At 42.6% G+C, this 72,089-nt stretch overlaps 2 protein-coding genes and 1 non-coding gene across 3 annotated transcripts; all 3 read right to left on the reverse strand.

Moving 5' to 3' along the window:
- Window positions 1-3,431: 3,431 nt before the first annotated feature.
- Window positions 3,432-33,111, reverse strand: ZNF180 (zinc finger protein 180). Its single transcript, XM_023742738.1, has 4 exons — window positions 32,283-33,111; window positions 18,184-18,258; window positions 9,978-10,104; window positions 3,432-8,651 (listed from the first exon to the last, which is right to left on the reverse strand). Exons 1-4 carry the CDS (start codon window positions 32,406-32,408, stop codon window positions 6,919-6,921), a joined length of 2,061 nt encoding a protein of 686 aa, XP_023598506.1. The 5' UTR covers window positions 32,409-33,111; the 3' UTR covers window positions 3,432-6,918.
- LOC111822847 (U6 spliceosomal RNA) lies at window positions 31,842-31,948 on the reverse strand. Its single transcript, XR_002825947.1, has one exon. It is a non-coding gene; the product is annotated as a U6 spliceosomal RNA (small nuclear RNA).
- Window positions 33,112-45,181: 12,070 nt separating the features above from the next.
- On the reverse strand, window positions 45,182-54,281 carry CEACAM20 (CEA cell adhesion molecule 20). The gene is given in 10 exon segments (XM_004391457.2): window positions 45,182-45,275; window positions 45,435-45,499; window positions 45,502-45,539; window positions 49,958-50,186; window positions 52,128-52,193; window positions 52,196-52,270; window positions 52,359-52,429; window positions 53,264-53,482; window positions 54,056-54,133; window positions 54,275-54,281. Coding segments are annotated over 10 exon segments (942 nt in total).
- Between the last annotated feature and the right edge of the window lie 17,808 nt (window positions 54,282-72,089).

A 72,089-nucleotide genomic window follows, 5' to 3' on the forward strand; every position in this document is an offset into this window, starting at 1 on the left:
ATGTTGATTTAGAGCTGGTATTTGTATATCTCCCATTTTGTCTCCTGGATAACTAACCCACCCTTTGTGATGAGATGGTTCATATAAATTTTTCTTCCTTGTTTTCTTTGTTTTAATAAAGAGCAAATCAGGGCCTACTACTGATGTTTTATCTGTTCCCTTAAATTATATATATATATAAAAAGTTGCCGTCGCTTCAACTTCTACTCATGGCAACCCCATGTACAGCAAAACAAAATGTTGCCTGGTCCTGCACCATCTTCACAATTGTTGTTATGCTTGAGTCCGTTGTTGCAGCCACTGTGTATTTTGAGTGCCTTCCAAGCTAAGGAGCTTACCTTCTCCCAGGGTTGGGCCCGTTTATTAATAGAATCTTTATGCATCTGCAATTACACAGCTTGTGACACTATCCACCAGAGTAGCAGGTAATGAAAAGGCAACTTGTGTGAGGCACCTGAGCTGAAATTTTAGATGCCCATTTCAATATGTAATAAGACAAAACCTGTGGTCTGCAGATGATTAGACTAATGAGAGTTTCATTTACTGCTGTTGTTGTTAGGTGCCGTTGAGTTGGTTCAGACTCATAGCGACCCTATGTACTAGCGACCCTATGTACTACTGAACGAAACACTGCCTGGTCCTGTGCCATCCTCACAATCTTTATTATGCTTGAGCCCACTGTTGCAGCCAGTGTCAATCAATCTAGCTGTGAGTCTTCCTCTTTTTCGCTGACCCTGTACTTTACCAACCATAATGTCCTTCTCCAGGGACTGATCCCTCCTGATAACATGTCCAAAGTATGTAAGACATAATCTTGCCATCTTTACTTCTAAGGAGCATTCTGGTTGTACTTCTTCCAAGACAGATTTGTTCATTCTTTTGGCAGTCCACGGTAGATTCAATATTCTTTGCCAACACAATTCAAAGGTGTCAATTCTTCTTTGGTCTTCCTTATTCATTGTCCAGCTTTTGCATGCATATGAGGTGACTGAAAATACCATGGCTTGGGCCAGACACACCTTAGTCTTCAAGTGACATCTTTGCTTTACAACACTTTAAAGAGGTCTTTTGCAGCTGGTTTGCCCAATGCATCTTTTGAGTTCTTGACTGCTGCTTCCATGGGTGTTGATTGTGGATCCAAGTAAAATGAAAACCTTGACAACTTCAATCTTTTCTCCATTTATCATGATCTTATTGGTCCAGTTGTGAGGATTTTTGTTTTCTTTGAGGTGTAATCCATAATGAAGACTGTGGTCTTTGAGCTTCATCAGTGCTTCAAGTCCTCTTCACTTTCAGCAAGCAAGCTTGTGTCATCTGCATAATGCAGGCTGTTAATGAGTCTTCCTCCAACCCTGATGCCCCATTCTTCTTCATAGAGTCCAGCTTCTTGGATTATTTGCTCAACATACAGATTGAATAGGTACAGTGAAAGGATACAACCCTGACGCACACCCTTCCTGACTTGAAATCACACAGTTTACTGTAGGGTCCTGCATATTATCCTATTTTACCATTTGTCATAAACTTAGATGCTGACCAAAATTTGCCTGCAGGACAAATTGGATTGATTTATATAGGGCATCTTTCATGAAGATTATTAGAAGCTAGTTTGTGCCTTTCTTCAGTGCTCTGGATACTATATCTCACAATGGACCGATGGATATTTAAAGACCAACTTTGTTGCAACTGCCCATGACTAACCGTTTCTTGATGCTCAAAGTGTCTCTGCCTGACTGTGGAAACTCACTAGGGCTGGCCCCTTTCGCCTATGTGACACTATCCAGATGTCTCTGAAAGTATTTTTTAATCTATAGCTACAAGGTGTTAAAGTCCATTTTTATTTTTCTGTGTTAAGATAAGCTGCTCACCGTAAAGTCCTGGTCCCACATTACAGCTGTAACCAAAAAGGGTGCACAGCCTTATAAGGGTATGAACTAATGCTATTATCTCCAATTTAACTCTAGTCTTAACCTAGTCTAATACTTTACTATTAAAGCTTTTTTCCCTAATTCAATGTTTTCTGACCAATTTCAATGTTTCATAATCACAAAAAACCCCCACAATTTTAGTTTCACTTAAGGCTAGAAACTTTAGTGTACCTTTTATAAAAAAATACAATTCGACTTTATCCAGCAATAACAAAGAAAACAGTAGTCATCTCATCTTTCCATCTGTGTATGGGAAAGACACTCATACACAGGTAATGGCTGCAGCACAGGGGATGCTGTGTCCAATTTCTTGGGGACACATTTGGAGTTGGCTACACTGATACAGGTCTAGATGATTAGCACTATGAGCAACAATTAAAACACCATATTATGAAAAGAGAGTCCAGATATTTCTACCCCACTGAAAAATACAGAAATACTAAAGCACAGAGTACACCCAGTATCAATGGAATCCCCATACAGTTAGCACACAATAGTAATATCAGCGAGTATAGATAGCTTTGAGATTTCATCAGAAAAATCTCCTGTCTTTCCCATATGTTTGGTTCTTCTTAAAATTATTTTTCACCTAATCCTCACTATTCAAATTTCAGCACATTCCACTTACGATCACATCTCTGTGTGTGTATATATTAAATTAACAATCCAGGTTAATGGCGTGTCCTTGAAGTTTTTAAAAAGTACAGAAAATTCAGACTGTTACACCCACAGAATGTTACAGCCTACCACAGAATGTTCTGCAGGAGTAGGGTGGTCCTTATCCTCTCATAAGATGAGTAATGGTGGGGGGAAATGTAGACAATCCAAATATAGAACAAAAGAAAGAGCCTATGGTCAAAAAAATCACCAATCTATCAGATCTGCAGTGACCCAGGAGGTATAAATATCAGTAACCTAGACTTAAGCACAACACTATCAAAGAATGAACTAGTGGAACCTGAATAAGAGAAACAATAGGAATATCCAAGTTTCAAGAACAGCTCAATTCCAGGAATCATCCCTGAAGAGATGATCTTGAAGCTTGTTGCAGTGCGAACAATGGCTTTTCTCGCCATGGTCATGTAACTCCCACCCAGGTGATGCGGCAGGACTGTGCAGATAGGGATTGCATGGGAACTTGTCAGTTTTGCCATCCCACTGGGCTTGCAATGAGCCATTTCAGAGGCGAGGAAGAGAAAATACCACCACCACCAAGGAAGAACAACCAGCAGCCAACATACCCTTTGGACCCAGGATCCCCGTGCTGAGAAGCTCTTGGAAGCATTAGACGGAGGGAGAGTGAGATGTAACCCTAAAGATGGTGAGAAGCTGTGGCAAGAGAGACCTGGCAGCTGGAGACAGCATGGTGGGCTTCCTGTCCCACAGAGAAAACTGAGTGCCTTTGGGCAAAGGCCCAGGGCCAGAGAGAGGCATGCCTGAGAGCACAGTTAGGAAGAGGCTGTCCTGATGGAAGAACTGTATCCTGAACATTCCTGAACCTGAATTGTAACCTGTTACTTCCCTAATAAACCTCATAATTGTGAATACTGTGTATGAGTTCTGTGTGGCCATTGCAGTGAATTATCAAACCCACTGGAGATTGCTGTGGGAAGGATGGTTGCTCTAAGAATTGGTAAAGATGGCAGACAGGAGGCATGTCTGACCTCTGCCTCAGGAATCAGCCTTGAGCTGTTGATCTTGATTCTCCTTTCCCCTTGGGAAGTTAAAGGTTAGACAAGGCCCCCACACCATTTTTACACTTGTCACGGCCTCAGAATGAAAACTTCATAGAATATAGATGCTGAAGAGTCCAGAACAGGTGATATAAGTACTATGGAAAGGTTTATCAATGGCTAATACATTTTGACTGAAATCTCACTTCCAGTAGATTACAAACCAATACTATATTGGTTATAACACACAAAAAAAACCAATTTTATGGTTCCAACAGATCCACTTGGCCAAAGATTCACTTGGCAAATGCCAAAAGTGGTATTTTTAATGGAACAATTTTTACTGGAAAGTCTATAAAAGAGCCCAAATGAATCCAAATAAGGATTAAATCATCTTAGCCAGTAAACAACTGTCTACATCTCCAACTCATTTACAGTTTTATAAAACATTTTTAGAAAGCTTTTGAATATCTACTGGCAATAATCAAAAAGATACCGAATATTAAGTTGGTAATTCAACTTGGTTTTACAATCTTTTTCTGAGGGGATACCCAGCATCTGAACCCCCTTACTACGTTTGAAGAACATTCATTATAAGAGGAATGGACATCACCAGAGATCCAGATTTGGGATTGGATATAATAATGTGAAACTTTGGGTTATCCCTATCTGGGAAGAGATCAAGCAGGATTTTAAAACAGATAGCTGTATTATGTTAGGTTATATGTATGTATTTAAATACGTATAAAAAGTGAAGAAAATGTTGATATATGGGCTGGGCAAGAGCTGGACTATACTGGAAACCTTATTTCTTTGCTGTTGCTTAGAAAACGAACAATTCTATAAATGACAAACTGCCCACTTAATTAGTATGAGTGAAAGGCAGGGCCCACCTACAACTACAGACTCTCCTGAAAACACGAGCTACTGGTGACCCTAGGACCCACCAGACCTGGGCACTTGCCCCAAACTTGGAATCAGAAGAAATCAATGCAGAGGCATGACCTCAAGGAACTCTCATGGGTTCTGCAGCATGAGTCTAGAAGTTATTTCTGTCTTCAGAGCCCTGAGCCTGATCTTAGTTTCTTGACAGTTATGTGAGCCATCTACTACCCTCTTTAAAAACTCCTTTTTCTGAATCAATTGGCTAGAATTGGTTCCTATGCTTTCCAGTTAAGAACTCCAGGTTGCTACAATTTGAAAAGAGCAATATGCTTACTTACTGATGTGAGCCATTAAGTCTTCTAAAGTAAAACTGACTGAATCCATGTGCAACATCTATAACAAACTAGAAAACACTGATTTTGCAAGATAAAGTTCTAAAGGCCGAGGTGAAATTAACTTGTCTTATTAAGTATAATAAGACATATAGAGTAGATGAATTCAGTCAAAAAACCACACTTTTTTAAAATACAAATGGCTTACCTGAAAACAGCATTAAAAAGTTTGGATTTCCTTCTTAGCTAAAATCTCTCAAAAACATCAAGAAAAGCACACTTTATATTTGTCAAGCCTAAGAGAGAACTGAAGCACCATACCACAAAATCAGGTAGAGTCCAAAAGCAGTAAAGACTGAGCTGGAGTGTGGGAGGAAATGAATATACGGTCCCCTCGGCAGGCACATTTCTATGAAGTGAGGGAGACATCCCTTTAACTGTAGACCAAGATCCTTCACAATGGGGAGAACCAAGTGCTTTGTCTTTCCTGGAGTCATTCTGGATCTGAGAACCAGAGAAGTCTAGGCTAGACAAGGAACAACGGGGAGAAAAACATATTTGCATGAAGCAGTCAAGCCCTATGACAGTCAAAGATGAGACTGCACAGTGAACAGCCCTGCAGATAAGTCCAGTGCTGGGTAGGAAGGAGTCAAGGCCAAAATCCACACAAACACTGGGAGCCTGGAATATGGCTGTTACAGGAGAAACTCACCTTATGCAAAATGAATAGTTGAAAATGAATGGGTACAAGCCCTGCGCAAAGACTTCGTAAGAATAGATGGATGTGAAAAAAACACCAATTTATTACCTCTGGGTCAGTCAGAGGCTTCAGACCTATGGTAGTACACAGGATTAGAATCCATGATTTAGGGGCAAAGGCCAGAAAAACATGCAAACCAAATCTAAAGATCAATGAGTACAAATCTTGCCTCTGTAAAAACATCCTTGCAAGTTTAATTTAGGTGATAAACACTTAGTTGGGGCAGCAACTTCCCGCTCAGAGGCCTCTCACATTAGAGGATATATCCCAGAGAAAAGACAAGTTGTGACATGAAGGGAGAACAAAACACTTTAAAAACAGAGCTCTTTTACACTGCTCTTGCTATATGAAAATAAGCCCACTTGCACCTTATACTGCCCATGCATTCTCAATTTCCTCCTATAGAACCCTCCCTGGACTAAATTTCCAGGTCCTCATTCTCAGGGAACTATTTTATTTTCAATGAATTATATCCCCGGGAATCTAAGCCCTGAAGAGTAACCCCCTGATTCTAACATAAATAGAAATCTCAGAATTCTGAGGAATCTTTGCTACCTGGTTTTCTAGTCTTCCCTAAATGATCAGACAAAACAGATGGAAATCTTTGTATTTCCTTTTTTTTTTGCTGATTTTTATTTGCCACATCATTATAGCAAAACAGCAATCTAAAAAGGAAGAAAACCATACATAAATCTAAAAATCAAATAGATACACTCATATCCCCTTTCAACTCTGATCCATATACAATTATTTTCTTATAATGGTTCTAGAAATGAATGTTCTATATTTTTGCCCTGCATTCTTCATTTCATATCATAGCCATTTCTCTATTTTCTACTAAATCTTCATATATAATAGGAAGTGCTGTATAAAACAGATTAGAAAACTACCAAACTGGGAAGTCATGTAATAAAATGATACACTGCAATACTGTTTCCTAAATTCTAAAAACTACAGCAATTTTTTCATCTACTCAACAATAAGCCTGCCAGTGTTAGCATTCTTATTTACTCTTTATTACAAAAGAGATTTGTCTCACTGGCAAACCACAGTCTATTGACCATTTGATGGTTTTCTTTCAGGCCTGAGTGCTTTTTGCAAAGAAAAGTGCCAATATTTATTAGTTTTATAGCAATGTGTCATGAGAGACAAGTTTGACTTTGTATGTGGAACGGCTAAGCAAAACAAGCGGTTTATAGTTTTTCCCTCCTCCTCCAGAATGCATTTCCAGATACACAAGAACGGAAAGTTTCCCACATACATTGTTTTTATAGTAGTTCTTCCCACTGTACGTACGCCTTCTAAAAAAAGAAATATACTCTGGCTAAAGGCTTTTTGCACTAGTTACATTCATAGGGTTTCTCTTCTGTGTGAGTCGCCTGATGCCTAATAAGTTTAGAGCTGTTAATGAAAGCTTTCCCACACTGATTACATGTAAAGGGTTTCTCTCCAGTATGAGTTCTCTGATGTACAATAAGTCGAGCACTCAAGCTGAAGGTTTTTCCACATTGATTACATTCATAGGGTTTCTCTCCTGTATGAGTTCTCTGGTGTTGAGTAAGGCATGAGCTCTGCCTGAAGGATTTCCCACACTGACTGCATTCATAGGGCTTTTCCCCAGTGTGCGTTCTCTGATGTACAACAAGAACATAACTCTGGCTGAAGGATTTCCCACACTGATTACATTTGTAGGGTTTTTCTCCAGTATGAGTTCGCTGATGCATAACAAGGTGAGAACTGCGGTTGAAAGATTTTCCACATTCATTACATTCATAGGGTTTCTCCCCAGTATGCGTTCTTTGATGTGCAACAAGCTGAGAGCTCCAGCTGAAGGATTTTCCACATTGATTACATTCAAAGGGTTTTTCTCCTGTGTGAGTTCTCTGATGGGCAACAAGTTTATAACTTTGACTGAAGGACTTTCCGCATTGATTGCATTCATAGGGTTTTTCTCCAGTATGGATTCTTTGATGCGCAATAAGTTTATAGCTCTGGATAAATGACTTCCCGCATTGATTGCATTCATAGGGTTTCTCTCCAGTATGAGTTCTTTGATGTGCAATAAGTTTATAACTCTGCCTGAATGACTTTCCACATTGATTACATTCGTAAGGTTTCTCTCCTGTATGAGTTCTTTGATGAACAACAAGAACATAGCTCTGGCTAAAAGATTTCCCACATTGATTACATCTATAAGGTTTCTCTCCAGTATGAGTTCTCTGATGGGAGACAAGGTGAGAGCTCCGGCTGAAAGATTTCCCACATTCATTACATTCATAAGGTTTCTCTCCTGTATGAGTTCTCTGATGTGCCACAAGGTGAGAGCTCCAGCTGAAGGATTTCCCACACTGATTACATTCAAAGGGTTTCTCTTCAGAATGATTTCTCATGTTTTGAGCAGGGGACGAGCTCTGGGAGGTTTTACTACGTTTATATTGACTCTCTTCAAAAGAAATTCTCTGTTGTTCATTATGGGATATACTGTGGTTCAAAACTTCACCACATTCCTTAAAATCAAAGGTTTTTCCTTCTACATGAATTTTCTCATGTATATTTAGGGGTGTACTCTGAATATTATCACCAAATTCATAGAATTTATCTTCTGTTTGAGTTCTTGTAAGCTGAATAAGGTGAGTGCTCTGGGGAAGATTTCTACATTCATTATTTTCACATAATTTCTCACTGTCATCAACCTTATGATGATTGTTTACCACAGAATTACGATTTAATTTTTTAACATGTGAGGCATGTTTATGAAAATGGTTTCTTGTGGGTATCGCCTGGGATGAAAGAAGACTGGAATTCAGACCACTCTTATCCTCAAGTTCATCACTTTTGCAGACCTTCTCATAAATAACAGCTTTCCTTTGGGTGAATGCCAGTTCCTTCAAAAGTCTCTCTTGTTTTTCTTGCTGCTTTTCCAACTGGTCCTTACAATCCCGGATTTCTCCACATGAAGACAACCAAGGATCACCCCTTGCCAACCTTTCTATCTTCACTCCATGGGATGGTTCTTCGTCAAAAGTGCTGAGCTTTGAAACTGATTCTCTTCTATCATGTGCAGTTGCCAAGTCTGAAAGAAAACAAAATAAGACAATCTAGACAAAACATGTTAGGGCTGGAATAGTGGGATAAACTTGACAAGGAAGTATGCAAAATACATGTGGATTTGCTTTCAGATATGGACTTATAACCCAGACTGAGAAAGCAAAAAGGATGGAATGAAGAACTACCATAGCCTAATAGTATAACAGAGCATTAAAATGGAACTATTATAATCCTAGTTTTGTCTGAATAGCCAAGATTTTAGATGCCAAATACTTGCATATTCCATTATGAGATTACCTATGCAGAACCCATAGGATCCCTGGTGGCACAATGTTAAGCACTTGGCTGCTAACTGAAAGGTTAGTGGTTGAAATCTACCAGGGGGTCCGCAGGAGAAAAAGATGTGGCAATCTGCTTCCGAAAGGTTACAGCCTAGGAAACCCTGTGGGGCAGTTCTACTCTGCCTATAGGGTCACGATAAGTTCGAATCAACTCAACAGCACACAACTACATGCAGAACCTACAGAATCTTAAAAACAATTTTGTAATCCTTGAAAAAGAAACAGAGGGCCCTGTCTACCTTTCTTAGTGCTAGATATATGTTCACTGAAATAAAGACTAGTGTCTTCATTTCTAGGAATTTATGATGGCATGACATTTGCTAACAGCCTACGTCAGCAACACATGAGCAAACTACATTTGTGAACCCAGGAAAAAGAATGGGGATGGCGTTCTCCCAGTTCCCAAAGTGCTTTACGGGTTAATAAGGCCTCACGGATTCCTGTAATTTCAAGTGACAGAAAGAACGGAGGTTAGCTCAGAGGCAGAAGCCTAGGTGGCCACTAGATCACACAACAGAGAATACACCTGGAAAAAGTGGTGATGCATGCACTCCACCAGGAGGTGGAGATGAAGAAAAATGTTGCACTCCCTATGGGGTTTTTCAAACAAACGCTCTATACCTGTGTGTCTTGTTCTCACCTGGGAATATGTGTTGAAAAATTATTTTTACACTCTTGCCCTTGTTCCAACTACAAGATTGTTCCAGTTTGAAATACTGATAGGGAAAGACATAGGACTTTGAGTGTTCGGGCTGGGATAAAAGAAAACCACTGCAGAATTCAGTCCCTGCTTTGGCATTTACAAACCATGAGGATTGAATAAGGTCAAGCTGAAGAAGCTGTATCTTTTCTATCCTACAAACTAGACTTAATTTTCACTAGGGAATAAAGAGCACAAACACAATTTATGTGTGGCCAAAATCACTCTGGCTGCTGAACCCTACAGCTCTACTAAAAATGTGAAATCATTCCAACAGGTAGAACTTCATTGAAGGGGACTGTATTCTTACCCCAAGAGACCAGGTCCCTGTGGTTCTCCAGCATCACATCTCTATCCAGGATCTTCTGAGCAGAGTTCAGGGTGCCCTGTTCCTCCTGAGTGTAGACCACAGTCACAATTTTGAAGTTCACTCTTTCCTAAAAGAAGACACACATGCCTGCTCAGCTGAGTATCATTTCCTTCCAGTGTTCATAAGGAAAAAAGAGACTGGCAAATGGAGGAAGAAAAACCTGATAGTCTGGGAGTTGCCCTGAGATTGTCAGTGTCTGAAGGGTTCTAGTCAAGGTATACAGGTGCCTTCTAAGTAAGTCCCTTTGGGTTTTGGACACTGGACCTGTTTTTACAACCCCAGAGAGGAGTACCAGACAAAAACTGATAGAAATAGTTTTCTAAGACTCTTGTCCACCTTAAAGAAAATGCTTACTCTGGTTTTTGCAATGGTGAATACAGAATCCCCACTCTGGAATTCCTTCCAAATTACCAAGAAGTTAACAGAATAGAAGTTGGTGAACTTTTTCTGCCAAAAGTCAGACAGTAACTATTTTAGCCTTTGCAGGCCACACAGTCTTTATGACAACTACTCAACTCTGCTGCTGTAGTAAGAAAGCAGCCACAGATATTTGTAAACAAATGATGTGGCTGTATTACAGTAAAATTTTATTTACAAAACAGGCAGTGAGCCAGATTTGGCCCACAGGCTGTACTCTGTTAATGCCTGAGATAGAAAATGAAACGTAGGTCTCAATGAAAGATAGTGTGCATAGGTTAAAAGCAATTAATTTGGAAGAGATGGGTTTTCTTACCTATAAAGAGCATATGTCTGCTGGGTCCCTGGGTGGCACAAAGTTTGCGCTGGACTACTAACCTAAAGGTTGGTGGTTTGAACCTACTGAGCAGCACCATGGAAAAAGGTCTGGCAATATACTTCCATAAAGATTACAGCCAAGAAAACCCTATGGAGTAGTTCTACTTTGTTGCACATGGGGTTGCCCTGAGTTAGAATCGACTTGATGGCAATGGGTAACTCTGGCAACTATCTTTTAATGGTGAGTTTATCCCATTTCTATTTATTAAGCTTAATTATACCCAACTCATTGGGTTGTTAAGTGAATTAATTGTGATAATATATGAAAAGCTGTTAGCAGACTTTACTAAAATAACGGTGGGCAATTATTATGATTATTAGTTTTGAGAACCCTAAAAAATTACCTGTCACTGTGACTAAATAAACCTTTATCCTGAACCCTTAGCCTTTGTCTGACAGTTCTTACATGCACATACTAGGACCTGCACTGCAGGGCTCCTTAGGAGACATTCACTGTCTTTACTGCCAAATAAAGGGGGTCTTCTGGGCTGCCTCCTCTAAGAGGGGAAGGGTTTGTTCCCAAGACAATTGAGCAGGAATTCTGACCCAGGAAAGTAGTGTTCAGGGTGAGCTGTCCTTACCCAAAGGCAGCAAAAGCCAAGGAAGTTGAATACCACTTAGCACTAACGGCTCTTCAAATAGACTAGGCGTTCTTAAACTGTTGTTCATGAATAGGATACAGGGTACTCTGAATCCCATGAAACTACATGCAACATGTTGCTGTACATGCATTTTCCTAACTCAGGGGCCCACAGATTTCACCAAAATCTCAAAGGTTTTCTGATTAGTACAAAAACGGGACTCAGAAATAAAATTTACAAACCAAGCTATGTTGAATATTGATCTTTAGGGTACTGTTTTTCAACCCCTAATTCATGCTTCCTTTTAACAAACACTTCCCTTTGCTGTTTAATGTAGGCACTTTTAATATCAAGCTTGTTCAAATGTCAAATAATACTAGATAATTTTATATTAGCACCTCTCATCCACCCCAGCTGTATGTTCTCAAAGCTCCCTGGACTTCTATCATAACACTCACCACATTTTATTATTTGCTTAATGGTCAACTTTGTCACTAGGCTATGACCCATGACAGCAGGGACAGACAAGGTATGTATATTTTATAACTGTAACTCCAGTGCTTAACAAAGTGGTGATGTATAATAGACACTAAATATATGTTCAGTAAATTATTTCAACAAGTTAATCAATAGTTATCAACAGACTTTCTAATATGTCCAAATAATCCTGGCCCAAATTCTGATTTAAGCCCTCTCCTCTCATCTGAATTTCACCAGGCATATCACATACCCCATATTAAGAAGTCCTTCAAAATGTTAAAAAAAAAGTTGCCATCAAGTTGATTCCTACTCATGGTGACCTCGTGTGTATCAAAGTAACACTGTGCTCCAAAGGTTTTTCTTTTTCTTAAATAATATTTTATTGAGCTTTTGGCGAAAGTTTACAGCAAGTTAGGTTTCCATTTGACAATTTCTGCACAAATTGTTCAGTAACACTGTTACATTTATCACGATGTGTCAACATTCTCTTTAATTGTGTTGTTTGTTCCATTTCCAGTAATCTAGTTTCCCTGCCCCTTTATCTCTTCATCTGTCCTTTCGAGTAATTGTTGATCTTTTAGTCTCATAATGATGGTATCATGGATTGAACTGTGTCCCCAAAAAAATGTGTATCAATTTGGCTGGGCCATGATTCCCAGTATTGTGTGGTTGTCCTCCATTTTGTGACTGATATAATTTTCCTATGTGTTGTAAATTCTAATCCCTGCCTGTGGTTAATGAGGCAAGATTAACTTATGTTAAAGAGGATTAGTGTGGGATGTAACACTCTTTTCCAGATCACATCCCTGATCCAATGGAAAGGGAGTTTCCCTGGGGTGTGGCCTGCACCACCTTTTACAAGAGATAAAAGGAAAGGGAAGTACGTTCCCCCAGAGCCAACAGAGAGAGAAAGCCTTCCTTGGAGCTGACACCATGAGTTTGGACTTGCAGCACCAAGAAAGCAGCTCTGGGAGGAGAGTGTGTCCTTTGGACCTGGGGTTCCTGGGCAGAGAAGCTCCTAGTCCAGGGGAAGACTGATGAGAAGGACCTTCCTCCAGAGCTGAGAGAAATTCTTCCCATGGAGCTGACACCCTGAATTTGGACTTCTAGCCTACTAGACTATGAGAGAGTAAATGTCTCTTTGTTAAAGCCATTCACTTGTGGTATTTCTGTTATAGCAGCACTAGATAACTAAGAGAGATGGTTTTTAAGCAGAGCACCAATCTTATGGGTAATATCCTTTATTTTGTGTGCCACTCTGCTATTTTGTTAAAAGGTGATCTCAGGAAAAATACTTGGTTCTAGGTTTAAAAAGTGTCTCAGGGTGATAGTTTCAGGGAGTCCTCTGTTCTCTATTGCTCCAGTTTGCCTAGCCTTTTTTTTTTTTAAATAAGAATTTTGAGTTCTGCTCCACGTTTTTCACCCATTTTATCCAGGACCACCTATTGTGATGAAAGAGTTTTATTTTTAATAATATTTTGATGTGTTTTTGGTGAAGGTTTACACAGCAGTTTAGGTTCCCATTCAACAATTTCTACACAAATTGTTCAGTGACATTCTTCACAATGCATGAACGTTCTCAGTATTTCCGTTCTGGTTGCTCCATTTCCATTAACCTAGTTCCCCTTCCTCCTTACATTCTTATCTTTGTTAAGTAATTGTTGACCACTTGGTCTCATATAGATGATTTATTAAAGAAGCAGACTACTCACAGGTGATATTCTTAATTTTATGAACTAATCTGTTATTTAGCTAAAAATTGACTTCAGGGGATAGTTTTGGTCCAAGGTTTAAAAGGTATCTCAGGGCAATAGTCTCAGGGAGTCCTCCAGTCTCAATTGGTCCAGAAAGTCTGGTTTGTCTATTTTTTTTTAGGATTTGAGGCTCTGTTCCACATTTTTCTCTCATTCTATCAGTGTCCATCTATGGTAGCCCTGGTCAGCATGGTTGGTGGCCGTAGCCGAGTACCATATAGCTCTTCTGGTCTCAGGGTAGATGAGGCCATGGTTTGTGTAATTATAAATCCTGTAGACTAGTTTCTTCTTTCGAGTCTTTGGTTTTCTTCCTTCTCCTTTGCTCCAGATAAGTAGAGACCAATAGATGCATCAGAGATAGCTGCTCACAAGCTTTTTAAAACGCCAGACACAACTCACCAAATGATAGGGAACATAAACTTCATGAACTATCTTATGCCAACTGACCAAAATGTCCCATGAGACTATCGTCCTAATCCTTCAAATCCAGGAAACCAATCCCACAGGGTGTTTCATTGTGTCTAAGAAGCATCCATAATTGTGCCCCCATGTGCTTTATTATATATATGAATATATGTGCATACAGTTACATACCTATATATACATCTATTTACCCATCTATCCATGCTCACATATACACACCTATACACATATTTATCTATATACATACATATATACCCGCACATATATTATTTGGTTGTTTTTCAAAATTATATACGCCATAAACCAAAAAACCAAACCCGTTGCCATTGAGTCAATTCCGACTCATAGCGACCTTATAGGACAGAGAAGAACTGCCCCATAGGGCTTCCAAGGAGTAGCTGGTGAATTCGAACTGCCGATCTTTTTGATTAGCAGCCACAGCTCTTAACTACTGTGCCACCAGGGCTCCATATATGCCATAGCAATTACCAAAACGTCCTTTTATCTGGTGTGCATTTTAATGACATCATGTACCTTCATCAAGGTGTGCACATTTCACCCTCATTCAGTGTTACCTTTCTCATCACCAAAAATATCAAGTGTTGACTGTCTAGAGACTGAATCCCTCCTTCCCTCCCCTACTCCCATCCCTAGTAACTGTTAATGAACATAAGTTTTTGTATACTTCCTTGTTCATGTCATTTCATGAAAGTGAGGACATACAATGTTTTTTTTGTGATTGACTTATTTTGCTCAACATAACGTTCTCCAAGTTCATCCATGTTCAAAGATGTTTCAGGAACTCATTTTTCTTTATCACTGAGTAGTATTCCACTGCATGTAGATACCACATTTTATTTATCCATTCATCCGTTGATGGGCAGTTAGGTTGTTTCCATTTTTTTGCTATCATGAATAGTGCTGTGACGAACATAGGTATGCATATGTCTGTCTGTGTTACTTCTATTAAATATCCAGGATATACACCGAGGAGTGGAATTGCTGGGTCATATGGCAGCTCTACCTCTAGTTTTTTGAGGAGCCACCAGACCGTTCTCCACAATGGCTGTAGCCATTCTGTGTTCCCACCAGCAATGGATGAGAGTTCCAATTCCTCCACATCCCCTTTGTCATGGATTGAGTTATGTCCCCCGCAAAAATGTGTGTATCAATTTGACTGGGCCATGATTTCCAGTATTGTGTAGTTGTCCTCCATTTTGTGGTTGCAATTTGATGTTAAAGAGGATTAGGGCGGGATTGTAACACCCTTACTAAGGTCATATCCCTGATCCAACATAAACAGAGTTTCCCTGGGGTTTGGCCTGTACCACCTTTTATCTTACAAGAAATAAAAGGAAAGGGAAGCAAGCAGAGAGTTGGGGACCTTGTAGCACCAAGAAAGCAGCACCGGGAGCAGAGCGCGTCCTTTGGACCTGACGTTCCTGCGCTGACATGCTCCCAGACCAAGGGAAGACTGATGACAAGTACCTTCCCCAAGAGCCGACAGAGAGAGAAAGCCTTCCTTGGAGCTGACACCCTGAGTTTGGACTTGTAACCTACTGGACTGTGAAAGAATAAATTTCTCTTTGTTAAAACCATCCACTTGTGCTATTTCTGTTATAGCAGCACTAGATGACTACGATACCCTCTAACACTCGTCATTTTCTGTTTTTTTCATCTTAGCCATCCTAGTGGGAGTGGAATGGTATCTCACTGTGGTTTGAATTTGCATTTCTCTGAAGGCTAATGATGTTAAGCATCTTCTCCTGTGTCTGTTGGCCACCTGAATATCCTCTTTGGTGAAGTGTCTGTTCATGTTTTTGATTGGGCCAAAGAGTTTTCAATGGCTAATTTTTCGTGAGTAGAGTGCCAGGACTTTCTTCCAAGGCCCTTTTAGGTGGGCTTGAACCTCCAACTTTTTGGTTAGCAGCCAAGAGTGTTAACCATTAGTACAATCCAGGGATGCTTCTTCAACATGTGGATACTGACTTTTCTGGTCTCCCATCTTACCTTATTCTATTCTTCCACTTACCTGTTCCCAAACTCCTCACTCCTCAAAACTCTTTCCCAAAACCTTCAACTGTGCCCTCAGGAACTCATCTTCTAGAATTAATTCTACAGAGTCAACATTCTTCACCAAATACTCCCTATACAACCCTGTGCTAATTGAAACTGATACTTCCCCTTGAAGACTTCCCTCCTCTGCTCTGCAGTCCTCACAGGCTAAGGATAGCCATGTCCCCCCATTCCAGGGATGTCAAAATCAAGAAGGGGAGGGTGTATGTCCTCCCAGTTACTCTGAAACTCACATCATTTACCTCAGAATCTATCACTCCTTGTAGCTTTGTCCTACAACCTCCTGAACACCACCAATGTCATCCACTGAAGACCCATACCTATGATTTATTCTCTAATACAAGAACTCGTATCATCTCATCTTCCATTGTCTATAGCATTCTCTTGTATAAAAAAACTCACTGCGGTCGAGACGATTCTGACTCATAGTGGCCCTGTAGGACAGAGTAGAACTGCCCCATAGGGTTTCCAAGGAGCGGATGGTGGATTTGAACTACCAACCTTTCGGTTAGCAGTCAAGCTCTTAACCACTATGCCACAATAATATAAAAATAACTGGCTTTAATGAAGCACTACTGCGTGGTGTCAAGCAATATTCTACGCATGTTATAGGGACTATTATTCAGTTAATTGTCACAAAGTCCTTGTGAGAAAATGTTATTAGTAGCACCATTTTTCAGATGAAGAACTAGAAGGTTAGAGAAATCAAGAAACATGCCTAAGCTGTGATGCAGTCTCAAGTTTGCACAACATCAGAGGCTGTGCTCTCAGTCATCAATTCTGATGGCTAGACCTACTCACAGGTCCTGGAATTACTCTTCAGCCCCGTTAGGGTGATACCCCAGCCCCTGAAGTTACCATAAAGTGCTCTACCTCTGAAATCACACAGACAACACAGCCCACTCTTTGATGAGACATCAGACCACTTGCTCCATTACTCCCTTTAATGGTTTGGGGCCATTAGTCTATCAAAATGCTTATTTTATTATATCTAACCTGTTGTTGTCGAGTCAGTTCCAACTCATAGTGACCCTATAGGACAGGGAACTGCCCCATAGGGTTTCCAAGGAGCAGCTGGTGGATTTGAACTGCCGACCTTTTTGGTTAGTAGCTGAGCGCTTAACCACTGCACCAATTTTATTACTATCTACCAGTCTATAGTCTTTTAATTTCTATGTAGTGTACTCTTCATCTTTTCCCCCTTAATGATTCAGATTAGAATAATTATTCACATTAACCTTTGTATTTGATATATGCAAAAATTCTCTTTCAAATATTTCCTTGACCTACGGAGCTTCCACTGCATGTACCTGGCAAATTACAAAAGTAGGTGAATTTGAATGTCAACTGGCTATCTATGGAAAATAGATTGCAGAGTGCCACTGGGAAAAAAATCCATAAAACCAGGCAGCTGGATAGACTATTATAAATTACCGGTCACCATCCTTTAAGGCCAACCAGCAACCCTATTTAACCTATTTAGTTAGGGCAGTTCTCTCATAATCCAAAATTACTATTTTAAATCTTCTCCATCCTTATCAAACATTTCTCCATTCCAATTCCCACTCTCACGCCCAACAGATAACTTCACCTGATTTATCACAGAAAAATTCAAGCCTTCATGTAACTCCCTCAACTTCATTCTTCCTATCTATATGAGTCCTTCTTCTTATAAAACATCAATTTATTCACATATGCTCTGAATTAAATCCTCTGGCCCTGAATCAAGGACCCTGCTTTATGGTTTATCTCCTCTCCCCTATGATCTTTAACCTCTTTTTCTCCACTAAGTCCTTCTGCAACCATTTAAACATAGTCAAATCTTTTCAATCCTTAAGGGGGAAAAAAGTCTTTCAATCTTAAATCTCCTTGCAATTATCACACTCTTCAATCTTTTGCCTGATAATCGAATTTTTTATAAAAGTTTTCTACTCTTACCTCCATTTTCTCACTTTCCACCACACTTTAATTTGGCTTCTGCTGCCAACCAGCTGTGCAAATTTCTCAGTGTGGAGAGGGAGGTCATGCCCAACTTACCTGGGATGAGATGGCCAGTGATCCAGTGTCTTCTCCCTCAACCTTGATGATAATTTCCTGAGGATGGAAAGAGTCCTGAGAAGGCAAAACAGATGAGAAAAAGGAAAAAAATCAGGGAGCTAAGTCATGGCTCAAAATTTCCACTGTGGGTGGGCTAGGGTTTGACACATCAACTATTTTAACATGGTCCACCTACCAAACTTCCACTCCCTCCACCGATAAGTCCAAGCTAACCATGTGGAGAGAAAGAGGGGACATCTGGAGGCACACTGAGACACCAGACGTGGGCATGAGGTCATTGCAGACCTTCCTGGCTAGCCCAGCTACCAGCTAAATGCAGCTGAGTGACCCCAATCACTATATGGAGCAAAAGAACCATCCAGCTGGGCCCTGCCTGAATTCCTGGATCACAGAATTGTGAGCAAACAGAATGAAATACGGCACAACTAAAGCCAGAATCATAAAGATTAACACATTAACTACATAAAATGTTTGGTAACAAGTGCCATCAATAAAGGCACCATCAATAAGAATCTGCACTATTAAGACTTCTTCCAAATCGGTAAGAAAAGGTAGCTTCAATGGGAAAATGGAGCAAGGACAGTGCACATGTAACTCAACTCAGAAGAAATAAAAAATGGCTGGTGAATAAAAAGATGCTTGCCTCTTTAAATCATATAAATCGACTATTTCTATAACTAGTATTTACCTCTATACGAGACCATAAATTCACACCAATACCTACAAGTCAACAATACATTTTATTCTAGACTTTCTGCTTTCTACGTTTGTATCTTCCACCTCTGACCCCTATTATCCTCATTATATTTACTGATTTGCTCAAACCCTTTGTATGTAAACAATTCCTCAACCACAGAGAGTGTTTCTGACGTCTGTGGGCACCAACTGACCCAAGCCTGCAATGGCAGAATCCCTGCCCTCCCACCTTGGCAGTCCATATAACCTTCCTGAATTGGATACACACACACATACATATTTTTAAAATGTTTTATTTGAAATAGTTTAAGACTCACAAGAAGTTGCAAAAATAGTACAGAAAGTTCCCATGTTCCCTTCACCCAACTTCTTCCCCCCATAACCATAGTTAAGTGCATAACCAGGGTATTTGTCAAAAGCATGTAACTGACACTGCTACAATATTAACAACTCAGGTAGAGACCTTATTTGGATTTCACCAGGTTTTATGTGCACTCTGTTTATATTTTTGTTCTTTTAATGAAAACACTTCTATTTAAAAATGTAATGCACATATCAATAAGGCTACTTGTATTTACCTTTAGCAAACAGAAAGCACTCCTAGATGAATGTATAAGAAATCTCACTAAAGGGTTATATTATAATAAAAATTTGGGAAGGGGGTTTAAATGTGTACTAATAAATGTCTTGTAAAATAAATTATGCTTTATCTAGGCAACTGAATATTATTAAGCAACTAAGAGACAGATTTGCATGTAAGGATGCATACAAATGATAGAAAGATGTCTACAATACATTGTTGAATGAAAAAGAACAATACATGAAATATAAATAGATTTTTATAAAATATAAACATGCACAGAAAAGTCTGGAAGGACATTCTCAAAAGCATTAAAAGTTTTTTTTTTTTTTTAGTATTTTATTGTACTTCAGGTGAAGGCTTACAGAACAGATAGTTTCTCATGTAACAGTAGCACACATGCTGTTTTATGACATTGGTTAACAACCCCACAACATTTTAACCCTCTAAATTCTCAACTTTTTTTTTTTTTTTTTGGTGAAAATACACACAGCCAAAGATACGCCATTTCAAAAATTTTTTTACATACACATTTAAGTGACATTGACTACACTCTTGTAATTGTGCTGTCATTCTCACTTAAGATGAAGGCTTACAGGACAAAATAGTCTCCCATTTAACAGTTACTACAAATGTTGCCCTATGACAATGGTTAACAATCTCACAACACATCAACAATATCCTTACTCTACTTTGTGTTCCCTATCATCAGCTTCCTACTCCCCTTCAAGCATTAAAAGAAGTTTTTTTTTTTTTTTTTTTTTTTTTGGTGGGGCAGGACCAAAAGAAGTTTTTTGGTTTTTTTCTTTTTTTTTTGGTGGGGCAGGTCACTCCCAATGTTCTAATACTGTACATGATTTTTCAATGGCATTTATTTTCTTTAGTTAAATATTCAGAAATCAGCAAAAGTGTTTCCTTTTTGAAAAACCACTTAGAAACCAGGTCATTCCTTTGCAGCTTCCAGAATTTTTTTCCTCAACCTGTTAAATGACAGTCCATTCAAGGATACATACTTTGCTCCTTCTCAAATCTTCACACTGAAAAGCAAGTCCTGTGGATTCTTGATTTACCACTCAATTATTCAGAAGCCTCTGAATCATAAACTAAAAGGAAACAAATTATTGTACTTTTCAAAGTGTACCAATGTTGTTTTGTTGTTGTTGCTGTCATTTCATTTTGGTTTTTTGCCCTTACCAACCTAGAGAAAATTTCATTATTGCAGGGGGAAGGGTTACCAAAAATGGTTAACCTTAATGTGTTCAGAGGCAGAAAACAATTTTTTCAAACTTAAAAAAAAAAAAATTTGTATTTACTGGGCAGCTACTGAGGTGAACCATGATTATTCAAAGAGCTGGAGCTGCCACAGTATAGAGAAGGTCCAAAGTGAAAGCACACACATTAAGTTGCCTGTATTATTATCAAGTACAAACACCAGCACGGTAAAACAAAACAGTTACCATGGAGTTGATTCCGACTTACGGCAACCCCATGCGTGTCAGAGCAGAACTGTGCTCCATAGGGTTTTCAATGGCTGATTGTTCAGAAGTAGATCACCAGGCCTTTCTTCTGAGGTGCCTTTCTTCTGAGGTGCCTCTGTGTGGACTTGAACTGCCAACCTTTTGGTTAGCAGCGAAGTGTGTTAACCATTTTGCACCACCCAGGAGGCCAGAAAACTCAGTTAAATCCACAGAGTCCACCAGCCATGATCCAAACATGGATTGCCTGATACGACCTCCTCCCTGTTCCTCTGCTCCACCTGTCAAATCTGATTGATCATTCAAGCCCCAGATCAAATGCCACCTCTTCCATGAAGTGTTCCCAGACAGCACAAAGCCCCATCTCTTCTTCCCTTGGAATTTCTTAGCTGTTTTTATCAAACCTTTCCTGTGCCAGCAAAATTATTCTTCTCATATTACTTAAAACCCGTTGCCATCGAGTCAATTCCAATAATAGCGACGCTAAAGGACAGAGTGTCCAAGGCTGTAATCTTTACAGAAGCAGACTGCCACATCTTTCGGCCATGGAGTGGCTGGTGGGTTCAAACCACCAACCTTTCTGTTAGCAACAGAGTGCTTAACCACTGCACCACCAGGGCTCCTCCTCATATTACTTATATGTCTCTCCCTTGGTTGATAAATTCTATACTATAAAAAATACACATTTTTCACCTTTGTATTCCCCTCAGTATCTTGAGGCAGCACAATAAAAAATTTCTGGATTTGACAAGTCTAAGAAATGGAGATGTGTGCAGGCTTTGGGATATACAAATGGAATTAAAAGACTTTACCCCCGCTTTCTGTTATCTTCTGAAGCATTTGTTAATTCCCCTTTCTGTTTGACAGGCACCTCCCCATGTAATAAAGGAGCATTTTCTTTTTTCCTACATTACAGAATGGAAACGGGTATTAGACCGTTGACTTCTACAGAGAGAAGAGTAATCGTCAGCATTAACAACTGCTCTCTGTGACATGAGTGGGACCACGTGGGACCCAGAGTGGAGGAACGGAACCAGGCAGAGCCTCTGCTGAGTGACCTATCCACTTCACAGCGAGCTAGTGGTCGAGTCAGGCCTAGAACTGCTATCTGCTCGCCCACACAGAGATGACCAAATCTAACCCTCCTAATTTGGGGGGTTCCTGGGATAATAAAACAAAGCTTACAGACGAATCACAGAATTATTGCTAAACTCCATTCTCAGGACTTTGCATTTGAGGTGAGATGACAGATACACTTGGAGAGAAACCCTCTACATTCATGAGGAGGTTTTTGATGTTGTTAGGTGTTGTTGAGTCGATTCTGACTCATAGCGACCCCAACATCACAGAGTAGAACTACCCCATAGGGTTTTCTTGGCTGGCTGTAATCTCTACAGAAACAGATCATCAGGTCTTTTTCCCACGGAGCTGCTGGGTGGGTTTGAACTGCCAACCTTTTGGTTAGCAGCTAAGCACTTAACCGTTTGGGCCATCAGGGCTCTAACAGTCATCAAAAAAAAAAAAAAAAAAAAAAACCATTGCCTTTGAGTCAACTCTGATTCCAACTCATAGCAACCAGATTTTCTTTCTTGGTGTGTTCATGTCTCATATTGCCCATGGGAGAAGAAGGCCAGAGCTCATAGTTCAGCTCAAGGGTGTGATATACGCGCCTCATGTGGAGACCCTGAGTTTTCTTCATCACTGATTCCAGAGGACACAAAATCAACTCCCCTAGAGAGCTGGAAAGTTCCTTTGTCTGATTCTTTCAGGGATTCTCCTGACAAGCTGGGTCTCCCTTCTTCCCATGCACAAGAAAATTCTCTCTCCCGCCCATACCATCATCCATGAGTAATTCTCACTTTCCTCAAATATACAGAATAGACCCAGCCCAGGACCACCAACTGGCGTATCTCTGGATGTTGACACTATCGATGGACATGCGTGGCTCCAACCACCTTCTTGGCAGGATTTTTGGTCTCAGCCTCTGAAGGTAAGAAGGGCTCAGAGTGGGCTCAAGGCCTTCCCTGACCCAATTACTTCCAGGTGTGTGGGCCACTGAACTCTCTCATGGGATGTCCCAATACTCAGATGATCTATTCCTAGGTTGGCTCATTGGACTCATCTCTTTCCCTGAAAGCCAAGACTTGGGCTCCCTTAATTTATCTCCATCAAGACTTAGTATCTTTCAGGTACAAATCAAGTACCTGTACATCTTCTGATAATAAATAAAATGAACTGAGGACATTCAGAGTTGAGAAGTATGGTAACCAGTCTCCAAGATGGCCCCCAATGACCCTTCTCCTGGCATTCACAGCCCTGTGTAGTCCTTGCCCACACTGTACCAGGGAGGGTCTGTGTGACATTACATTATGGAGAAAGTGATGGTGTGTTACTTCTGAGACTAGATCATAAAAGACACTGCAGCTTCCGTCTTCGATGCATGAGCGTGAACTTTCTCTCTCTCTTGGATCATTCATTCTGGGGAAACCAGCTGCAATGTCATGAGCAGCCCTGTGGAGAGGTCTGCATGGTATGGAACTGAGGCCTCTTGCCAATAGCCATGTGAGTGAACTTGAAAGTGGGTCCTCTCACCCAGACAAGCCCTCAGACTAGAGCAGCCCCTGCAACCTCATCAGAGACCCCATAGGCCAGGATCACCCAACTAAGCCGCTCCCAGACTCCTGACCCTCAGGGAATTGTGTAAGATCATAAATGTTTGTTGCTTTAAGCTGCTAAATTGTGAAGTAATTCGTTACACCGTAATAAATAACTAATTAAAGAGCAAGGTGTTTTTGCTTTTTCTATATAGTTTTGGGAAATATAAGAAGTGTATTTTTGTCTGTAAGAACTAATCATGCAGGGCAGGGCTCCACCCGAGGCATCTTTCTCCCCAGCACCTCACAATCGATGAACAGACTAAATAACATCAAAATGGCCAAAGAACCATTGAGATCTCCAGAAAATACCCAGTCATTAGTTTAAAGTAGAATGCCAATGGTCACACATTAAAACATATTTTACCTAGAGTTTTGATAAAGATGTAAAAATGTAAATGTAAATTTACATATGCACTAAAAAAAAAACCAAACCTGTTGACATGGAGTGGATTCTGACACACAGCAACCCTTTAGTCCAGAGCAGAACTGCCCTATGGGGTTTCCAAGGCTCCTTTGTAACAGGTACTATTACCCCCATTTTCGGATAAGAAGCCTTGGTGGCACAGTAGTTAAGCACTTAGCTGCTAACAAAAAGGTTGGTGGTTCAAATCCACCAACTGCTCTGCGGGAGAAAGATGTGGCGGTCTGCTTTTATAAAGATTCAAAGACAAACCAAACCCATTGCCGTCGAGTTACACTCCGACTCAGAGTGACTTTGCAGGATACAGTAGAACTGCCCCTTAGGGTGTCCAAGGCTGTAATCTTTACTGGGGCAGACTGCCACATCTTTCTCCTGTGGAGTGGCTGCTGGGTTTGAACCGCCGACCCCTGAGTTAGCAGCCCAGCGCTTAACCACTGCACCACCAGGGCTCCTTACATCTGCATAAAAAAAACACCCGCTGCTGTCAAGTTGTTTCTGGCTCATAGCGACCCTGCAGGACAGAGGAGAACTGCCCCACAGGGTTTCCAAGGAACACCTGCTGGATTTGAACTGCTGACCTTTTGGTTAGCAGCTGAGCTCGTAACCACTACACCACCAGGCCTCCTACATCTGCATAGCTCTCTCTAAAAACTCACTTAGATGAAAACAACGCATAGAGGAGATCCCATCCATAAAGAAATATCCCAACTCTGATTGAAAAATACTTAGTTGGCACAATGAGATCAGAACCAAATCAAACACTGCCTCCATGACCAGACACACAATTTCACTAATGTAAGTGAGGGACACACTGACATATGTGAAAGGCTCCTCAAAGCCTCCACCTTTTACCTGAGAAGAAGAGGATCGGTTGATGGGTGAGGGAAGCTCAAGTGAAAGGGGACAGCCTACTCAGGGCCAACGTCCCACCACAGACATGCCTAAAGCAGCGGATTAAAGGCGGAACCACTCCGCCTGCAAGTGCTTTTCTTTTCAACATTGTAAGGGAGGTGTCAGCCGGCAAATAAGGGGAGAAAAAAAACGAAAGGTTTAAGAATTGGAAAAAAATGAATTGTCGATATTTGCAGAAGATACGATTGTGTACATAGAAAATACAAAAGAAACTTCAAATAAGATTAACAAGTAGGTTCACTTGTTTGTGGAAACAAAAATCAATATAAAAATTAAATTGTATTTCTATGCATCAGCCAACAGAGAAGGGAAGTTTTCAAAAATTACCATTTAAGGTAGGACCAAAATACACCAAACATCCAGAAGTATATTTAAGGAAATTTGGGCAACACTTACAACGGAGAAAAGATGTGGACAGAATGTGTAAAGAGCTACAAATCAATGAGAAAAAGACAACCAAAATGGAAAGAACTACAAATCAGTCAAAAACAACCAAACAGAAATTTCATGAGAGCCCTACACAAAAGACAATATACGAAAAGCCAATCAGGATTCGAAAAGTTGTTCCACCTCATTATTAATCCAGGAAAATGCAAACTAAAGTCACAATGAGATACCACCATCTCACTTCTAGTGGGATTGTAAGTGACACTGAATTTACCTGAGGACTCAGCTATTTTCCCTACTAGGTAGTTACCCTAGAGAATGTGTTGCACGTATGTACAAGGAATCATATACAAGAAAATTTATAGCGGTGCTATTTGTAACAGCAAAAAACTGAACACTAAATAGCCATTAGCTGTAGACCTGTGAAACCTGTGGTTATACTTAGAAGTCAGAATCTGGGCACTAGGTGTAGGCATTGCTATCAGATGTCACTGTCCCCAAGCTCTCTCAGTGGACAGTAAGTACGTACACAGAAGTTCCTGGGTGGTGCAAATGGTTAATGCACCTGGCTACTAACCAAAAGGTTGGTAATTCAAGTCCACCTAGAGGCACCTTGGAAGAAAGGCCTGGCGATCTACTTTGAAAAAATTAGCACTGAAAACCATATGGAGCACAGTTCTACTTTGACACACATGCGGTCGCCATGAGTCGGAGTTGATTTAACAGCAACTGATATACAGGCAGTCCCTGGATCACGAACAAGTTCTGTTCTTCTGTCTGTCTTTAAGTTGAATTTGCATATAAGTCAGAACAGTTAGGTATAGTTTGAATCTAACATCAGTTAGTCAAATGTTTGTCTCAGCATACAGTATATATATTGTACCTTTACATGTGTAAAAAACATTAAACACTTGTAGATACACTAAAACATCTTTAACCTAATACTAATAATATTTTGATGTGCATTCCAAAGTAGCACCCGTTTGTTATTACGAACCATTGTATGTACTTCGAATTTTTCTTTTTTTTACACTTTAGGTGAAAATTTACAGCTCAAGTTAATTTCTCATACAAAAATTTATACACATTGTTATATGACCCTAGCTGCAATCCCTATAATGTGATGGCATGCTCCCCCATTCCACCCCGCATTTCCCATGTTCATCCAACCAGCTCCTGACCCTCTCTGCCTTCTCATCTCGCCTCCGGACAGGAGCTGCCCATTTAGTCTCACGTATCTACTTGAACTGAGAAGCACACTCTTGACGAGTATTATTTTATGTTTTATAGTCCAGTCTGATATTTGTCTGAAGAGTTGGCTTCAGGAATGGTTTTAGTTCTGGGTTAACAGAGAGTCCAGGGGCCACATCTTCTGGGGTTCCTCCAGTCTCAGTCGGACCATTAAGTCTGGTCTTTTAACGTGAATTTGAGTTCTGCACCAAACTTTCTCCTGCTCCATCAGGGACTCTCTGTTGTGTTCCCTGTCAGGGCAGTCATTGGTGGTAGCCAGGCACGATCTAGTTCTTCTGATCTCAGGCTGATGGAGTCTCTGGTTTATGTGGTCCCTTTGTCTCTTAGGCTAAAATTTTCCTTGTGTCTTTGGTGTTCTTCATTCTCCTTTGCTCCAGGTGGGTTGGGACCAATTGATGCATCTCAGATGGCCACTAGCAAGCTTTTAAGACCCCAGACACCACTCACCAAAGTGCGATGCAGAACATTTTCTTCATAAACTTTGTTATGCCAATTGACCTAGATGTCCCCGAAACCATGGTCCCCAGACCCCCACCCCTGATACTCTGTCCCTCGAAGTGTTTGGTTGTGTTCAGGAAACTTCTTAGCTTTTGGTTTAGTCCAGTTGTGCTGACTTCCCCTGTATTGTGTGTTGTCCTTCCCTTCACCTAACTCTTGTCTACTATCTAGTTCGTGAATAACCCTCTTCCTCTCCCCCCCCACCCTCAGAACCAACAAAGAATGTTTTCTTCTGTGTTTAAACCATTTCTTGAGTTCTTATAAGAGTGGTCTTATACAATATTTGTCCTTTTGCGACTGATTAAATTCACTCAGCATGATGCCTTCCAGATTCCTCCACGTTGTTTCACGGATTCATCGTCGTTCTTTATCGTTGCGTAGTATTCCACTGTGTAAATACACTATAATTTGTTTATCCATTTGTCTGTTGATGGGCACCTAAGTTGTTTCTATGTTTTGCTATCGTGAACAGTGCTGCAATGAACATGGGTGTCCATATATCTACTCGTGTGACAGCTCTTATTTCTCTAGGATATATTCCAAGGAGTGGGATTGCTGGATCATATATGGTACTTATATTTCAAGCTTTATAAGGAAGCGTCAAATCGATTTCCAAAGTGGCTGTACCACTTTACATTCCCACCAACAGTGTATAAGTGTTCCAGTCTCTCCACAACATCTTCAACATTTATTATTTTGTGTTTTTTGGATTAATGCTAGCCTTGTTGGGGTGAGATGGTATCTCATTGTAGTTTTGATTTGCGTTTCTCTAATGGCTAACGATAGTGGGCATTTCCTCACGTCTGTTAGCCACCTGAATGTCTTCTTTTGTGAACTGCCTGTTCATATTCTTTGCCCTTTCTTTAACTGGGTTATTTGTCTTTTTGTTGTTGAGGTTTTGCAGTATTTTCTAGATTCTAGAGATTAGACGCTGATGGGATTTGTTGCCACCAAAAGTATTTTTCCAGTCTGTAGGCTGTCTTTTGACTCTTTTGGTGAAGTCTTTTGATGAGTGTTTAAGTGTTTGATTTTTAGGAGCTCCCAGTTATCTAGTTTCTCTTCTGGTGTTTGTGCATTGTTACTAATGCTTTGTATTTTGTTTATGCCATGTATTAGGTGTCCTAGCATTGTCCCTATTTTTTCTTCCATGATCTTTAGCGTTTTTGATTTTATATTTAGGTCTTTGATCCATTTGGAGTTAGTTTTTGGGCATGGTGTAAGATATGGGTATTGTTTCATTTTTTTTGCAGACGGATATCCAGTTACGCCAGCACCATTTGTTAAAGAGACTGTCTTTTTCCCATTTTATGGACTTTGAGTCTTTGTCAAATATCAGCTGCTCACAGGTGAATGAATTTACATTTGGATTCTCAATTCTGTTCAATTGGTCTATGTATTCTTTGTTGTACCAGTACTAGGTTGTTTTGACTACCGTGGTGGTATAATAGGTTCTAAAATCAGGTAGTGTGAGGCCCCCACTTTGTTCTTCTTCTTGAGTAATGCTTTAGTTATCTGGGGCTTCTTCTCTTTCCATATGAAGCTGGTGATTTGTTTCTCCATCTCATTAAAAAATGCCATTGGGATCTGGATCAGGATTGCATTGTATCTATAGATCGCTTTGGGTAGAACTGACATTTTCACAATGTTGAGTCTTCCTATCCATGAGCAAGGTATGTTTTTCCACTTATGCAGGTGTCTTTCGGTTTCTTGTAGTAGTGTCATGTAGTTTTCATTGTATAGGTCTTTTACGTCTCCAGTTAAGATTTACTGCTAAACATTTTATCTTGTTGGGGGCTATTGTAAATGGTATTGATTTGATTTCCTCTTCGAAGTTCTCTTTGTTGTTGTAGAGGAATCCAATTGATTTTTGTATGTTTATCTTGTATCCTGACACTTTGCTGAAATCTTCTGTTAGTTCCAGTAGTTTTCTTGTGGATTCTTTGGGGTTTTCTGTGTATAAGATCATATCATCTGCAAATAGAGATACTTTGACTTCCTCCTTACCAATTTCAATGTCCTTTATTTCTTTTTCTAGCCTAACTGCTCTGGCTAGGACCTCCAGCACAATGTTGAATAAGAGTGGTGATAAAGGGCATCCTTGTCTGATTCCTGTTCTCAAGGGGAATGCTTTCACACTCTCTCCATTTAGGATGATGTTGGCTGTTGGCTTTGTATAAATGCCCTTAATTATGTTGAGGAATCTCCTTTCTCTTCCTATTTTGCTGAGAGTTTTTATCATGAATGGATGCTGGACTTTGTCAAATGCCTTTTCTGCATTAATTGATAAGATCATGTGGTTTTTGTCTTGTTTTAATTATGTGATGGATTACATTGATTGTTTTTCTAATGTTGAACCATCCCTGCATACCTGGTATAAATCCCACTTTATCATGGTGAATTTTTTTTTGATTTGTTGTTGAATTCTATTGGCTAGAATTTTGTTGAGGATTTTTGCGTCTATGTTCATGAGGGATATTGGTCTGTAACTTTCTTTTTTTTGTGGTGTCTTTACCTGGTTTTGGTATCAGGGTTATGCTGGCTTCATAGAATGAGTTTGGGAGAATTCCATCATTTTCTATACTCTGAAATACATTTAGCAGTAGTGGTTAATACTTCTCTGAAAGTTTGGTAGAATTCGCCAGTGAAATTGTCAGGGCAAGGGTTTTTCTTTGTTGGGAGTTTTTAAATTAACTTTTCAATCTCTTCTTTTGTTATAGGTTTATTTAGTTGTTCTACCTCTGTTTGTGTTAGTTTAGGTAGGTCGTGAGTTTCTAGAAATTTGCCCATTTCCTCTAGGTTTTCAAATTTGTTAAAGTACAATTTTTCATAGTATTGTTATGATTCTTTTAATTTCAGTTGGGTCTGTTGTGATATCACCCATCTCATTTCTTATTTGGGTTATTTGCTTCCTCTCTTTTCTTTTGTCAGTTTGGCTAATGTTTATTGATTTTGTTGATCTTTTCAAAAAACCAGCTTTTGGTCTTGTTAACTCTTTCAATTGTTTTTCTATTCTCTATTTCATTTAATTCTGCTCTAATTCTTATTATTTCCTTTCTTCTGGTGCCCAAGGGTTTCTTCTGCTGTCCTCTACTTGTTCCAGTTGTAGGGTTAATGTTTTGATTTTGGCCCTTTTTTCTTTTTGGACATATGCATTTATTGCTATGAACTGACCTCTGAACACTGCTTTTGCTGTGTCCCAAAGCTTCTGATAGGATGTGTTTCCATTCTCATTTGATTCTGTGAATTTCTTTATTCCATCCTTCATTTCTTCTATAACCCAGCAGTTTTTGAGCAAGGTGATATTCAGTTTCCACGTATGTTTTTCCCTAGCTTTTTCTGATATTAGATTTCTACTTTTATGGCTTTATGGTCAGAAAAGACGCTTTGTAATATTTTGATGCTTTGGATTTTGTTAAGGCTTGCTTTATGGCCTGATATGTGGTCTATTCTGGAGAATGTTCCATGTGCATTGGAAAAGAAAGTATACTTGGCTGCTGTTGGGTGCAGTGTTCTGTATAGGTCTATGAGATCAAGTTGGTTGATTGTGGCGTTTACATCTTCCGTGTCTTTATTGAGCTTTTTTCTGGATGTTCTGTCCTTTACCAAAAGTGGGGTGTTGAAGTCTCCTACTACCATTGTGGAGCTGTCTCTCTTTTCAATGCTGTTAGAGTTTGTTTTATATATTTTGGAGCCCTCTCGTTGGGTGCATAAATATTTATTATAGTTATGTCCTCCTGGTGTACTGACCCTTTAATCATTATATAATGTCCTTCCTTATCCTCTGTGGAAGATTTTGCTTTAAAGTCTATTTTGTCAGAGATTAATATTGCCACTCCTGCTCTTTTTTGATTGTTGTTTGTTTGATGTATTTTTTCCATCCTTTGAGTTTTAGTTTGTGTCTTTAAGTCTAAGGTGTGTCTCTTATAGGCAGCATATAGATAGATCGTGTTTTTTGATCCATTCTGCCACTCTGTCTCTTTATTGGTGCATTTAGTCCATTGACATTCAGAGTAATTATTGACAGGTATGAGTTTAGTGCTTTCATTTTGATGGCTTCTGTGTTGTTGACAGTTTCTTTATTCCGTTTAATTTTCTACGCTGAGTCGTTTTTATTTATGTATTTTCATTGTTGTTGATTTTGTATTTGCTGAGTCTTTATGCTTTTCTTTTTTATTTTGATGTGTAGGACTGTTAGTTTCCTTTGTGGTTACCTTAGTATTTACCCCTATTTTTCTAAGTTTAAACCAGTCTTTTATTTCTTTATATCACCTTGACTTCCTCTCCATATGAAAGATGTATGACTACATGTATTTCTTTATATCACCTTGACTACCTCTCCATATGAAAGATGTATGACTACATTTATTAATCCCTCTTTTTGTTTTAATATTTCATCTTTTACATACTGAAGTCTCTGTTCCCCTGTTTTCAGTGTTTTAGCTTTGATTTATTTTTGTGACTTCCCTATCTGGGTTGATAACTGGTTGCTCTGTCCTGTGTTCTAGTCTTGGGTTGTTATCTGATGTTATTGATTTTCTAACCAGGTGACTCCCTTTAGTATTTCTTATAATTTTGGTTTGGTTTTTGTAAATTCTCTTATGTTCTGTTTATCTGGAAATGCACTAATTTTGCCATCATATTTGAGAGTCAGTTTTGCTGGATATATAACTCTTGGCTGGCAATCTTTTTCCTTCAAGACTTTATATATGTCATCCCATTGCCTTCTTGCCTGCATGATTTCTGCGGAGTAGTCTGAGCTTAAAAATATGGAACACTTCATGAATTTGCGTGTCATCCTTACACAGGGGCCATGCTAATCTTCTCTGTATTGTTCCAATTTTAGTATATGTGCTGCTGAAGCGAGCAGTATCTTCCCTCTTTCGTTGCATTCTTAGGATATTTCCAATTGCTCATTCTCATACAAAGCTGTGAATTGCTGGGCAAAGGGGAGTCAGTATTCTAAGGGCTTGTGATGCACAATGCCAAGTCACTCCCACCTACCCAAACTGTTAACTATGTTAAAGGGTCAGGAAATGCAGAGAGACTCATAAAATGTGTCATATAAGTGTTAGAAGCTTAGCAGTCCTACTGGGCAGAGGCCACTAAGATGCTCTGAGGAGAGTGGGCACAGGCAGTGGGGCCTGGTGGGAGCCAGCTCTGAATCTCTGGGGGTGAAAGGGGGTTAGGGAGGCTCCACTCACCTGCGCACAGGCCTTCAGGGGCCCTGAGGGCTTGTCATCCTGCTCTTCCATGCCCTCCTCCAGGCAGGGCAAGGTCCTGAGGACTCGGAGCTGCAGTGGGAGGAGACAGCCCTGAGACAGCATCATGGCCCACACCTGTGCATGTGGGCAGGGCACTGGCGGGACCCCTCCACTTCCCAGACCAGTCTCTGCCCCTGGAATGCACTCTCCACGGCAAGTGAGCTTCTAGAAGTTACCGCCCAGACTCCAGCCCAAATAACTGTGCGTATACCCAGCATCTCTCAGGCATAACCCTGCCTCTCCAGTTGCAACCTGGTTCCTCCACTGTTTGGGGGCTCTGAGCCACCTACACATAAGCCTACCTCCTGCAGAAAAACAGCCTCCTTCCCTCTACCACCAATATCTGCAGCACAAATCAGTTCCCCTCTTATTCCCACTGGGTCCTGGGATCCCCACAAACACCTAGTATCCCTCCCTAGGGTCAGGAGTAGGGCTCCGGATAAACAGCTCAGAATTACACTTGACTAAATGTATGAAGCCCAAGACGTTGTCCCGCCCCTGCCAGGAGCTGATTCAGCCATTGAGATGGATCCTATCCCTCCACCTACCAGGTCTTAGGAGCCCTCGTGGTGCGCTGGTTAAGCACTCGACTGCTAACTGAAAGGTTGGTGGTTCAAACCCACCCAGTTGTTCCAGGGAGAAAGACCTGGTGACCTGCTCCTGTGAAGATTACAGTCAAGAAAACCCTATGGGGCAGTTCTACTCTGTTACATGGGGTTGATGGCACCCAACAACCACACGTACAGCCAAGCCCTACTCTCGAGCATCCTCTTGGAGATCACCTCTTATTTCCCCTCAAACAGCCAAGCTGCACCCAGAACCTGGTCCCTCCACCCTTCCAACCCACTGACCCTCCCAGGGTGGAGCCAGCCCAGATTCCTACCCCAACGCCTTCCTGTGTCCTGAGTTTGTAGCTTTGATCTGGTCCCTCCACTCAGCTGAGTGTCCTCAGGCCTGACACTGCAGCCTGAAACTGCAACAGAGCCTGCACAGGACTAGAGGCTCCCACCCAAACACGAGCAGCACATGCCAGCCGAGGACGGCCTCTCCCAAGCCCAGAAGGTGTAGCGCTGACTCTTTCTACCAACTAGGTGTTTTCAGGCCTGACGAGTGCAAATAAAAAACAAAAAACAAACCACTTGCCATAGAATCAATTCTGACTCAGGGCATCCCCACGTGCGTGAGAGTAGAGCTGTGCTCCACTGGGTTTTCACTGGCTGACAGGGTTTTTTTTCACGGGGTTTTCAATGGCATTTCTTCTAAGGTGCCTCTGGGTGAACTCGAACCTCCAACCTTTTGGTTAGCAGCGGCCACCCAGAGACCAGAGCAGCCCCTGGTGAATCCTACCCTGCCCTGTCCCTTCCCCACCCCACCCCTAGCTTCTCATTCAGTTTAGCATGGGTTCAGAGTGCAGCTCTACCTGAACCTGCACCAAAACCCAGTTCCATCCACCAACCTCCACAGGCCCCTCATGAGCAGCGGCAGCCCAGATTCCTGTCCAAACACCTTCCTGGGCTCCTGCGGCTCAGCAAGAGCCTGTCCTTCCACCTACGTGGGCATCATGAGGCTGTATTGAGGGTACCATCTGCACAAAGGTCCCAGCACCCTCTGCCCAAAACCCACCTGCAGCCTCCTGTTTCCCACTCAAACACTTGGGTGTGCACACAAAGGGTGCTTGGTACAGCCCCATGCCTCTGCAGCCCAGAATTTGCAGCTCAGACCTGGTCCCTCCACCCACGTGGGAATCCACAGGCAGGTTTAGGCCTGCCCATGCCCCCCTGTTCCGCCCAAATGCCAGCGCATGTGCAGAGTGCAGCTGCAGCAGCCCCGCCCCTCCCGGGACCAGAACCTGCAGCTCCCAACGGGGGCCTCCAGCAGCCACTGCACAGGGGTCACCCACCCAGGCTTCCTCCTCCTGCTGGGACACCCATGCACACATAGAGCAGGTTCTTGCCCAGATATGCATCCAGGGCCTGGGCCCTCCACCAGCCTGGGGGTCTTGTACAATCGCTCTCCTGAAGACAGAGTCTGTGTTCCCACTCAGCCTCAATCTACCTGGGACAGGTGTCCACAAGCCTCCGTGTGGGTTCCAGGGTCACCTGCCCCATTGCCTGCCTGCCTGCCACCAGAATACCCGAACAGGAGCCTGACTACTGATCTCCAGCCCCAGGACTTGGGCGTTCACCAGCCTGGGGGTTCTGGGTCCTTCCCCCTCCTCCTACCCAAACATGAGTGCCGGGGTGCTATGCAGAGTACAGCCCCTTCCAAGCCCAAATTTGCAGCCCAGATTCTGTCCCTCTACCAACCTAGGCACCCTCACGTCTGCAAGCTGAGCAGCCCCTGAGCAAAGGTCCCAGGTACACATTCCTCAGTCACAGCTGGCAGCATCCTGCTTCCTGTCCAAACAGCTGATGATCCGATGCTAGCTGTTATAGCTCTAGGACTCCTAGCAGTGGTTAAGTGCTTGACTGCTGACTGAAAGATCAGAGGTTCAAACCTATCAGCCACTCCATGGGAGAAAGATGTTGGCAGTCTGCCTCTGTAAAGATTACAGCCTTGGAAACCCTATAGCGCAGTTCTACTCTGTCCTATAGGTTTGCTCTAAGTTGGAATGGACTCAACAGCAATGGGTTACAGCCCTGCCCTTCCTGGGCTCAGATTCTGCACCTCCAACTCAGCACCTCCCCAAACGTGAATGCTCTGGGGCTCCACACTATCCTTCATGGGTCCCAGGATAAGCAATCCAAGCTCCTGCTTGGCACTCAGACACCCCCAGCACGTGCAGGGAGCACGCTGCCTAGAACCTGCCTGTGAGTCCGGGCGCTTCCTTCAACCTGGGAGTCCGCAATCCATCGGAGAGTCCCACGTAAGGCTCCCTGAAGCTGCCCTGCCTCTCCTGGGACAGGAATCTGCAGCTCCAAGCTCGTCTCTCCACCAACCATTGAGTCCCCAGGTTTGTGAGAAGGAGCAGTGTCTGCTCCAGGGTTCCAGGACCACCTGCCCAGACTCTCACCTCCCACCTCATGCTTCTCACCCAAACACCTGTTCAAGGTGGCACAACCCCTCCCTTCCAGGAGGCAGAATCTATAACTGAGTATTCATCGACCCAGATGTTCTCAGTCCCTCCACTAAACAGGCCCTACATTTAAGCTGGTGTAGGATGGCGCGGGACCAGGCAGTGTTTCGTTCGGCTGTACAGAGGGTCGCTATCAGTTGGAACCGACACGACCGCACCTAACAACAACAACAAGGGAAGTAAGGAGTCTCTGGGTGGCTCAGATGGCAAAAAGCTCGGCTGCTAACCAAAAGGTCGCCGGTTCAAACCCACCTGCCACTCCGCGGGAGAAAAGACCTAGCAATTTGCTCCCGTAAAGGTTCCAAAAAACCCATAGCCGTCAAGTCGATTTGACTCACGGCGCCCCTAGACAACAAAGTAGAACCGTCCCATACGGTTCCCAAGGAGCGGCTGGAAGATTTGAACTGCCGACCTTTTGGTTAGCAGCTGAGCTCTTAACTATTGCGCCACCAGGGCAATAGTTTACAAAAGATTACAGCCTAGGAAACTCTATGGGGCAGTTCTACTCTGTCATATGGGGTCGACATAAGTCGAAATCAACTTGAGAGCACCTCAACAACAACACGGGGAGTATGGAGTCGTGGGTGGCTCGAACGGTTAAGCGCTGGACTACTAATCAAAAGGTTGGTGGTTCAAACTCACCCAGAGGCGCCTCAGAAGGCCTAGCGGTCTGCACATTGGTGGTCGCCATGAGTCGCAATCGGCTCCATGGCAATCTCCCATCACAACCAACCACCACCCCCACCATTAACAAGGGGGAGTACAAGTTGTTGCCCTGCCTTCCACCGACCTAGGCAACCTCAGACCTCAGACAGGAGCGGCGGCTGCCCAAACATCAGCGCATACTCACAGAGCACAGCCCGGGAATCTGCAGCTGCACCAACTTGCGCGACTGCAGACTGTAGGCTAAAGCGCCGCCCGGGCAGGTCTCAGATCGCCCACCCGCACCCACGCTCCCAGCTTCCCGCCTACACCCTGCGCATGCGCGCACTGGACACCCGGCGCTGCCCCGCCCCTCACCAACCTGGGCGTCCTCCAGCCGCGGCTCGGGTCTGGCCTGTACCCGTCTCAGCACGGGCACGGCTCTACCGCAGGACGAACTCGGGTTAAGCAGCCCCTCTCCCTGATTCCGCAGCACGACCAACTCGGGTTAACTTAGTTAGGCCTCCTCCCCTAGTGGGTAGCCACAAGGCCTCTCGGAGTTAAAATCCGAAAGGTCGAGGTGCTGGGCAAGAACAAACGTCCGCAAACGGGACAATGGCCGCGCTTCTGTGCGAACCCGGAAATGCTTTTGAGGGACTGCGAAGCAGAACTACAATTCCCAGAAGGCTCTGCGGCGAGCCAGGCCGTTGGGCGGGTTTCCAGGTCCCACAGGGAGGTGGACGCGAAAGCTCCGCCAGACGGGAGGGAAGGAAAACTCAGGCATGTGGACCCGGCTGGGGGCTGCGAGTGTCCGAGTCTGCGCGGCGCCGAAACGAGGAGCCGAACCGGAAGGCCGAGACCAGGGCGCCAATGCAGGGGGAGTGACTGACTGGAAAAGACCTACCCTGGACCCGACTTGACGCCCAGGAGTCGCCCGGAAAACGCAATCTGGGTGGATGGAAAGGGTGGATCGCCTGTTAGACGCACCGTCTCCCTTGGCCCTCATGCCAAACCTGGGGGAGGTCTTTGCGACATCTCCCTTTTACAGTCGATGGAGCTCCTAGCAAAGCCCTTCAAGAATGTAGTGTGTTTGTACAATAATAGTAGTAATATACTAAGAATCCTTTTATTGATTTTTTTTTTTATTTTATTGAGTTCTTTATATAAGGCCTTAAGGATCTGCCCTCCCCCCACCCATCCACACACAAACCAAAACCAAATCAGTTCCAGTCAAAGCCAATTTCAACTCCTGGCAGATTTTTCGGGAGTAGATCGCCAAGTCGTTCTTCCGAGGCACCTCTGGGTGAAGCCACCACCCTTTTGCTTAGTAGCTGAGTGCTTAATCATTTGGACCACTAGGGACTCTGCCGCCGCCCCCACCTTGCCCTCATCTCCTGCCCCTTTTGCTGGCTCAGCTTCCGCCACACTGGCCTCTTCCCCCTTCTTGAACACACCAAGCAGTCTCCTGCCTCAGGGCCTTTGCATGTGCTGTTCCCTCCTCCTGGCAGGCTTTTCCTCTTGGTCTTTAAGCGGATGCCACCATCTCATGTGCCTTCCCAGACCACCCATTGTCAACTTGCAAACAAGCCCCTCCCTCTCCACACACTCCACTCCCCCGACCCATCTTTAGTTTTCTCTATAGAACTCTTCATTATCTTGTTGTTGGGTACTGTCCAGTGGATTCCAACTCATAGAAAACCTATGTGACAAAGTAGAACTGCCCCCATGGGGATTTTTTTTGGCTGTAATCTTTAGGGAAGCAGATCTTTCTCCCACAGAGCCACTGGGTGGGGTCGAACCACCAACCTTATGGTTAGCAGCTGAGCGGCTTAACTGCTGCACCACCAGGGCTCCTTTTTCATCATCTAACACACTATTATTTTAGGTATTGATTTCCTCTATCGTCCACTTGCCTTCACTAGAATGTCAGCTCCATGAGGGAAAGGTTTGTGTCTATTTCAATCACTGCAGTATCCTTAGCGCATGAAAAAGGTACTTGGCACATAATAAACCAACCCTGTTGCTGTACAGTAGATTCTGACTCCCGGCAACCCCCGGTGTTTCTTCCCGGCACCGCCGGCTGGGTTCGAACTGCCAACCTTTAGCATCGACGATGTGCAGGGACCTTGACATATAATAGATGGTCAAATATTTGTTGAATAAATGAAGTTTCCTATGTTAAACACTTAACATCTAACGTTTCATTAAGCAGCCTGACCACCCTGGGAGGAAACTGTGTTATCTCCACCCACCAGGGAAGAAACCGAAAATGGGAGTCCTACTATATGGAAACATATATTTTTGGTTTTGCTTCGTTTTTCTTTTTAGACAGGTCTTTTCTTTTTCAATGCTTGTTAAAGGACCCCTGCAGTTTCCTCACTTATATTCTATTAACAACAACAGATTGTTACGGCTTAAAATGTAATTTCTACCCCCAACAGAAGGACTGGTGGTTGTGCAATGGTTAAGCATTTGGCTGCTAACGAAACGAAACGAAAAACTCGTGGTAAAGACAGTTCAGGGAAAAGTTTAAATAATTAGATAAGCCGTAAGTGTACTGTATATAAACGGATCCAAATTGTAATGTGACAAGCCCATCTCTTCAGAGGGATGCTCCCTGCTCCAGAACAGTTTTTTTCTGCTCAATAAAGCCTTTTAACTCTAATTGACTTATTGATCAGATTTTTTCTTTTGACAGTTTGCTTGAGTCCATTGTTGTGGCTATAACGTCCATCCATCTCACTGAGGGATTCCCTCGTTTTCACTGACCCTCCACCAACCACAGTGTCCTTTGCTAGCAATTGGTCTTTCCTGGTGACATGTCCAAAGTAAGCAAGTCGAAATCTTGCCATCCTTGCTTCTAAGGAACATTCTGGTTGTATTTGCGTGTACACATTTTCAATTTACATAAATGATTTTACACGAAAGACCTCATTCTAGTATTTTTCACTCGGTTTTAAGTTTTCCGGGTATATTAATGTTGTTAGGGAGATCTGGTGGCACAAAGGTTAAGTGCTCAACAGCTAATCTAAAGGTTGGCAGTTCGAACCCACCCAGTGGCTCTGTGGGAGAAAGACCTGGTGATGTGATTCTGTAAAGATTACAGCCAAGAAACTCCTATGGGGCAGTTCTACACTGTTATACGAGGTTTTTATGAGTCAGAATCGACTTGCCAGCAACAATGTTAATGTTGCCATGTGTACATTAATTCAGTGTTTCTGATTGCAGCAGAGTGTCATATAGTGTGACACTACCACAAATTACCTATCAGTTGTCCCAGAGAGGGATCCCGACTGTGCCTCCAACTCCCCACAAACAGCAGTGACCACCTTCATCATGTCCCCTTATGCCCCTGGGTGAAAGTTTCTGAGCTATATAATCAGGAGTGGGATTGCTGAGTCGTAGGATAATTACATGCAAAATATGACTAAGAACAGCTAGACTGCTCTCCCTAACAGCAGTACCTATTAACTTTCTGGCTAGCATTATTTCTAGCTGTAAAAATTCCTCTTTCCCCAAGTCCCAGTTTACCTCTAGAGCAATAAACAACTTGTTAATTTTCATCCTGCTAGGATAAAGTCGTATCTCTTAATTTGCATCTGTTTGACCACTAATGGATTTTAACATCTCTTCATATACTCGTTAAGGTCCCCACGTGGCGCAAATAGTTTACGATCAGCTGCTAACCTAAGGGTTGGCCATTCAAACCCACCCAGTGGTACCTCGAAAGAAAGGCCTAGTGATCTGCTTCCATAAAGATTACAGCCAAGAAAACCCTATGGAACCATTCTCCTCTGTAACACAGAGTCGCCATGAGTCAGAATCTCTATGACAGTATTTTTTCTAATGTTAAATATTATATTTTTCCATGTGTAAATGACCAATTCTTAGTGATTGCTACCCAGAGACCTTAACTGATTGCTTACTTTTGTAATGGAATCTTTTCTTGTTGAATTGCAGGAGTTCCTTGTATAAAACCAAAAAACACAGCCGTTGCTTTTGAGTTAGACTCGTAGTGACCCTATAGGATACAGTAGAACTGCCCCACAGGGTTTCCAAGGCTGAAATCTTTGTGGGAGCAGATTGCTAAATCTTTCTCCTATGGAGCAGCTGGTGGGGTCGAACCGCTGACTTTTCATTTAGCAGCTGAGTGCTTAACCACTGTTCCACCGGGGCTCCTGTTCCTTGTATAGTCAAGTGTTAAGTGTCATCTCTCTGTTCATCTTATCCAGGGCGTCCTTAATTGAACAGATCTTTAATTCTGAAGTATCATTTCCTCATCTTTGTATTCATGGTTTATGCCTTTGGAGTTTTGTTTATGAAGTCCTGTGGAGAGGGGAGTGTCTAGCCTGTGAAGTTGGAAGCTCCAAGTCCGGACAGATCCTAACGTTTTCTTTCTATTCTTCCTCTTTTCTTCTCGGACTTCTGTCTTTAAGAGAGCATCGCTGATAAGGATGGAATGGAAGCCAGCCCACTGACAGTTTCATCCCAGGTGAGTTGAGGTGTCTTCTCTGTTTCTCGGCTCTCTCAGTGAAGGTTCCCCCATAACTCAAGTCATGAGATTCATTTGTCCAGTGGCAAGTAATTGTGAAGCATTGTCTCTAATCTGCTTTCCCAAAATTGGGATAAGGTTTTTTTTTTTCATTTTCTAATGGTGAAAATATGCATAACTAAACACATGCCATCTCAACAATTTCTACGTGTACGATTCGTAACCTTGATTATATTCTTCAAATAGTGCAGTAATTCTTGTTATCCTTTTACAAATAGAATTGGGATAATTTTTGACAATCATAAACATCATAAAAAATACCGCCTTCTACAAAACTGGAGTTCAGTTTACAGGATCCAGAAGGAAAGAGATGGAGAAGAGTTACTAACAAATAGAAAAGGGGCATGTGATATTTTGCCTCTACAGGGTCCCCTTGATGCGTTCAGAGATGGCCCAGGAAGGGCCCTCTCTTTATCCTGTTGCCTGGACCCCTCAGGATTCTAAGCATCTCATGCCCACCCCCTCACCAGAGGCCTCAGTCTCTGCTCCATTCCATAGTTTCTCCTCCCATTTCTTCAGAGCACCTCATTCCTTATCCTCTTCCATGGTTTGGAAAACCACTGCTTGTCTGACCCCTGGATACTTCCCCAGCTCATCTCTGACTCACTCAGACTCATACTTCACCACAGTGCCCGCCACCAGTGTCTGGCCATCCTCTAGAGAAGCTGTGGCATCCACAGTTGCTGAGTCTCGAAACTTGGGCCTTTAATCCTAGGTCTAAGGGCTGCATTTGCACCCTGTTTCTGTTGCTTTTAAAGAAACATCCAAGAACATAAGATCTGGTAGGAGCCAGGGCCCAGAGCCTAGACAAAACACATTGAAAGAGAGCATCACAAGATCTACAAAGGTGACAAAGAATGGCTCGAATATAATATGCACTCAATAAATGCCCTCAAATATATGATTGAACATGGTTTCTCTAGGACTTTTAGAGAAGTGATCTCTGCTTCCATTAGACTAAAGGGTTGTTCTGGCAGTAGATGTTGATCTCTGGATTGACAAGTGCCTGTTAAGAGAAGAGGTGAGCTCTATCTGCTGGGTGGGTCCCCCGATCTACTTGCTGTAATCTGGGGTCAAACACCCTGGCACTTTCCTTCCCCATCTTTGGAAATTTCAAAGATCTTACTTCTTTCTCACTGTACTGCAGTCACACTGGCACCTCTCTGTTCCTGGCATGGTCCCAGTGGCATCACTAGGGTTGGTGTCACCCAGTGCGGTAACTCATAGTGTCACCCCCCACCATGGACCTCCTCCTGTACCAGACCATTCAGAATCCTTAGTAATGTTTTTTGTACTAATGTTACTCATAAATCGTAATTCCCATATATCACTCCTTCTTTTTATGTAATTACTACTTCATTCTCAAAAAAGTTATTGACGTAGCTTCACAAATAGTAATTACCACAATATTGGAGCTAAAACACCAGAAAATTTGACAAAATCTATAAAAACACCAGTGGCAACGAAAAAACAGCACATGCTTGTAGCGCATGCAGACGAAATGACGTGATTGTAATTGGATAATAATGACAGCTCTGACCGGAACGCATTAGGAGTTCAAAAAGTAAATTAGCATAGAGTTTTAGCTTGTAGGTATACTGATACATGTACGCTGGGCTTATGAAACATGGTTTTGTTGTTATAACTACAGGCATATTTTTATAAAAAAGAATAAAATTCTGCTGAAACTCTGCACAAACATTTTATAGACAGCCATTTTAGTGTCATCTCCTCTGACAGTGTCACCCAGGGCTGTCTGTACCCCCAGCACTCCCCTAGTGATGCCACTGTGTGGTCCCACTGTGATGGACAAACTCTAAGGTGGCCCCCATAATCCCCACCTCCTAGTACCCATACCCTTATGTAATCCCCTCCCCTTGAGTGTGGGAAGGACCTATGACTGGTATCTAATGAATAGAATATGGCAAAGGTGACAGGATGTTCATGATTACATGTGGGTGATTCTGTTATGTAAGATGGTGACTTCTGTCTTGGCTTTGAAGAAGCAACATGCAATGTGTTGAGCTGCTGATAAAGAAAGTCACATGGCAAGGGACTGAGGGCAGCCGCAAGCTGAGAGCCACTCAGAAGCTGAAGCTATCAGTCCAATAGCCTGCAAGACCCGAATGCTGACAATAACCATGTAAGCCTGGAAGTAGATCCTTCCTTAACTGAGTCTCAGAGGAGATCTGAGCCTTAGCCGACACCTTGGGTACAGCCTTGCAGAAGACCTATCTAAGTAGTGCCTGGACTCTGACCCACAGAAACTGTAAAGTAATAAATAAGTGTTGTTTTAAACTGCTAAGTTTATGGTAATTTATTATACAACAAAAGATAACTAATACAGCCACCTCAGGGCATGTAATTTGATGTCCCTCAACCTGTAATGGTCTAACAAAGACCCTTCGCATGGCTGGCTCCTTCTTATCCACAGGTGGGTGTCTTTAAAGACTAGAAATTTATTTTCTCACAGTTCAGGAGGCTAGAAGGTGGAATTCAGGGTGTAGTTCTAAGGGGAAGTTCTTCCTGGTCTATTTCAGCTTCCAGCAGCTGCGAGCAATCCTTGGAGCTATCCTGGGCTTGTAGACAGAATCTCACTTGGCATCTGTTTTCCCCTGTGTGTTCACCTATGTCTATTCTATTCTTTTTATAAGTCAAAAGTGGTTAGGTTTAGAATCTACCCTACACTAGCATAATCTCAACTGATTGATTGATTATATTACATTAGATTGCATTATGGAAACTGATTACATCACACTACATTTGTTGTTTGTTGCCATCAAGTTGGCTGTGACTCATGGTGACCTTATGTATAACAGAATAAAACATTGCCAGTCCTGTACCATCCTCTCAGTCTCTGATATGTTTGAACCCATTGTTGCAGCCACCGTGTCAATCCATCTCATGGAGGGTTTCTCTTGTTCTCACTGACACTCTACTTTACCAAACATGATGTCCTTTTCTAGCGATTGGTCTGATGACATGTCCTAAGTAAGCAAGAAACATCTCACCATCTTTTGCTCCTAAGGAGCATTCTGGCTGTATTTCCTCCAAGACAAATTTGTTCATTCTTATGGCAGTCCACGGTATATTCAATATTCTTCACCAACACCACAATTCAAATGCATCAATTCTCATTCGATTTTCCTTTTTCATTGTCCAGATTTTGCATACATATGAGGCAGTTAACAAGACCATGGCTTGGGTCAGGCGTCCCTTGGTCATCATAGTGACATCTTTGCTTTTTAACACTTTAAAGAGGTCTTTTGCAGATTTTCCCAACGCAGTACATTCATTTGTTGACTGCTGCTTCCATGGTCACTGATAATTGATCCAAGTAGAATGAAATCCTTGCCAACTTTAATTTTTTCACCATTTTTCATGATGCAGTTTATGGGTCCCGTTGTGAGGATTATTGTTTCCTTTATGTTCAGGTGTAATCCATACATTAGATGTAAGATAATTACCATATTTTTACACAAATAACACCCAAGTTATACTTTTTTTGCCAACCGCACCACCCCCTTGCACATTATTTTCCTAGGCACACTGCATACATTATATTTGTGGGCTTGTTATTTATGTGGGCATGTTTTTGAAAAAATACGCTAGATCTAATTACATCTACACTACAATAGATGTAAGGTACTTACATTATGTTAGATTTCATTATCGAAGGTAATCTGTTCTACCCAAAGCTAACTGATTTTATCAGTTGATTAAATCATAATAGCATATGGGCAAGATTTCAATACATATTTTGGGGTGGGTACAATTCCATCCATAACACAAGGTTTTCTGAGAGTGAGGAAGGAAAGAATAGCAGCAGGTTTTCTTGCTTTTGCCATTCCTGTCTGCTATGGATTGAATTGTGTCCCCTAAAAATATCTGTCAACTTGGCTGGGCCATGATTCCCAGTATTGTGTGATTGTCCCCCATTTTGTCATCTGATGTGTGTTGTAAATCCTATCTCCATGATGTTACTGAGGTGGAATTAGCGTTAATTATGTTAATGAGGCAGGACTCAATCTACAAGATTAAGTTGTGTCTTAAGCCAATCTCTTTTGAGATATAAAAGAGAGAAGTGAGCAGAGAGACGTGGGGACCTCATACCACCAGGAAAGCAAGGCTGGGAGCAGAACGCATCCTTTGGACCTGAAGTTCCTGCACGGAGAAACTCCCAGATCAAGGGAAGATTGATGACAAGGACCTTCCTACAGAACCGAGAGAGAAAGCCTTCCCTTAGAACTTGCACTCTGAATTTAGACTTCTAGCCTCCTGGACTGTGACAGAATAAATTTCTCTTTGTTAAAGTCAACCACTTGTAGTATTTCTGTTATAGTAGCACTAGATGACTAAGACACTGTCCCACGCTATTGAAACAGGCAGAACTACTCAGAGCTTCTTGCCTCCAATCTCATCCATTTTCCAGGTGGGGACACTGAAGCCCAGAGGGGGCAGGGCTCATCCATGGTCACCTACTGATCTGGTGGCAAAGCTGGGGCTGGAAGCCTGGGCTCCCAGCCTCCTCCCAAGCCCTCACGCCTGCCCTGGGTACCAGCTATGGGGTCACTTACTGGAAATGGGCTCTGCGGGGTGCTCCTCCTCAGAGGTGGGTTTTGCAGCCTCTTTCATGGGGTCCTCTGCTGTTTTCCTTGAGGACCTGAAACCCCAAAGCCCTCATTCTTCTGTGTCTCTGGTCCTTGCCCATCTCCACAGGCTTGCCGATTTCCCATGTCCATTCTTGAGCACAGGTGAGGGGGAGGGCAGGAAGGACGGAGACCATGAGAGCCATGCCTCCCTCCCTCAGCCCTAGTATTACCATCTGGAATTTCTGGCGAAGAGAAAACAGTCCATCCCTGAAGCCAGGGCAATCACAGTTAGGCAGTGCCAACAACGACCCCTGCAGACGGGGAGGACTGGGGACCTGGACAGGAGAGAGAATCAAGACCCAGGCCTAACACATCCTCATCCCTGCCTCCACCTCCAGCCCCAGGTTTATGGCTTTATTTCCACTGTCATTTAATAAGCACTTGTTTTCCAGACATTAGGAGATAGCAGCTTGTGATATTTTAAATTTTATTTTATGGTTGTGCTTTAAGTGAAAGTTTACAATTCAAGTTAGTCTCTCATACAAAAATTTATACACACATTGTTTTCTGACCCTACTTACTCTCCCTATACTGTGACAGCACACTCTTCCTTTCCACCCCGGAATTCCAATGTCCATTCAACCAGCTCCTGACCCTCTCTGCCTTCTCACCTCACCTCCAGATGAGAGCTGCTCATTTAATCTCGTGTATCTACTTGAGCTAAGAAGCACACTCTTCACAAGTATCATTTTATGTCCCATAGTCCAGTCTAATCTTTGCCTGAAGAGTTGGCCTCGGGAGTGGTTTTAGTTTTGGCTAATGGAGAGCCCAGGGGCCACATCTTCCAGGGTCCCTCCAGTCTCAGTTGAGTCTGGTCTTTTTACTAGAATTTAAGTTCTGCACCCTACTTTTCTCCTGCTCTGTCAGGGACTCTCTGTTGTGTTCCCTGTCAGGGCGGTCATTGTGGTAGCCGAGCACCCTCTAGTTCTTCTGGTCTCAGGCTGATGGAATCTCTAGTTTATGTAGCCCTTTCTGTCTCTTGGGCTAATACTTCCCTTGTGTCTTTGGTATTCTTCATTCTCCTTTACTCCAGGTGGGCTGGGACCAATTGATGCATCTTAGATGGCTGCTCACTAGCTTTTAAGACCCCAGACGCCACTCACGAAAGTGGGATGCAGAACACTTTCTTAAAAAACTGTTACGCCAGTTGACCTAGATGTCCCCTGAAAGCATGGTCCCTGGACCCCTGCCCCTGCTACTCTGTCCCTCAAAGTGTTTGGTTGTATTCAGGAAACGTCTTAGCTTTGGTTTAGTCCAGTTGTGCTGACTTCTCCTGTAGTATGTGCTGTCCTTCCCTTCACCTAACATAATTCTTGTCTACTTTCTAGTTACTGAATACCACTCTCCCTCCCTTCTCACCCTTGTAATCATCAAAGAATATTGTCTTCTGTGTTTAAACCTTTTCTTGGGTTCTTATAGTAGTGGTCTTATACAATATTTGTCCTTTTGTGACTGACTAAGTTCACTCAGCATACTACCTTCCAGATTCCTCCATGTTATGTTTCACGGATTCATCGTTGTTCTTTATCATTGCATAGTATTCCATTGTGTGAATATACCATAATTTGCTTATCTATTCTTCCATTGATGGGCACCTAGGTTGTTTCCATCTTTTTGCTATTGTGAACAATGCTGCAATGAGCACGTGTGTGCATATATCTATTCGTGTGACGGCTCTTAATTCTCTAGGATATATTCCAAGGAGTGGGATTGCTGGATTATATATGGTACTTCTATTTCTAGCTTTTTAAGAAAGCGCCAGATAGATTTCCAAAGTAGTTTTACCATTTTACATTCCCACCAACAATGTAGAAGTGTTCCAGTCTCTCTACAACCTCTCCAACATTTATTATTTTGTGTTTTTTGGATTAATGCTAGCCTTGTTGAGGTGAGATGGTATCTCACTGTACTTTTGATTTGCATTTCTCTAATGGATAATGATTGTGAGCATTTCCTCATGTGTCTGTTAGCCACCTGAATGTCTTCTTTGGTGAAGTACGGGTTCATATCCTTTGCCCATTTTTTAATTGGGTTGTTTGTCTTTTTGTTGTTGAGGTTTTGGTGTATCTTGTAGATTTTAGAGATTAGACATGGATCAGATTTGTCGTAGCCAAAAATTTTTTCCCAATCTGTAGGTTATCTTTTTACTCCTTTGGTGAAGTCTTTTGATGAGCAGCTTGTGATTTTAATAGCACCGTGGTCTGCAGTCAAATGGACTGGGTTCAAATCTCAGCTGTGTGATCTTGGGCATGCTATGTGTCTTAGGCTGAGTTCTCTAGAGAAGCAAAACCAGTAAAGCATATAAATATACACAGAGAGAGATTTATATCAAGGAAACGGCTCACACGATTGTAGAGGCTGGAACGTCCCAAGTCTGTGGATCAGGATAGAGGCTTCTCCTGATTTATGTAGCTGCAGGTGCTGGCAAACCCAAGATCAGCAGGTGGGAGAGCAGGGCTCTTGCTCACAGGCTGTGAAGATCGACAAATACCAAGATCAGCAGGTAAACTGCTAGCTCAAGTCCCAAGAACCGTAGGTCAGATGAGCAGGAGGCAGCTACAGGATCCAGAGCAGGCAAAAGCCAGAACGTCCACTTATATTTGGATGCAGGCCACACGCCCAGGGAAACTCCCTTTCAACAGACTGGCTACTCACAGCAGATCCTGTCATGGGGTGATCAGATATAAACACTAAAAATCATGTCCCACCCAAGGTGACACACAATCTTAACCACCACATAGGAGGAACCTGTACATAGATCAAGAGGCAGTTGTTCAAACACAACAAGGGGATACTGCGTGGTTTAAAGTCAGGAAAGGTGTGCGTGAGGGTTATATCCTTTCACCATACCTATTCAATCTGTATGCTGAGCAAATAATATGAGAAGCTGGACTATATGAAGAATAATGGGGGATCAGGATTGGAGGAAGACTCATTAACAACCTGCATTATGCAGATGACACAACCTTGCTTGCTGAAAGTGAAGAGGACTTGAAGCACTTACTGATGAAGATCAAAGACCACAGCCTTCAGTGTGGATTATACCTCAACATAAAGAAAACAAAAATCCTCACAGCCGGACCAATAAGCAACATCATGAGAAATGGAGACAAGATTGAAGTTGTCAAAAACTTCATTTTACTTGGATCCACAATCAACACCCATGGAAGCAGCAGTCAAGAAATCAAAAGACACATTGCATTGGGCAAATCTGCTGCAAAAGACCTCTTTAGAATGTTGATAAGCAAAGATGTCACCTTGAAGACTAAGGTGCTCCTAACCCAAGCCATGGTATTTTCAATTGTATCATATGCATGTGAAAGCTGGACAATGAATAAGGATGACCAAAGAAGAATTGATGCCTTTGAACTATGGTGTTAGCGAAGAATATTGAACATACCATGGACTGCCAAAAGAATGAACAAATCTGTCTTGGAATAAGTACAACCAGAATGTTCCTTAGAAGCAAGGATGGCCAGACTACGTCTTATGTACTTTGGACATGTTATCGGGAGTGATTAGTCCCTGGAGAAGGACATCATGCTTGGTAAAGTAGAGGGTCAGCGAAGAAGAGGAAGACCCTCAATGAGATGGACTGACACAGTGGCTGCAGCAATGGGCTTAAGCATAACAACGATTATGAGCATGGCGCAGGACCAGGCAGTGTTTCGTTCTGTGGTACATAGGGTCACTATGAGTCGGAACCAACTTGACAGCACCTAACAACAACAACAATATTATGTTTGTTGGGTCTCTGTGTGGCACAAATAGTTTGCACTCAACTGCTAACCTAAAGTTGGACGTTGGAATCCACCCAACGGCTGCAGAAGAAAAGCCTGGCGATCTACTTCCGTAAAGATTCAAAAACCCAAAACAAACCCATTGCCATCGAATCAATTCCAACTTATGGCAACCCTGTAGGATAGAGTAGAACTGCCCCTACAGGGTTTCCAAGGCCGTAATCTTTATGGAAGCAGACTGCCACATCTTTCTCCCGAGGAGCAGCTGGTGAGTTCAAACCACCAACCTGAGAACTTAACCACTGTGCCACTATGTAATCCTTCGGTAAAGATTACAGCCAAGAAAACCCCATGAAGCAGTTCTACTCTGTAACACATGGGGTCTCCATGAGTCAGAATGGACTTGACAGCAACGGGTTTGGTTTGGTTTGGATTATGTTTGTTGAAGAGATAAGGAATCAGAAGCACAGAGAGGTTAAGTAACTGGCTGAAGGTCACACAGCTAATAAGAATTGGAGCCAAGATGTGAATCTATGTGACTATATTGTCCTTTCAAGAATTCAGGGCTGAGAAATATAGGTGCTCCCTGCCAGTCACACTCAAGTGTTAACATGATTCCTGACTCCCCCCATCAGCTCACACCTTCTTTCACTGGCTATCTCCCTAACTCATTGTCCTTCCAAACATTATTTGTTTTCTTATACAGCTCTGACAGGTAGGCATCATAAACCCCACTTACAGGTAAGAAAACTGAGGCTCAACGTACCCTAGAGAGTTTACCAAGGCACACAGCTAGGAAGGGGAAGTTCAAGGGCCTGTGAGCTAGGGACTGAGGTTTAATTGCTAGACTAATTGCTAGACTCCATCCCATGGTAGGGGAAGACCAGATGGCTGGGGCCAGCGTCAGCAAAGGCCACTTGGACCACAAGGGAAATCGTATCTGAGGGACTCACCTATCACCCTGACCAGGACCAAGGTGGAAAGGGCCAGGCGAGGCATTTGGTTGAAGTCCGCGCAGTTGTAGAGCCCCTGGTGCTCCCAGGTCAGAGCCCCAGTGATCAGCTGCTCCCCAACAGACTCCCAGGAGGAGCGTTCAGGGGTCCAGCAATACTCCGCTTCCGGCTCGGACTCAGCCGGACACTGCAGGGTCAGGTTGGAGTTGAACACCGCCTCCACGGCCTCCTGGTGACATCTACACCTGGTGACGTCTGCTCGGTCAGGGCTGTCTGTGTGCAGAGGCCGAACATCATTTGCTCCATCCACTATTGGCAAAGTATCCTCTTCTGTCCTGTTCATGTCCACATTCTAAATTTTGCCTTTGTTTTTTCTTCTCGGTTCTAACTCATGAATTCCAGGTTGTAGCTTGGAAAACAAAGGCTTTTCTATCTGCTGTTGAAAGGAAAGGTCTCTGGATGGCACAGATGGTTTACACTTAACTGTTAACCTGAAGGTTGGCAATTTGAACCCACCCAGCAGCAGTGTGGAAGAAAAGCCTGGTGATCTGATTCAGTAAAGATTACAGCCAAGAAACCCCTATGGGGCAGTTCTACTCTGTCACACATGGGGTCACCATGAGTTGGAATCAACTCGACAGCAACAGGTTTGAGTTTTTGATTCTGGGTGAAACGAAATCTCAGCAAAAAAGGAGAAAATGCTCCCTTTTCCTCCTTAGCTGCATATGAAAGCGATCGTAGTCCTCGATATGGAGAGAAAACAAGCAACTGCAGAAATCCCTGCCCTTGCGAAAGTGAATTCTAACAAAGGAGCCTCATAAGACATCCAGGCTTCAGAAATTGTTGCTGTACCCTGTGAATGTAGCCCTTAACCTCTAAAAAGTTTACAGTTCTGCTGGAACATCTTACTTAAGAAAAGGTGTGGCTTTGGTAACAATATTTCAATTTGCATCTCTGCATTCTTAACAATGGAGGGAGAGATTACCCAGTAAACAAGGTACGCAGGGGCTTATCTGTGTTTGCTTCTTAATCTGTAGTGAACAATTTCACATGTTTTTCACCGCATCTAACATGGGAAGTTGTTCACTACAGATTAGGAAGTAAACACAAGTAAACCCGTGCATACCTTGCTTAATGCAAACCGGTGCATACCGTGCTAACTGGTTAATCTGACCCTGGATGGTGTCCCTGGGTGTTGCAAATGGTTAATGCATTCGGATGCTGGTCAAAAGGCTGGAAGTTCGAGTTCACCCAGAGGCACTTCGGAAGAAAGACCTGGCAATCTGCTTCTGAAAAATCAGCCGTTGAAAACCCTATGGAGCACAGTTCCACTCTGGCATACGCGGAGTCGCCCTGAGTTGAAATCGACTCCACGGCAGCTGGTTACCGGTATTCTCAACATTAGTTACTTGTGTTGTGGGTTTTGTGAATATGGCATGTGTGAGACTATGTGCATTTTGCGAGTGTGTATTATGTGTCTGTGATGTGTTATGTACTATTTGTTGCATGTGTGAATATCTACTGCGTGCATGTTATGTGCCTATGGGTTTTGTATGAGTGTGTGTTGTGTGCCTGTGGTATTGTAAGTCAAGTGTATGTTTTGTGCCTGCTGTGTGTGTGTTGTGCACGTGTGTGTGTGCTGTGCATGTGTGAATATTGTTTATGTGTGGCTCTGTGTGTGTATGGTATATGAGTTGTGTTAGTGTGTGTGTATGCGTGTGTGTGTGTGTGTGTATGTGTGTGTGCATAGGGAAAATCAACCCTCTTCTCCCAGAGAAACAAATCATGTACACCCCATAGAGAGCCACCTAGGTCTTATGGAGGATGCTCCAAGCTAGGAGCCAGCCCTTTCCCTGTGGTAGGAGCCCTGCTCTGCCGTCAGCACCTGGGGACTCCCCACCCCTTCTTTTGGTCCGTCTCTGGGTATAGCTCAGCAACTCTTAACTTTTTTCAGAGTTCTAGACCCTATTGAGAATCCAATGACAAACTGCGGACCCTTCTTTTAGAAAACAGCACATTTTGTGTGCATCTTGAAACCACTCAAGGATCATCCCCACTCCCAGGCATCCACAGCCCCAGATTAAGAACCCCTCATCTCTTCTGACCCTGAAAGCCCCCAATTCTCAGAGGAATGAAGGAGAGAAACAAGGAAAGGAGACTCATCAAAGACCTGAACTTTAACAGAACCCAGACGGGACAGCTGGGTGGTACCGTTGGACACCAAGCACCCTCACATCCAGCTTTGCCTTCATGTTCCCTGGACACAACATGGATGGTGAACGTTCTCGTGGTAGGAGACGGGGTGAAGTCATGCGGAAGAAATCAGGAATAGTCGGTTGCGGGGGGCGGGAAGTGGGTGGGACTGGATCTCCACCCAGAAGATCATGGTGGAGCCCTCTACCTCTACCCCTTCAGCCACCTCCCTGCTGAGTACACCAGGATCCAGTGTGATTTCAGCGGGGTCAGGACCATCTGGGAAGACAGGAACAATCACAACAGTAACACCTGCAACAGCTCTTTGGGAGGCGGAGACTTAGGGGGTCAGTAAATGCTAATATTCCCCTCCTCTCTAGCCAAGCTCGAATCAGTTGAGAGAGAGGTGCAGGAGTCTGATGGAGGTAAAAATGGCAGCTTTATCCCTGGGTAAAGTGGGGTTGGAAGAAACATTCAAAGCATGCCAGCAAACGCTCTTTTCCCACCCTGCCTCAGGCAAGGTTTTGGATCAACTATCCAAAGGTTTGGGGATTCAGAAGCTCAGTTCTAGATAAGTTAGAAGTGTCCAGTAGAATTCGAGTTGTTGTTAGTTGCTGCCAAATCAGTTCCCACTCATGGCGACCCCAAGTATGCAGAATAGAACCGCTCCACGGGAGTTTCAAGGCTGTGACTTTGCGGAAGCAGATTACCAGGCCTATCTTCCTAGGCATCTCTGGGTGGGTTCAAACAGCCAACCTTTTGGCTAGTAGTCGAGCGCTTAATGGTTTGAGCCACTCAGGGACTCTAGAGACGTCAAATAGACGTTTACATGTCTGGGGTCCAAGGGTAGACATATCCACATTTTTTTGTTGTTGTGACTCTTTTATAGCAGATTACTAATTCTAACAGATTTTTTCTCTCCTTAACTGATTTTTGAAGATTATATTTTATTGTGTTTTCAGTGAAGGTTGTATTTACAGCTGTGAGACAGAATGAGATCACCATGGAAGTAAGTGTCATTGAGGGACTGGGGAGAATAGAAAGGGACTCACAGTTCATGACCAACAGGGTGGGGATTGCTGCTCTGAACCTGAAGGTGACCCCAGACTCCACGCTGGTAAGTCCCAGAGTCCTTCCGGGGGACAGTGAGGATGGCGATCATCTTGTCATCCATGGACAGCTGCATCTGCGCATGGAGCACGAGGCAGACATTGTTGAAGACCCAGTGGATGGTAATGTTGATGTGCTTGGTGCCACAGTAGAAGTCCACCTTCACCCTCTGCTCTATGGCAATGCCTTGGCTGATTAAAATGATGGGCTTGGCCAGCGAGTCTGAAGAAAGAGAGAGATAGAGAGAGGAACACATAGAAAGAGTCACAGAGAGACAAGAGTAGATTAGAATTGCCAGAAGACACAAAGGAGTCGAACTTCCTGGGCTCAAATCCTGGATCACCTGCTCCTTCTAGGTGTGATCTTGGGTAACTTACTTCCCCTTCTCTGAGCCCCATTGAATGAGATTGTACAGGTAAAGCAGAGGGTCTGGGTCATAACAAGGGGTGAATTAATACCAGCAGCAAAGAGAATCAAGCTTGTAACAGGGATGTCAATCATGACCAACTACCCACTTCTTAGCCAACCTTCCCCACCCACAGTAGTGACAGCCACAGTCCACCCCTTTACCCCCACCCCCAGAGCAACCAATTGGACCAGTTGTTGCCAGACCCTGGCTGAGCGGATCAGATTCATCCTGTTGAGACTTGGGATGTGGAACCCTGGTGGGTGCTTGAGGTGTGGAGGCAGAGATGAGAATGACAGCCTTGTTTTCGGTGCCCACACCTCTTTATCTGCCACCAGTCTCAGGTGTCCCGGGGGTCGCCAGCAGAGATGGAACAATATCCTTCTTACTCTGGGAGGTGTTACATAGGTTGATGTCAAGGGTGAGCTGGGCCACAGCCCACAGACTCGGCACAGTCAAGAGTGAGGCTGGAAGGGGAGAGAGGAGGCATTCAGGAAGGGAGAGGCAAGTTGGGAAGTGTCCAGTTATGGTCTTCCAAAGTGGAGGGAGGTCTGAGGTCACGGACGTGGCACTCCATCTCCAGAGGCTTGATGGTACACACTACTTACTGGCCATGTGACTTGGGACATGTTTTTTATCCTCCCTGGGCCTCAATTTCCTCATCTGTAAAATGGGCATAATATTACCTGCACCCCACCATTGTTGGAGGGGCGGTAATAAATATCAGTGAGGTTTAACTGCGCCCCCGATGGTCACTATGTTCTCTTGAATGATGCCCTACAGGAGAGGCATGGTCATCCTCCCCATTTCACTGAAGTGGAAACAGAGGCTCAGAGAGGTGAAGTAACCTGCCAAGACCACACAGTAAATTATTGTTGTAGCTGCTGACGAGTCATAGCAGAGTTTAAACCTAAACCTGCCCTGCCAACTCTTAGAGACGTGCTCTCAACACTGTGTGATTTTCCCTGTCAGCTCAGTGATGGGCACAGAGCCAAGCCCCATGAGAAGGAACTTCAACTATTATCTCCAGTGGGAGAAATTAACCTTTGGTACTTCCTCAGGCAGAGAATTCTGTTAGATGGGAGAGAAAAAGGGAACAAGAGTTTTCATTTGGAAGGAAGCTGGAAGAAGACTGTGGGCACGGGTGGGGGACCCCATGTGTGTCAGAGTAGAACTGTGTTCAATAGGGTTTTCAATGGCTGGTTTCTCAGAAGTTAAGTTGCCAGGCCTTTCTTCTGAGGCATCTCTGGGTGGACTCGAAACTTTGGTTAGCAGCTGAGCGCTTAACTATTTGCACCACCCAGGGTCTCCTCTAACCCATCAAAAAACAATAAAATGGAACAAAACAAAACCAGGCAGCGACCCTATAGGACAGGGTGGTGGTGGTGGTTGTTAGATGCCGTCGAATCAGTTCTGACTCATAGCGACCCTGTGTACTACAGAACGAAACACTGTCAGATCCTGCGCCATCCTCACAATCGTTGCTATGCCTGAGCCCATTGTTGCAGCCACTGTGTCAGTCCATCTCGTTGAGGGTCTTCCTCTTTTTCACTCACCCTCTACTTTAGAAAGCACGATGTCCTTCTCCAGGGACTAATCACTCCTGATAACATGTCCAAAGTATGTAAGACGCAGTCTCGCCATTCTTGCTTCTAAGGAGCATTCTGGTTGTACTTCTTCCAAGATAGATTTGTTCATTCTTTTAGCAGTCCATGGTATATTCAATATTCTTTGCCAACACTACAATTCAAAGGCATCAATTCTTCTAAGGTCTTTGTTATTCATTGTCCAGCTTTCGCATGCATATGATGCAATTGAAAATACCATGGCTTGGGGTCAGGCACACCTTAGTCTTCAAGGTGACATCTTTGCTTTTCAACACTTCAAAGAGGTCTTTTGCAGCGGATTTGCCCAATGCAATGCATCTTTTGATTTCTTGACTGCTGCTTTCATGGGTGTCGATTGTGGATCCAAGTAAAATGAAGTTCTTGACAACTTCAGTCTTTTCTCTGCTTCTCATGATATTGCTTATTAGTCCAGTTGTGAGGATTTTTGTTTTCTTTATGTTGAGGTGTAATCCATACTGAAGGCAGTGGTCTTTGATCTTCATTAGTAAGTGCTTCAAGTCCTCTTTACTTTCAGCAAGCAAGGTTGTGTCATCTGCATAATGCAGGTTGTTAATGAGTCTTCCTTCAATCCTGATGCCCTGTTCTTCTCCATAGAGTCCAGCTTCTCGGATTGTTTGCTTAGCATACAGACTGAATAGGTATGGTGAAAGGATATTCAACAGGACAGGGGAGAACTGCTCAGTAGGGTTTCCAAGGCTGTAATCTTTAAGGAAGCCAACTGCCACATCTTTCTCCCAGGGAGCAGCTGGTGGGTTCGAACCGCTGACCTGTAGGTTAACAGCCGCGTACTTTAACCACTGCAGGTTACACATTTCAAAACCATTTCTTCTCCTCCAAAATGCTTTCGTAACAATATATTTCAGTTCCTCCCTTTTGCTCTGATTGCTCATTAGGCAAAAATGCCACCTCAATCCCCCTTCCTGATGTGTGGACCTGGCCACGTGGGGCTGACACTTTCTGCCTCTGCCAGTCTCCCTCCTGGCTGCCTGTCTCTCTTCATCACGCTCCATCTCTTTCTCCCCACTTATCTGTCGCTCCCTCTCTCTTTCTTGTGCTCTCTGTTAGTGTTTTTTCCCATCTCCCTCTCTCCACAACTCCTTTTTTCTCTTTCTTCCTTTACTCTCTCTTTTTCCCTTTCTTCTCTCTCTTCCCTCCTCCTCTCATCTCCTCTCTCTTTCTCTGTTTTCCTCCCTATTTTTCACTCTTTGTCTCTGTCTCTCCTTCTCTCTCTCTCTCACTCGCTCTGTTTCTCTATCATTGGGCTTCTCTGGTCTTGTGGCTCTGAATGGAAACCGTGGTGGCCTAGTGATTAAGTGCTACAGCTACTAACCAAAAGGTTGTCAGTTCAGATCCACCAGGCGCACCTTGGAAACTCTGTGGGGCAGCTCTACTCTGTCCTATAGGCTTGCTATGAGTTGGAATCCACTCGACGGCAGTGGGTTTGGTCTGGTTTTTGTTTTGTGGCTCTGAATCCATCTTTGTCTTTGGTCTGTTTGTCTCTCTTTGTCGATTTCTTTGTGTCTTTCTTTATTTCTGATGCTGTCTCTGTTTCTTTTTCTCTTTCACACACATACACACACACACACACACCACTGACAAAGGGACACACGCAACTCTCCCCCAGCCTCGCCCTGTCTGGGGGGAACAGGCACTCACCCAAGAACAGGACTCTGGTCCAATAGGGACCCTTGTAAGTCAGGGCACCCCATGGGTCCTGGCACCCAACTCTGGCGTGCCCAGCCACCTGCCTCTCTGGTTCACACGAGCAGACACAGTCCCCCACTCCAGCTGTGCCCCGCCCCCCAGCCTGTCTCTTCCCCTTTTCCCTGCTGCAAACTTATATGCCCTGCAGTAACAGCAGCTCCCAATACAGACGGGGTAGGGAGGGTGGGACTCAGCCCCACCTCTGCCCTCTACCCACAGGGCTCACTCTCCCTTCCTCTGCCTGGCACAGAGAGCAGGAGCCCCAGGGACCCAGGAGTTTCCCCAGAAGGTGGAAAAGGCGAAAGAACAGCCTGCCCTTGGCTCTTGGACCCCTTGACAGTTACACCCCCTCCCCGCCTCTCTGGCAGAATGTGTGAGCAGCCTGGGGAGAAGCAGCTCCATGCAGGGCTAACTCCAGAATGTTAGACAGAACCAGGAACTGTGATGAGGGTGCTCAACAGCAATAACAATAAAGCAACAGCGGTGGCCAAGCTCACAATGAGCCACTCGTAAATACTGAATGAGCCGGACTGATGCTGGTGACATGGAATCCTGGTCATAAACGGAGGCTCTGGAGTCAGGCTGGTGGAAAGCACAGCATGGGCAGGGCGGAGGGGCAGGGAGGGGTCCCTGGCGGAGGAGCCATCTGAGCTGAGACCTGGAGGACATAGTAAACGAAGAATCAAAACCCGTCACTGTTGAGTCAATTCAGACTCATGGCAACCCCATGTGTTACAGAATAGAACTGCTCCATAGGGTTTTCTTGGCTACAATCTTTACAGAAGCAGATTGCCAGGCCTTTCTTCCTTGGTGCTGATGGGTAGGTTCGACCACCAACCCTTAAGTTAGCAGTTGAGTGCAAACTGTTTGTGCCACCCAGGGACCTTGGTGGACATAGCAAAGGGTCAATATATGAGAGCTGTTTTTTTAATTCTCTATGGGCAAGACAAGCTGTTGGTCTTTGGGAACATAAATACCAAGATTTAGCACAATCAGGCGCATCAGGGAACTACCATTAATTCATGCACCCATTCATCCATTCATTTAACAAATACTCCCTGAGCTCCTCTATGCCAAGTCCTGTGCCCAGCAGTACTGGGGACACAGCAGTGACCAAGGCAGCCCCAGCCCTGTCCTCACAGGTCTCACAGTCTTGTGGGGGAGACTGACCCGTTCCCAGACGGTGACAGCTCACAGAGGGCAGGGCTGGATGTGGGAGTCCAGAGAGGTAGGGAGGGGGGTCTGACCCAGCCTAGAGTCAGGAAGAGCTTCCTGGAGGAGGAGATAGTTGGTCCAACAAACTCATGAGTATTGGGAAAAGAGATGTTAAATAATTATGAGATTGAGATCAGGGCAGGCTTCCTGAAGGAGGGGACCTGTGAGAGGAAAACAAGGGGGTAAGTAGGCAGCCAGCAGAAAAGGCCATCCATCCTTTCTTCCTTTCATTTATTCAATGAATACACATCCCTTGAGTACTTAGTCAATGTCCAGCCTGGTGCTGGGCTCTGCTGGGGACACAGTGGTGACCACAACAACTCCGACCTTGCAGTCTCGGAGCTCCTAGTCCAGTGAGGGAGACAGATCCCTCCCCAGACAGTGACAACCCAGAGTGGGCAGGCCTGGGAGGGAGGAGTCCAGAGAGGGTGTCTGATGGAGCCTGCGGGTCAGCCAGGGGAGACTGTGGTAGGCAGAGGGAGCAGCACGTGAGAAATTGCTGAGTTTAAGGCACAGGCAGAGCCATCAGAGTTTGGGAGCATGGTGGGATGACATGCCACAGATGTTCTTTGAGCTGGGTTCCATTCCCACCAATGCACAGAGGAGATGGGGCTGGAGGTAGCCAGCGGCCATGTTGGGAAGATTGCAACGCCGCCTTGGGGCCTTGGGAAGCAGTGCACATGGAGGTTAAGAGCCAGGCAGACTGAAATCCCTTGCCAGAAGTGCCCTGTGACTTTAAGCAAGTCAGTTTACCTCTGTGAGTTTTGGTGTCCTGAATTATGAGATGGGGATACAAATACTCCTTACTCTATTCTACTTCTGATTTTTCCATGCCATGTGTCACCTGGCCCAGGCTAGCCCAGCATTACGGATTGAATTGTGTCCGCACAAAATATGTGTCGTAAATCCTAGCCCTTATATTGGTGATGTAACCTCATTTGGGAACAGGGCTTTCTTTGTTATGTTAATGAGGCCATATCCGTGTAGGTGTGTTTTAAACCAATCACTTTTGAGATATAAAAGGAGCAGATGAGGCACAGAAGCAAGCAAGCAGGAATGGAGGAAAGATGGATGCCACCTGGCAATCTCCACGGAAAGCTGAGAAGAACGCTAGGAAGCTGAGACAAGGGTTTTCCTCCAAAGCAGAGAGATCCTTCCCCTACAGCCAGCGCCCTGAATTCAGGCTTCTAGCCTCCTAAACTGTAAGAAAATAAATTTCTGTTTGTTAAAGCCACCCACTTATGGTATTTCTGTTATAGCAGTACTAGGAAGCTAAGACACCTGGTATTCAAGACCTCCCTCATCCACCTAGCTCTTCCCTGAAGTTCTGAGTCTTCTCAACACCCAGCCCTCTCCTCAGCCAGGCTTCCCTCTCATTGCCTCTGCTCAGGCCCCCACCCGCACCCCTCCTGAGGCCCCTTCCCATTCCTTCTGTCCTCCCCATCCAAGAAGACAGAGCCACAGACTTCCCAAACCTACAGGAGCTGGGCTTTTTCTCTGAAGTCCCTCCTCACTGATTCTCAGGGTAGGCTGCTCCTTTTCCTGTCCCAATAAAGGAGGGGGACTTTCTGGCCCACTCCCTGTAGCACAACTTCCACTTTAATTCCAACAGGTGAAAACACACCCAGGTCCTTCCTGCCTCCCCCAGCCCACCCGTCCCCACCTCACCTACCCAGCCTCAGCCTTGCACACTGGCTCAAAACTATGCCTTCTCATGTCAGATCACCAACCAACTTCCCAACACATATTACCTCCCCCGGGCTACCCCCTCGATTCATTCAGCAAATGTTTATTTTGTTCCTGCTATGTGGAGCCCTGGTGGTGCAGTGGTTAAGAGCTTGGCTGCTAACCAGAAATTCGGCAATTCGAACCCACCAGCTGCTCTGCAGGAGAAAGATGTGCAGTCTGCTCCCATAAAGATTAAAACACTAAACCCCTTGCCGTCGAGTCGATTCTGACTCATAGTGACCCTATAGGACAAAGTAACCCATAGGGTTTCCAAGAGCGGCTGGTGGATTTGAACTGCTGACCTTTTGGTTAGCAGCCGAACACTTAACCACTGCACCATCCGGGCTCCCCCATAAAGATTACAGCCTTGGAATCCCTATGGGACAGTTGTACTCTGTCCTACAGGGTCGCTATGAGTCGGAATCGACTCGACAGCAATGGATTTGGTTTTGGGTTTAGTAGGTTTATGTCACCACAGTCAAGATACAGAACAGTTCCATCACAAGAATCTCTCATATTGCCCTTTGATAACCACTCCCTTCCTATACACACACATAGACCCCTGGCAACCAATAGTGAGTGCTCCATTTCTATAATCTTGTCATCTCAAGAACGATATGTAAAGGGAATAATGCTGTCTGTAACCTTTTGGGATTGGCTTTTTTCTCTCAGTGTAATTCTCTGGAGATTCATCCAACTTGTTGCATGTTATCAGTAGTTTATTCCTTATGACTGCTGAGTAGTATTCTGTGGTATGGATGTTGTTGGGTGCTGTCGAGTTGGTTCCCACTCAACATGGTATGGATGTAGCACTACTTAACCATTCATACATGGAACAGCATTTGGGTTGTTTCCAGTTTTTTGACTATTTTAAAAAAGCTAGAACATTTGTGTACAGATTTTTGTGTGAACATGAATTTTCATTGCTGCGGGACAGATAACCAAGAGTTCAATTGTATATGGTAGTTTTACGGTTAGTTTTACAAAAAAACTTCCAAACTATTCTCCAGAGTGGCTGTACCGTTTTCATTCCCGCCAGTCATCCCACCAGAGAGCTTGTTTTTCTGCATCCTCGCCAACATTTTTTGTCACTGTTTTTTTATTTCAGTTATTCTGATTGGTGTGTAGTCACATCTTATTATGGTCCAATTTTCAGTTCCCTAATGGCTAATGAAATCGAGGATCTTTACATGTGCTTGTTTGTCATCAGGAAATCCCCTTGGGGGAAATGTCTGTTCATGTCTGTTGCCCATTTTCTAATCAGATTGTTTAGTTTTGTACTGTTGAAATTTTTTATATATCCCAAATACTAGCTGAATACAATTTTGTAAGAAGTAATAGAGAGTTATGTGGGTTGGATATGTTGGATATGTGGATTGCAAATATTTTCTCCCAATCTTTAGCTTGTCTTTTCATCCTCTTAAGAGGATCTTTAATTTTGATAAAGTCCAATGTATCAACTTTTCATTTTATGGGTTTTCCTTTTGGTATCAAGTCTAAGAACAGTTTGCCTAGCCCTAGGTCCCAAAGATTTCCTTTTGTGCTTATTTTTTACTAAAAGTTTTATAGTTCTTCATATTACAGTCAAGTCCATGATCCACCTTGAGATAATTTTTGTATAAGATGTGAGGTTTAGGTCAATGTGCATTTGTTTGCTCATGGATTTCCAATTGCTCCAGAACCATTTGTTGAAAACCCTATCTTTTTTTCTGCATTGAATTGCCTATGTACCTTTGTAAAAAATAGTACTGGACAACTGTACTGGAAGTTGTAGCCAAAGCAATTGGGAAAGAAAAAGAAATAAAAGATATGTCTTAGACTGTGTTCTCTAGAGAAACAAAACCAGTAAAGCATATAAATATATACATAGTGAGATTTATATTAAGGAAATGGCTCATGTGGTTGTAGAGGCTGGAATGTCCCAAGTCCATGGGTTAGGCTGGAAGCTTCTCTTGATTCACATAGCTGCAGGTGCAGGTGAACCCAAGATCAGCAACTCAGACAGCAGGGCTCTGGCTCACAGGCTGTGAAGACCAATGAATCCCAAGATTGGCAGGCAAGATGGAAGGTAAGCTACTAGCTCAAGTCCCAAGAACCAGAGGTCAGACAAACGGGAGCCAGCTACAGGATGTAGAGTGAACAAAAGTCCCCAAGCCTTGCCAGAAAGTCCACCTATGTTGGATGCAGGCCACACCCCCAGGAAAACTCCCTGTCAACTGATTGGCTACACACAGCAGATCCCATCATGGAGGTGATCACATTATATCAGCTCTCATCATGGAGGTGATCACATCATTACACAACTGCCAAATCACTGAGAATCATGGCCCAGCCAAGTAGACACACAACCTTAATGATCACATCACCCATATTGGAGAGGAAGAAGTAAAATTATCTCTATTTGGAGACAACAGATTTCTATATATAGAAAATCCCAAAAGAATCCACAAGAAAGCTACTAGAGCAAATAAATGAATTCAACAAAATGTCAGGGTACAAGGTTAACACACAAAAATCATTTGTGTTTCTGTACAACAGCAATTAACAATCTGAAAAGGAAATCAAGAAAACAATCCTGATTACAATAGTATCTGAAAGAATAAAATATCTAGAAATAAATTTAACCAGGAAGGAGTGTTGAGACTTCCTGGAAGATGGCAGCATGAGCAGTTCCATGGTCCTGTCCCCCAACATTTACTCCTAGGAATTTCATTGTCTTAGAGGTAATATAAACGGAATTATTTCCATTTCATATTTCTCATTGCTGGTGTATTGACACTTAACTAATTTTTATTTGCTGACCTTGTACTGTGTAACTTTGCTAAATTTTGCTATTAGCACGAGAAGCTTTCTTGTGAACTCTTTGGGATTTTCTATGTATAGGATCATGTCACCCATGCATAAAGATAATTTTACTTCTTATTTTCCTATCTGGATACCTTTTATTTCTTTTTCTTGTGTTGTTGCTCTGGCTAGGACTTCTATACAATGTTGAATAGAAGTGATGAGGGCAGACACCCTTGTCTTGTCCTCAGTTTCAAAGGGAAAGCTCTCAATCTTTCTCCATTGAATATAAAGTTGGTTGTTGGCTTTTCATATATGTCCTGAATCATATTGAGGGACTTCCCTTCTATTCCAATCTTGCTTAGGGTTCCATCAGGAAAGGGTGTTGGATTTTATCAAATGATTTTTCTGCATCCATAGAAATGATCATGTGTTTCTTTACCTTTGTCCTCTTGATGTGGTATATTACTTGGATTGATTTTCTAATGTCAAACCATCCCTGCATTCCTGAAATAAATACCACTTGGTCATGGTGTATGACTCTTTTAATATGCTCTTGGATTCTGTTCACTAATATTTTGTTGAGGGTTTTTGCATCTACATTTAGAAGGAATATTGGCCTGTGTTTTTCTTTTCTTGTAGTTGCTTTGTCTTGTTTTGGTGTCAGGGTTATGTTTCCTTCATAGAATGAATTAAGGAGTATCCCTTCCTTCTCTCTCTTTCAGAAGAGTTTAAACAGGATTGGTGTCAATTCTTCTCTAAATGTTTAGTGGAATTCCCCAGTGAATCCATCTGGTCCAGGACTTTTTTTTTGATTGGGAGATTTTTGATCACTGATTCAATCTCTTCACTTGTTACGGGTCTGTTGAGATTTTCTATTTCCTCTTGAGTCAGTTTGAGTAGGTTGTGTGCTAAGAATTTGTCTATTTCATCTAGGTTATCCAATTTTTTGCCACACAGTTGTTTATAATAGTTTGTCAAAAATTTCTTTATTTCTGTTGGATCAATTGTAATGTCTCCTTCCAAAAGGTTGGCAGTTCGAATCCACCAGCTGCTCCTTGGATACCCTATGGGACAGTTTTACTCTGTCCTATAGGGTCGCTATGAATTGGAATTAACTTGATGACAAAGGATTTGGTTTGGGGTTTTGTCTAAGAAAATTTTAGTAAGCTTATTTATTTTTCAAATTTTAATTTGTTGTATGTTAAAAATATTTACATACTGTATTTGTATATTATGAGATAATAATGCAATAAAAATCCACAAATCTTCTGCCCTATGTAAGAACTATAAAATGGCTAACACCATTGCTTCTGCCTCTGGTTCCTTCTCTTATCCCACTCGTTTACCATCACACTCCAGTGGTAACCATGATACTGAATTTTTGTGAATCTTATATTAATATAGTTTTATTATGCCTATGAAGAAGCCTGGGTGGCACATGCAGTTTGTGATTGCCTACTAACCTAAAGGTCGATGGTTTGAACCCACATATCGACTCTGTGGATGGAAGGCCTGGTGAACTACTTCCATAAAGATTCCAGCCAAGAAAACCCTATGGAGCAGTTCTACACTGTCACACATGGGGTCCCCATAAGTCAGATTCAACTTAACAGCAACAGGTTTAATTTGGTTTTATTATGCCTACATATGTGTGTGGGGTGGTATGTATGTATGTATGCCTTTTTTTTTGAGTTATATAAAGATTATATCACTCACATTTTTTGCCTCTAAAATCATTCATTTGTTGCATGTCACCAGTCTCGATCATTCATTCTTTTTCACTGCTACATAATATTCCATCATTTTTAATTAAAATCTGTTTTTTTCATTTTTGTTATTTTTAACTGAATGGTAAAATATACCATATATTTAAACCTGCAAGAAGTGCAATAATGACACATTGGGTAATTTAGATCAATTCATCGTTAAGGACTCACAGGAAAGCTTTAGAAATACTAAAGAAACTGCCTGTTTATAGGCATAAAGTGCTAGTAAATGTATGATTCTTTATTTTTTTCCAAGAGCTGAACGAAAGCAAACACACAAAGAGGTGATCCAGAATTGGGGCCATTACTGCCCTGATGGCAATTTGTGTGTGTGGAGAGATTCCCATCACTGCTCAGACTTTTTCATCCAAGGGTCAAAATGTGGAATCTAGAGATTGACAAGGGTGGGAACACTAGCCAACCCACACTGTGGGTTGGGACCCCAAAAGATTGCACACTAAAAATAAGGGTGTAATAAGCCGTGATGAGAAAAGCACTTGTAGAGGGCTGTAGCTCTCAGTAATTAATAGGCATTAGCCAGTGGTGTTTTACAAGCTTTTATTTACTTACATAGTGGTTAGGATGAAGATCAATGGGATAAGGTTTATCGTAGGGTCAGCCTCCCTCAGACCCCTGTCCCAGGGTAAGTTGACACAGGAAACCTCCTCTGCACACAAAACACTCCAGGTTTACTTTGCAGGCGAAAGGCCATGAGGCAAAGGGGTCTGGGGGTTTTATACCTCAGTGCATGGGAACAGGGAAAGGGATAAGAGGAAGGGGCCTTTGTTCAGCTGTCCCTGGCCTGACCATCCTGTTGCCAAGCCTCGTTCAGACTGAAGCAGCATAGCAGTCCTGTGACCATGGACATTTCTTCCCCTCTTCTACCTACAAGATCAACCGTGTAAGCCGACATTTTCTGATTAATGATATAGGCGGTTAAAAGTCAGCAGGAGAAGCTACTTCCCCTAGAGTGCATACTTAGTATAATTAAGTGGTCATGGATAGTCATGGAGACTGTAGGAAACTAATCTCATGATGGAAAGCAGCTGCCTTCCTTCAAATGGGAAACCAAGAGTTAACCTGTGATAACATGAACTGCATCTCAGCTTCAAGTCATCTGGGAGATCCAGAAAATTTCATTTCCTGAAATTCAATTAGGGCAGTCATGAACTGTTAGGGTTTTCCGAAGCCTGGCAGAAGCAAAGCAAATCTACTTTGGAGGAAGGAAACATTATCCCGGACCTCAAATTATTTCCTCAAACAAATTTTCAAATGCAAACTCCGAAGCACAATGTAAGACAATCAGACATCCAAGTAGACAAGACAATATGCGAGAGAGCCAAAAGAAGTACAGAAGAACTCCACTAGGGTGCTGGATATTAGAATTCTCAGGCATAGATTTTAAAATAACTATCATTACTCCAGAAGATAAACTAGATAACTGGGATCTTCTAAAAATTAAACACTTATGCTCATCAAAAGACTTCACCAAAAGAGTAAAAAGAGAACCTACAGACTGGGAAAAAAATTTTGGCTATTACAAATCAGACAAAGGTCTAATCTCTAAAATCTACTAGAAAATCCAACACCTCTACCACTAAAAGACAAATAATCCAATTAAAAAATGGGCAAAGGAAATGAACAGATGCTACATGAAAGAAGAAGACATCCAAGCGGCCAACAGACACGTGAAGAAATGCTCAAAATCACTAGCCATTAGAGAAATGCAAATCAAAACCACAGTGAGATACCATCTCACCCCGGCATTACTGGCACGAATCAAAAAATTAGGAAATAACAAATGTTGGAGAGGCTGCGGGGAGATCGGAACTCTTATGCACTGCTGGTGGGGATGCATAATGGTACAACCATTTTGGAAAAGATACAGAGCTTCCTTAGAAAGCTAGAAATAGAAATACGATATGATCCAGCAATCCCACTCCTAGGAATATATCCTAGAGAAATAAGAGCCGTCATGTGAATAGACATATGCACACCTGTGTTCATGGCAGCATTGTTCACAATAGCAAAAAGATGGAAGCTCATCAACAGATGGATGGATAAACAAACTATGGTACATACACACAGTGGAGTATCACACAGCAATAAAGAACAATGACGAATCTGTGAAGCATCTCATAACGTGGATGAATCTGGAGGGCATTATGCTGAGTGAAATAAGTCAATCACAAAAGGACAAATATTGTATGAGACCACTACTATAAAAGCTCATGAAAAGGCTTATACACAAAAAGAAACAATCTTTGATCGTTATGAGGGAGGGGAGGGGTGGGGATGGAAAAACACTAAATAGACAATAGATAAGTGGTAACTTTGGTGAAGGGTAAGACAGTACACGGTACTGGGGAAGCCAGCACAGCTTGTACAAGGCAAGGTCATGGAAGCTCCATAGACACATCCAAACTCCCTAAGGGACTGAATTGCTGGGCTGAGGGCTGTGGGGACCATGGTCTCGGGGAACATCTAGCTCAATTGGCATAACATAGTTTATGAAGAACATGTTCTACGTTCTACTTTGGTGAGTAGCATCTGGGGTCTTAAAAGTTTATAAGTGGCCATCTAAGATACTCCACTGGTTTCACCTCTTCAGGAGCAAGGGAGAATGAAGAAAACTAGAGATACAAGGGAAAGATTAGTCCAAAGGACTAATGGACTACATCTACCACAGCTTCCACCAGACTGAGTCCAGTACAATTAGATGGTGCCCAGCTACCACCACTGACTGCTCTGACAGGGATCACAACAAAGGGTCCCAGACAGAGCTGGAGAAAAATGTAGAACAAAATTCAAACTCACAAAAAAAGACCAGACTTACTGGCCTGACAGAGACTGGAGAAACCCGAGAGTATGGCCCCCGGACACCCTTTTATAGCTCACTAATGAAGTCACTCCGAGGTTCACCCTTCAGCCAAAAATTAGAAAGCCCCATAAAAAAAAACAAGACTAATGGGGCACAACAGCCCAGGAACAGGGACTAGAAGGCAGGAGGGGACAGGAAAGCTGGTAATAGGGAACCCAAGGTTGAGAAGGGAGAGTGTTGGCATGTCGTGGGGTTGTTAACCAATGTCATAAAACAATATGTGTACTAACAGTTTAATGAGAAACTATTTGTTCTGTAAACCTTCATCTAAAGTGTAATAAAAAAAAGAAAGAAATCTATGCTTACAGATATTAAAGTGAAATTGCAGAAAACCAAAACTGAGGAGAAGCATTTAAGAGCGGCAGACTTGATGTTGACATCTGAACTAAAACAAGCCAAATGGCCATGGAATGATAGCTTCATGTCCTGAGAGGAAATAACTGCCAACCTAAAATTTTATGTCTTTTAAGATGAAAGGTTAAAGCCATGAGATCAGAAGAAATGGAGGGTGCCCGGCTGCCATTACTGAACATTTTGATCAAAGATTCTGTAGAAGAATCTTGATCCAAAGGAGGAAATGCAGAACGGAATTTAAAATTCTCATGAACTCCAGACCTTCTGGAGCTACGGAGGCTGGATGAACCCCTGAAACTATTGCCCTGAGATAATCTTTAAACTTTAAACCAAAAATAATAATAATAATTCCCTGAAGTCTTCTTAAAATCAAACAATAGTTTAGCTTAACTGGTAAAGAATGTCTGCCTTGAGCATTATGTTCTTTTAAGAACTGTCTATATGAGATCAAACTGACAACAGCTAGAAAGATTAGATTGGAAACTTCGGGGGCAGTGAGTTTATGTTAATGGAGTAGGAACAGCTCAAAAGGAGGATGAGAATGGTTGCACAACTCAAAGAATGTAATCAGTGTCACTGAAGTGTACATGTAGAAACTGTTAAATTGGTGTATGTTTTGCTGTGTATATTCTCAACAGCAACAAAATAAATAAAATTTTTAAAAAAGAATGAAGGTTAAGAAAGAGAGAATTGACAGTGAGTAAACCTACATTATAGGAAATATTTAAGGGTGCTCCTCTGGCAGAAGAAAAATGAGTCTCGATAGAAAAATGGAGATACAGAAGGGAATAATCCTTCAATATTGCAACTCGAGACTTGAATTCTTTCTTCAGTTCTTTCAGCTTGAGAAATGCCGAGCGTGTTCTTTCCTTTTGATTTTCTAACTCCAGGTCTTTGCACATTTCATTATAATACTTTACTTTGTCTTCTCGAGCCGTCCTTTAAAATCTTTTGTTCAGCTCTTTTACTGCTTCATTTCTTCCATTCACTTCAGCTGCTCTACATTCAAGAGCAAGTTCCAGAGACTCTTCTGACATCCATGTTGGTCTTTTCTTTCTTTCCTGTCTTTTTAATGACCTTTTGCTTTCTTCATGTATGATGTTTTTGATGTTAGCCCACAACTCATCTGGTCTTCGGTCATTAGTGTTCAATGTGTCAAATCTATTTCTTCAGATGGTCTCTAAATTCAGGTGGGATATACTCAAGTTCATACTTTGGCTTTTGTGGACTTGTTTTAATTTTCTTCAGCTTCAACTCGAACTTGCATACGAGCAATTGATGGTCTGTTCTGCAGTCGAGCCCTGGCCTCATTCTGATTGTTGATATTGAGTTTCTTCATCATCTCTTTCCACAGATGTAGTCAGTTTGATTCCTGTGTATCCCATACAGCAAGGTCCCCATATGCACTTGCCATTTATGTTGTTGAAAAAAGGTATTTCCAATGAATAGGTTGTTGGTCTTGCAAAAGTCTATCATTGAATCTCTAGCATCGTTTCTCTCACTAAGGCCATATTTTCCAATTACTGATCCTTCTTCTTTGTTTCCAAAGTGAAACTTAGAATAGTGTACTTCTGTTTCTCCCTTCCCAGCTTATGTGCTATTGCTTTCATTCATTTTACTTATACATACCTTATAAACCCCATAATTGTTATTATTTTGTCTTTAAACAGTCACTTGCGTTTTAGAGATGTAATTTATTTCTTAAAGATCCCAGTATTTGTTCATGCAGTTACCATTCAAGTGTTCTTCATTACTCTAAGTATCCAGATTTTCCTGTAGTATTATTTTCCTTCTGCTTGTAGCACATGCTTTAACATTTCTAATAATGCATGTCTGTTGGTGATAAATTCTTTCAGTTTTTGTATTAAAAAGTTTTTATTTTGTTTTTGTTATTCAAAGTTATTTTCGCTGGGTAAAGAATTCTACACTGACAGTTTTTTTTTGTTTGTTTTTTCTTTTAGTACTTTAAAGATAGTATTTCACTGCCTTCTGGCTTGCGTTTTTTCCAATAAATAATATGCTGTCATTTTCAGCTTTGTTCCTTTGTGTCTATTCTATTTAAAGTTTCTCTCTTTATGACAAGCTTTAAGCAATTGGATTACAACGTGCTTCCTTATAGTTTTCATGTTTCTTATACTTTGAGCTCATTTAGTTTCTTGGATCTGTAGGTTTACAGTTTTTGTCAAATTTAGATAACTTTTTACCATTATTTCTTCGTATGTTTTTCTGTTCTCCCTCTCCTTTTGTTATGGATTGAATTGTGTCCCCCCAAATTACATGTTGTAAATCCTAACCCTTCTCCCTATGGTTATAATCCCATTTGGGAATGAGTTTTCTTCATTATGTTAAGGAGGCAGTATGAGTGTAGGGTGTGTCTTAAGTCAGTCTCTTTTGAGATGTGAAAGAGAAGATTAAGCAAGCAGCACAAACAGAGAGGAAGATATATGCCACATGATCACCAAGGAACCTGGGAATAGAAGCTCAGAAAAGACAAGACCTTCCCTCAGAGCACACAGAGAGAGCCTTTCCCTAGAGCCGGCACCCTGAATTCAGACTTCCAGCCTCCTAAATTGTGAGAAAATAAATTTTTGTTCATTAAAGCCATCCACTTGTGGTATTTTTGTGACAGCAGCACTAAGAAACTAAGACACTCCTTTAGGACTCCAATTGTTGCTGTTGTTAGTTGCTGTTGAGTCAATTGGACTCATGGCAACCCCATGTGTGCAGAGTATGACTGTGCTCCGTAGGATTTTCAAGGCTGTGTCCTTTTGGAAGCAGATCGTGGAGTCTGTCTTCCAAAGCACCATGGGGTGGGTTGCAACTGCCAATCTTTTGGCTAGTAGTCAAGTGCTTAACCGTTTGCACTACTCAGGGACTCCGTGGACTCCAGTTATACGTATATTAGTTCACTTGAGATTTTCTCATAACCCATTGAAGCTCTGCTGTTCATTTTTCCCATCTTTTCTCTATCTCTGTATTTCATTTTTGGTAATTTCTATTACTATATCTCCAAGACACGAACATTTTCCCTACAATGTCTAATATGCCCTTAATCTCATCCATTTTTTAAATCTCAGACATTGTAATTTTCATCTTTAGATATTTGAGTCTTTATTTCTTCCATGTCTCTGCTTAACATTTATAATCTTTCCTCTAACTTCTGGAACATATGATATATAGTGATAATAATTATTTTAATGCCCTTGATTACTGATTCTCTCATCTGTGCCATTTATAGGTCAGATTAAGTTGATTGATTTTTCTCCTCATTATGGATCAGGCAGCAATTTAGGAAAATTGTCAAGACTCACTTCGTTTATTTCTTGTCTTTTAGAGATCAGTGTCCTTTGTTACCAAGTAACTTGGATACCACAGTTTATATATTTTGTCTTTTTAAAAAAATTATTTCAGGCAGGAGGATAAATCTGATCACTGTTACTCTATTTGACTGGTTCATCTATTTTTTCTATATTTTGGAACTAGTGTTATTCACATGTTAAGTCTCCAGGAATTCTCTTACAAGACTATTTTCATTCATGGTGAGAATATCTTTGTATTTTTATTCTATTTTGAGATATTTCTTTTATTTAACCTTCCAATCCCCACTATAGTTGACAGCTGTCAAAATTTTGTTTTTCAACTTCTATTTTCAAATGTTGAAATTCGAGAAACCAGTTTAGTTTTTGTTTTTAGTATTATCAAGTGTTATCTTCCTTCCTTCTTTCTTTTTTCTTCTCCTTTCTGCCTTCCTTCCTGTCTTTCTATATGTGCATGTTCCCATTGTGAATCCTTGACAGTTGTCAGTAACACTGTGTTGTTGTTATTTTCACTAGTCTCTCTCTTCCACCAGTTCTATATCGTTTATAACCATCTATGTTTTTCTCTGGACTTACTTAGGGTTCTTTAATTAGTTGCTTTTTTGGCTGTAGACATGGATATGCCCCCATGTGTCTGTCAGTTTGTCATACTATGGGGGCTTGTGTGTTGCTGTGGTGCTGGAAGCTATGCCACCGGTATTCAAAAAGGCATTTGACTGTGTGGATCATAACAAATTATGGATAATGTTGTGAAGAATGGGAATTCCAGGACACTTAATTGTGCTCATAAGGAACCTGTACATAGATCAAGAGGCAGTCGTTCAAACAGAACAAGTGGAACTGTGTGGTTTAGAGTCAGGAAAGGTGTGCTTCAGGGTTGTATAGTTTCGCCATACGTGTTCAATCTGTATGCTGAGCGAATAATCTGAGAAGCTGGACTACAGGAAGAACAATGGGGCATTAGGATTAGAGGAAGACTCATTAACAACCTGCATTATGCAGATGACACAATCCTGTTTGCTGAAAGTGAAGAGGACTTGAAG

The sequence above is a fragment of the Trichechus manatus genome, unplaced genomic scaffold (assembly GCF_000243295.1).
Source record: "Trichechus manatus latirostris isolate Lorelei unplaced genomic scaffold, TriManLat1.0 scaffold00216, whole genome shotgun sequence".
Taxonomy (NCBI): domain Eukaryota; kingdom Metazoa; phylum Chordata; class Mammalia; order Sirenia; family Trichechidae; genus Trichechus; species Trichechus manatus.

Bases quoted from the DNA above. Each gene is read 5' to 3' on its own strand.
- ZNF180 (XM_023742738.1), bottom strand. From the start codon at position 32,408: ATGATGCTGTCTCAGGGCTGTCTCCTCCCACTGCAGCTCCGAGTCCTC. The intron at 18,259-32,282 runs GTGAGTGGAGCC...TTGCCTTCTCAG, and splicing joins CCCTGAAGGCCTGTGCGCAG to GACTCTTTCCATCCTCAGGA. The intron at 10,105-18,183 runs GTAAGTTGGGCA...GTCTTCTTTTAG, and splicing joins CACTGGCCATCTCATCCCAG to GAAAGAGTGAACTTCAAAAT.